We start from the raw sequence: 70,733 nt of genomic DNA, 5'->3' as shown, positions 1-70,733 counted from the left end.
CATGATTTATATTTAAAGTAAAGAAACCATTAGCCAAATTGTCCAAAGATGAAAAAAATCTAACAAAAGTAGGATGGGATAACATCATTGAGACATTTAAATAAATGCAGAGGTATGTTGTTTGTATACTGGAATACTCACTGTTTATATAGATTTCAGCTTCCCCTAAATTACTCTATAGATTCAATGCAATACCAGTAAGTTTTGGAGTGCCTGGCTGGCTCAGTCAGTGGAGCATTTGACTCTTGGCGTCAGTGTTATAAGTTCGAGCTTCATGTTGGGTGTATTTTTTTTTTTTTTTAAGATTTTTTTTTTTTATTTATTTTTTTTAGAGAGCGAGCGAGAGAGAAACAGCATGAGAGGGGAGAGAGTCAGAGGGAGAAGCAGGCTCCCCGCTGAGCCGGGAGCCCGATGTGGGACTCGATCCCAGGACCCTGGGATCATGACCTGAGCCGAAGGCAGACGCTCAACCGACTGAGCCACCCAGGGGTCCCTGTTGGGTGTATTTTTATTTAAAAAGAATAAACTCTCAATCCTATTATTAAAAAAAAAAATTCCAACAGGTTTTATGCTTTTGTATTGAAAAACCTATTGATTCTAGGGTGCCTGGGTGGCTCAGTCGTTAAGCTTCTGCCTTCGGCTCAGGTCATGATCCCAGGGTCCTAGGATCGAGTCCCGCATCGGGCTCCCTGCTCTGCGGGGAGCCTGCTTCTCCCTCTCCCACTCCCCCTGCTTGTGTTCCTGCTCTCGCTGTCTCTCTCTCTCTGTCAAATAAATAAATAAAATCTTAAAAAAAAACCAAAACCTATTGATTCTAAAATTTATCAAGAAATGTGAATTTCCAAAAATAACCAAAAACATTCTTCAAAGGGAAAAACAAAAGTCCGAAGACTTGCTCTACCCAGTATCAGCCTAATTATAAGGCTGCAATAATTTAACGGTGTGCTGCCAGCATAAGCATAGACAAACCAATGGACTACAGAGCACAGAACCTCACCTGATGGATGACACCTAAACATGCTTTGTGATAGAAGTGACAATGGCTAAGCAGTAGGGAAAGGATACTCTTTTTTTTTTTTTTTGTAAGATTTTATTTATTTGCGCGCGCGCGAGAGAGATAGCGAGAGAGAGCACAAGCAGGGAGGAGAGGGAGAAGCAGGCTCCCCACTGAGCAGGAAGCCCGACGTGGGACTCGATCCCAGGACTCCGGGATCATGACCTGAGCCGAAGGCAGGCGCTTAACCAACTGAGCCACCCAGGTGCCCCAAGGAAATGATACTCTTTTCAATAAATGTCACTGGGCTGATTGACTGGTAATGTGAAAAAACCATGAAAGGACACCTACCTCCCCCCAAATCAATTTCAGGTAGATTGTAGACATAAATGTGTAAAGCAAAAGACAAAAAACTATAGAAGATGATATAGGGCAATATCTTCAGGATACTGGGAGAAAGGGATTCTAAGAGAAGACATAAAAATGAGTAACTTCAGAGAAAAAATTTATAAATTAGTCTACATAAAATTAAGAACATCTGTTTATCAAAAGGCACTATTAAGAGAGTAAAAAGCCCAGCTATAGAGGGCAAGGAGGTTTCTGAAATACATAAAATTAACAAAGGGCTCATATCCTGACTATATAAAGAGTTCCTGGAAGTCAGTAAGAAGTACATGACAGAAGAAAAATAGACATGATAGGTGAATAGACAGCTCACAAAAGAGGAAATCCAAATGGCTACTAAATATATGAAAAACTGCTCAACCTCATTGGTAATTAGCAAATAAAAAGTACCAAGAGATGCTGGGCTGATGGGACCTTAATAAGAAGGAACCAGGTCTCCACATCCGAACTCATCAGCCCCAACACCACCTGACAGTGAGCAAGCACACAGCACCACCGAGGAAGGTGTCTTGCCAGAAACCTAAATCTGACCAGCCTATAGGTTTAACAACTACTTCACAGGAAATACAGGGGACAGGGGAATACATTAACCATGGAGATAGAATGAAGTATTTAAGAGGAGATATGTCCGGGATTTGCTTCTCGGGCAGAAGGGAGTGTGTAGATCAAACAAGATGGGCAAAATGTAGGTAACCATTGAATCAGGGGCACAAGTACATGGGCATGATACCATTGTCTACTTTTGTGTGTTCTTGGAATTTTTCCTAATAAAACGCTTCTTAAAATCTGTGGCTCCCCTATATTCTCCAGGGAGCTTCCCATTCAGCCCCATCTAGCTGACTTCCCCCTTCCCTTCCTCTCCCCCCACCTTCCTCCCCAGCCAAGCTTCTCTTTGCAGATCCAAGTCCCTTCTCCTGGAACACTTTCTCTCACCCTTCAAACATCACATCCCCTGCCCCCAGCGAGGTTAGGACACGTCCCTCTCTTTGCTCTCGTGGCTCCCTGTACATTTCCTTCCTAGAGCTGGCACTTATCAGTGTGATTATCTGTTTTCTGTCTGGATCTTCACTCCAGCTGTCTGGTCACTGTGAGGGACCTGAGCTTTGTGGCCAGGCTGACTGTGTCTGACTCTACTCCACTTATTACAAGCTGGGTGACCTTATGCAGTTTGACCTCACATCTCTGCGAAGTGGGATGATAATAATAATAATACCTACCTATAAGGCTCTAAGAATCTATGAAGAGTGCTTGGACCATGTCTGGCACTGAGTAAGGGCTCAAGAAACATTAACTAGGGCCGGGCAGTGTGCCTGGGACACAGTATGAACCAGAAAAATGTTGGCTGGATGAATGAATGAATCTGGAGTCTTCCCAAATTCCCTCACTCCAGTTAGGAAGAGGAAGTTGGGAAGAGAAAGATAAGAAGCCACTGACCAGCTATAGGATCTCAAGCCACCCTCGCTAGTTCTGGTTGGTTCTGAAGGGCAAAGGGCGCCACGCTGTGGCCAGTCTGGGAAACACATACACCCCCACACACCAGAGAGTCCTGAGGATGAACTGAGGCTAAAGCTTATCCTGCTTCCCAGCAATGCACAGCCAAGCTCTTCCAGGAAGACCCACAAGGCTCTCCAGCTCTATAAGCTCCCACTCCTCCCTGTCAGCCCCAACACTCAGTCCTGGCCTAGGGGCCCAGCAGCTGCCAACAGAGCTCAGCAGCTAAAGGAAACAAACAACAATGCTATACTTGGTGCTGGCTGCTTGGATTCAAGGTCTAGCCTGGCCATATTACTCACTGTGTGACCTGGGGCAAATTCTCTAGCCTCTCTGGGCCTCAGTGTTCCTCCTCTGCAAAATGGGGACAACAGCAATGCCCACCTTGCAAGGATTAAAGGAATGAAGTCATAAAGCACTGAGCAGAATCCCTGGCACACAGTGAAATGCTCAATAAATGTTAGCTGCTGTAATAATTATTATTGTTATTACTAAAAATATTGGGGCGCCTGGGTGGCTCAGTCGTTGAAGTGTCCGACTCTCGATCTCAGCTCGATCTCAGCTCAGGTCTTAATCTCAGGGTCATGAGTTCAAGCCCTGTGCTGGGCCCCAGTGTGGAGCCTACTTAAAAAAATAAAAAATAAAAACAAATAAAAATATTATTTGCTCCCCACTGGGTGGGGCCTCCTCCAGATGGGGATGGAATCCCTGATTCAGCACCCCACAGTGCATAGCACACAGTAGGTACTCGGAAATGTGCCAAAAAGCCTTTGCTTTCTTCACTTTACTCTTCTAGTCCCCTTGTTTTCACCACGTCGGACCAAACACAAAGCCTTTGCACATGCTGTTCATTCTGCCTAGAACACTGTTCCCCACCCCCTTCACCTGACCTACTCCAAGACCCCATCAGGTTCCTACTGCAGCCTCCTATAGCACAGACCACCTTTTCTGCCTAACCCCATTTCTGGGGCAATGCTATACTCAGGTGGTTACGGGATCAACATCCACCTGCCCCCTGGGCGGGCCACTACGTGAAGGGCAAGGAGGGGGTCAATACAAAAGAGGCACTAGATAGAGCCCTACCTCCCATCCTGTCTTTATGCATGCGGCTCCCTCTGCCTACGACACCCCTCCCTTACCAGGCTGGCTCCAGTCTCCCCTCTGGGCTTCCCAAGCTCCACCCACTGTGAATTGTCGCTGTCTGCATACAGAGCTATGTTCCCCCACTGGACTGGGAGTCCCAGGAGGGCAGGGCCAGGACTGTCTCAGTCGTTGCTGTCCCCAGCACCACCCAGCGCAAGGCAGGCACAGAGGAGGGGTTCAGAATAAATATTTGGTGAATGAGGGACCACCATTCTCTCAGGAGTGCTGAGCACGGGGCCCTGCGGTGCCCAATAGGATGCCTCCCCCACCCAGCCCCAGCCACCTTGCCCTCCCAGACTCACTGCTCCCTCAGGTGCCAGATCTCAGTCTCCCGGGTGTCCCGAGCATCCTGGCCGTCCAGCCCTCGAAGGCGGCCCAGCTCCTCCTTCAGTGAGCGGATGATGCCCTGCAGGACCACAGGGTCTGGCTTGCCCTGGTACGGAAGGGGCAGCGGGTAGTGAATCCTGAGGAGGATTAGAACCGTGGCAGCTCAGAGGCCAAGAATCCACCCCAGGGTAGCTACCAGACCCTGAGAGCCTTCGAGTATGAAAACCCCCAATTCCAAAACCTCACATTCCTAGAGGCGTACATTCCGAATGCAGCTTCAAGCCCGCTCCCTGCTCCCCTACCCCTTGGCCAGCCGGCCAGCCCTCAGACTCCCTTATCTAGCCATCTTGCATTGACAGGCCTGGTGCAGTCTGAACTGACTTGTAACATGGGTATCATGTTACCTGCCACCAAGCAAAGTTCTAATTCAGATTCCACAGGCATAGATTCTCAATGGCCTGACCTGTCTCACCTTTTGGCTAAGGAAAGATAGGGCACCTCGATTAACTGCACCACCAGATGCTATGCATAGGGGACTGACAACTTCCCACTAGAAAATCCAGGTGCTATTATCAAATGGGGCAGATACCATCCCTGGTTACCCAAGAGCCATTCCCAGCTCTTTTTTGCCTTGCTGCCTCCCACTAAACAGGCTAAAAAAAGCCAGCTTGTCATTATCCTAGCATCCCCTGCATGTGACCGCTTGTGGCCAAGTATTAAGGAAACGGCCATAAGACCATTTCTGGCCAAATATTATAGGAAATCTGTTGGGCATCTTCTAGGAACACTTTTGTTTTCCTGATAAAAACGGTAGATGCCATTAGCCACTACAGCCCTGTTCTCTTCCTCTTGCTTTGATACAGAAGCAATGCCTGGAGGGCCAGCAGCCATTTTGTGACCATGAAGAGATAAGGATGGAGGTCAAAAGCCAACACATTAGGGATGACAAAAGGAAACAAAACAAAACAGAAGGAGCCTGAGTCCCTAATGAAACTTCTGGGTAGTAACCACCCACCTTGACATTTTGTTGTGTGATAAACTTGTTTGTTTAAAGCACTAGTAATAGTTACTCTGCTACTTACAGCCCAGCATGATACTAAATGATACAAATCTCAACACTTAAGATTCCAAAGGCAACACCCCCACCCCCACCACCCCCACCCCCGCCCGCCACCCCCCCTCACCCCAGCCCTCAGGGAGTTCCTGAGTTTGAACCACATCCCCTCCCACCTGCCCACCAGCCTGAGCCTGGAGCCAGTCCCTTATCCCCACCTGTCAAACTCCACAGAGTAGATGAGGATCAGGTAGCGCTTGGAGTTGAGCTGGGCCGATCTCGAGGCCAAGGGGCCCGGGCGGCCCCCCATCTTGCGATTCCGCAGGGACTCCAGATCTGTGTAGGTCAGCAGGTCAAGGGTGACCGACTCACTGCTCTGTTGGAAGAGGATGGGAGGAAATGCCAGGAGACTGGACATGGCCATACCCAGAGCACACAACCCACCTACCCAGGCCACGCCCCATCCATTCTTTGGACTCGCTGGGCTTTTCCTACACTGAGGCCAATGATCAAGATGGCGCTGCCCAGGGGCGCCTGGGTGGCTCAGTCGTTAAGCGTCTGCCTTCGGCTCAGGTCATGATCCCAGGGTCCTGGGATCGAGCCCCGCATCGGGCTCCCTGCTCAGCAGGAAGCCTGCTTCTCCCTCTCCCCAATCCCTGCTTGTGTTCCCTCTCTCACTCTGTCTCTCTCTGTCAAATAAATAAATAAAATCTTTAAAAAAAAAAAAAAAAAAAAAGATGGCCCTGCCCTAGGGGCTGGCACAAGGACGCCAGAGGGAGAAACTGGAAAGAACCTAAACCCTCAACCATGGGGGGGCAGCTTAGTGCTGTGGCTCTCCAAGTCTTGTCCAAAGACCCCTGGGGGTCCCCGAGACCCTTTCAGGGAGTCCATGAGGTCCAAACAATTATCATAATAATACTAAGATGTCATATGCCTTTTTTTGCTGTGCTGACATTTATACCAATGGTGCAAAATAATGGTGGTAAAAGTGAAGGTGCCCATTAGCACAAATCAAGCCAGTGGCATCAAACATACTGGTAGCCCCTGTAGTCTCTGTTGCCACACAGTCTCAGTGGGGGGCCGGGAAGGAAGAAGAAACAAGCAAACCTAACACAGGAAATCAAACCTAGAATGGTCCCTCTTTTTTTTTTTTTTTTTAGATTTTGTTTGTTTATTTGACACAGAGAGAGAGAGCGCACAAGCAGGGGGAGCAGCAGACAGAGGGAGAGGGAGAAGCAGGCTCCCCACTGAGCAGGGAGCCCGACATGGTGCTGAATCCCAGGACCCTGGGATCATGACCTGTGCCGAAGGCAGATGCAGACGCTTAACCGACTGAGCCACCCAGGCACCCCAAACCTAGAATGTTCTTGATGAAGCAGTAAAAATTATTAATTTTTTTTGAATCTCCATCCTTGAGTACATGGCTTTTTACTACTCTGTGACAAGAAAGGAAGCACACATTCTGTGGCATTCCAAAGTATGACAGTTGTCTCAGGAAGAACACTTGTGTAATCCGAGTTTGGGGCTAAATTAGACGCTTTTTCATGGAACTCTATTTTTACTTGAAAGAACGACTGACAGACATAACTATGGTTATTCAGACTTGGATGTCTGGCAGGCATTTTCTCAAAAATGAACAAAGTCAGCCTGTCACTTCAAGAAAAACAGCTAACGGTATTTGTTGCCAATGGTAAAATTCAAACTTCACAGCAAAAATTAGAATTTTGGAAAACTTGGATCTGCTGCTGTGTGCTTGATAGCTTCTTGATGTTGAAAGACTTCCCTGGGGGCGCCTGGGTGGCTCAGTTGGTTAGGCGACTGCCTTCGGCTCAGGTCATGATCCTGGAGTCCCGGGATCGAGTCCCGCATCGGGCTCCCTGCTCGGCGGGGAGTCTGCTTCTCCCTCTGACCCTCCTCCCTCTCGTGCTCTCTGTCTCTCATTCTGTCTCAAATAAATAAATAAAATCTTTAAAAAAAAAAAAGAAAAGAAAGAAAGACTTCCCTGGTGAGATCAGTGAGGATATTAACAAACGTGACTTCCTGATATTGTATAATGAAATGTGTCAACATTCAGAAGATCTGCGTAACTCAGTGAACTGTATTTTTTAAATGACCAATGCATGATATCATAAAATGGATAAAAGATCCAAGTGAAGTTCAAGATACATCAATAGATTTTAATGTAATGTAATATGAAAAGTTCATTGATAGGCTTTTGGACTCCACACTACAACAAATCTTTAAGAAATTACCACCTGTCCACTTTTAGTATTTTAGCAAAGAAGGATCTGTACAATTTCCTGATGAAAGGACTCCCTTTTCCAACCACATATCTATGTGAGTGAGATTTTCCTGCATATACTTCAACCAAAACATATCACAAAAGACTGAATGCAGAAGCACATATAAGAATCTAGAAGTTTTTGGGGCACCTGAGTGGCTCAGTCGGTTAAGTGTCTGCTTTTGGCTCAGGTCATAATCTCTGAGTCCTGGGAACGAGCCCCACATCAGGCTCCCTGCCTGCTTCCTCCCTCTCCCTCTCCCTCTCCCTGCGGCTCCCCCTGCTTGTATGTACTCTCTCTCTCCGTCAAATAAATAAAAATCTTAAAAAAAAAAAAAAAAGAATCCAGCAGTTTTCTATTAAGCAAGACATTAAAGAGATTTGCAAAAATGTAAAACAATGCTGTATTTCCTACTATTTTATTTTGTTTTAGAAAATGTATTTTTCATAAAAATGTTATTTAACATATAACTGGTTTATTACAGTGACTTTTAAGTGAATTCATAAATATCTTTAAATTATTCTCAGTTTTAATTTATAAAACAACTTAATCTATAATATGGCAAACAAATATTGATAGATAAAATCTGCATAAACAAAAGCTCTTTGATGTACTCAATAATTTTTAAGAGCATAAGAGGTCATGACACCAAAAAACTTGAGAACCATTGGGTTAAACAAATCATGCCACATGGGTATAATGGAATACTAAGCAACCACTAACAAGGAAGACAAACTCACAAGTAGATGACAATAATAAAAAGACAATATCTGTAAAGCACTTATGAGCCAGACACTATTCTAAGCTTTTTACATAGAACTCATTTAATCTTCACCACACTGTGAAATAGGAATTACTGTTATCCCCCCATTACAGTTAAGAAAACTAAGGCATGGGGCACCCAGCAGCTCAGTCAGTTAAGCATCCAAGTCTTGATTTCCACTCAGGTCATGATCTCAAGGTCAAGAGATTGAGCCCCATATTAGGCTCTGCACTGAGTGTGGAGCCCGCTTAAGATTCTTTCTCTCCCTCTGCCCACCCCCCTGCCCCTGTTTGTGCGTACTCTCTCTCTCTCTCTCCCTCTCTCTGAAAGAAAGAAAGAAAGAAAGAAAGAAAGAAAGAAAGAAAGAAAGAAAGAAAGAAGAAAGAACTAAGGCATGGAGGGGAAGTAACTGGTCCAGGGCTCCCAGCTAGTAAGTAGCAGTGATGAGTCTGACTTCAGAGTTCATGCTCTTGGCCATTATGCTATACTGCCTACACATAGTAAAATGTTAACAGTCTAAAGTAGGGGACAGAAAGGGGATTATAAGAGACTGTCGCTTTCTAAATCACACACTGTAACACTGTCATAATTTTATGAGTGCAAATTTTATCTATCATCAGAGGAATAATGTAGTTCATAGTTTTAAAATGATGTCTAAATAGCATCCCTGCCACTCTAACTTCCAACCTGATTTTTTTTCTATTAATACTTTTAACTACTTGACACTATATATTTTTTCAATTTTTTGTTTCTCCCACTAGAATGTCAGCTTCGTAAGGACAGGAATTTTGTCTCTTTTGTTCACTGCTGTATCCCACTGTTTACCACAGCACCTGGCACACTGTAGATACTCAGTAAAAATGACACAAATGAGTACCTATATTCACTGATGTGGCTAAATGTTTATGAAATATTGTTGAATTTTTTAAAAGCAGGTTAAAGAATACTTTGGGAAGTATGCCAACTATATAAAATTGTATATCTGCAAATACACACACACACACATTTTCACAAGTAAACAAAGAAGTGGAAAAATGACTGGAATGATTTTCACCAAAATATTAATAAAATATTACCAGGAATGAGTATTAGGAGTAGAGTGATTTTTACTCTCTTCTTTACATTTCTCTGTGACATGAATTTTCTACATGAGAGTAACTATCACTAGGATCAGAATAAACCACTTAACATTTGGGAAAGAAAAAGACAGCCCTGTCCCTTTAAGGAAAGAGAAAGTAGAGGGTCTTGCATTCATCAGATGGGCATCTACCTCCCCAGGGATCCAGAAAACAGAAACCTCCCCTGGCCCCCCAGCCCTGGCCCCTACCTGGGTGAGAGCCGACTCCAGCATGTTACAGAAGATATTGAACTGTTTGAAGTTCCCCGTCTTATGAGTCAGATCTTCAATGACTGGGTAGAGAGAAAAGTCCTTCCTGGAGTCTAACCACTTGCCCAGCCCAAGATCAATGCATCCAAGCTTTTCAACTTTCCCCAACTCCAGTGCCTCTGGCCTGAGGGATGAGGCCTCCACTCCCCCTCCCCACCTCAGAGAGTCTCTGGTCAGGTAGAAGAGGCAGATGGGCAGGTTCCGAGCTGGTCTCATCTTCAGGGAGAAGGTGATCCCAGGGAAGGACAGGTGAACCCACCCCAGGCCGGCACACTCACAGCTGGCATCGAATTCGCCCCGCCACTGATCAGCCGTCATCCGGTCCTCCACTTCCAGCTCCAGCACCTGTCCAGACACCACCAGCCGCACAGCATGCTCCACACCCCGGAAGATGTAGTCCACCTGCAGGCCAGCTGGCTGGTCCATGGCCGGTGTCACTGGAGAAAGGGAGGAGACAGAGACCCAGAGGGGCTGAGAGCCCAGGCTCGGAAGCAGGAAGGCCAGAATTCATATCCTGGCTCCACCATTTACCAGCTTTGGCACCTTAGGAAAGAGACTCCCTCTCTGTGCCTCAATGTCCTCATCTGGAAAATGGGTATAATAGTGGTTATCTATCTCACAGAGCTGTCATGAGGATTAAATTGGACAATACACATAAAAGCATTTTGAACTGTGTCCATGCCCAACACATGCTGGCTACCAGAATATATGATTTCTGACAAGAGAATCATGATTAATACTATTATTAATTTATTAATCCTTACACTCATTATATATTAATTATTCATTCATTCATTCAAACATTTGTGGAGGGGCACCGGGGTGGCTCAGATGGTTAGGCGTCTGCCTTCGGCTCAGGTCATGATCCCAGGGTCCTGGGATCGAGCCCTGCATCAGGCTCCCTGCTCCGCGGGAGGCCTGCTTCTCCCTCTCCCACTCCCCGTTTGTGTTCCCTCACTCGCTGTGTCTCTCTCTGTCAAATAAATAAATAAAATCTTTTAAAAAATTTTTTTGTGGAGAAAAATCAAGCTGCATAGGGGGACAGAGAGTACTGAGGTCAGACAGGGCAGATTTTAGGTAGGGGGTCAGGGCAGGCCTCCCTGAGGAGGTAACCTACAGGCAGAGAACTGAAGGAAGGCAGGGAGCATGCTAAATGGCTATCTAGGGAAAGTGGTCTGAGTCGAGAGAACAGCAGCACTATGTATTATCAATGATACACTTAAATCATGTCCAATGAATTAATAATCTATTTTATTAATTGGCCTGTTGTAAGCCTAAGTACCTTCTCTTAGGCAATAGGGCTACGACTCGCTGTTAGTTCTATGAGGTGGAAGAGAGGAGCAGATCTCTGCCTTCAGCCTGGATTTTAGGGGATGATTCAGAATGAGAGCCCCGGGTTGCCTGAGTTCATATCTAGCTTTAGCTATGTGCACATACACAGGCAAGTTACTTAACCTCTCTTGGAGCCAGATTCCTTATCTTTAAAGCACATGCCATCCTGGGTGCTGGGGATATGATGAGAAACCAGATTATGCCCCTACTCTCAAGAGGGCGGCAACAGTCAGAGGTATAAAATGTCAAAAAAAAAAAAAAAAAGTGAAGTAGGGGCGCCTGGGTGGCTCAGTTGTTAAGCGTCTGCCTTCAGCTCAGGTCATGATCCCAGGGTCCTGGGATCGAGCACTGCTTCAGGCTCCCTGCTCAGCGGGAAGCCTGCTTCTCCCTCTCCCTCTCCTCCTGCTTGTGTTCCTCTCTCGCTGTGTCTCTCTCTGTCAAATAAATAAATAAAATCTTAAAAAAAAAAAAGTGAAGTAGTGGAAAAAGGAGATGCTGGGGGTAGGGGTTGCTCTTTCAGCTAAGGTAGCCAGGGAAGGCCTCTCTCAGGAGAGGCCTAGAGAGGGGTAAGGAGATGGGTGAATATCTGGGGGAAGAGTATCCAGCAAAGGGAACACCCAAGCAAGAGCTCCAAGGTGGGATGTTCCTGATTTGTTCTAAGAACAGCAAGGTCAGCATCAGGGAGGGACCTAGATGAGATATAATGGGCCAGATGATGCTCATGCAGGTCTCTGTAAGCCCATAGAAGGGTAACAGTGCTCATCTCCTTGGATTGGTGTAAGGATTCAATGAGTTAATCACGTTAAAATCTTTGAACAAATTGAGCAATGCCTGACACACAGCAAGCACTCATATACATACTGGCATTATTATCATTATCATTATCATGATTTCTTTGTTGTTGTGTCTTGAAAGGCAGTACAGAAACAAGGCAAGCCCATTTTTCTTCCCAGTGTACAGATGGGGAAACTGAGACTCAGTGGAGTCCCACAGCTGCCCCAAAAACAGAGCTACCCAGGGCTGCCCTAAACCAGATCATGGGGACCCCTCCAAAGCCTGGTCTCCTTCACTCCGCCACATCCTCTGCTCCTCACACTTTCCCCAAGAAGTCCTCCTAAAGGCTGATATCAGAAAATATAATATTGTGAGGCCAGAAAATGATGAGCCCTGAAACTCAAGGTCAGTGGTTTTTAACCTTTTAAGAGTCTTTGCACCTTTGATAGTCTAGTGAGATCTCTGAACCCTCCCCAGATAAATGAATAGGCCCACAACCCTTTGCAAATAATTTCAGGGGCTCCCAGAATACCACCCTGAGGCCCATCCACACATCCCCTTTATCAAAGACCCAAGGACAATCGCCAAAGCCCCCAGACATTCTGGCAGGCTCCTCTGTCTCTAGACCCAAGCTCTTAAGTTTATTTGGGAGAGGGGTCTCTCGTGTTTGGAAGTGGCTGATGAAATCGAGAGACCTCTTCCCCTTGAAAATCCACTCTCACAATTAGGTACTCTCACATTCTCTGTAGGTTCAGAGGTGGGGTTAATAGTCCCTGACCTATAGGCAAACAAACAGCTACACGTTTCAGCATATCTCGCATCCCCTGGTCCTCAGTGTGGGTGCCAGGCAGCGCTGGCCCCGCCCCACCGGGTATCCTAGACACCGCCTCCGACCCCGCCCCCTCCAGCTCCGCGAGCCAATCAGCAGTCGCGCCGTTCTGGTTACCAAGGCGTTGGAGGTACCTGCAGAACGCCTGGGGAGCCGCACAGCTTCACTGCCCAATTCACCAACCCCTCGTGGTACCGAACTCCAGGGAGGAGAGAGGACTAAAGGGGCCCGTCCCACCCCATCTCCACCACCAACCCTGCCCTGCTCTCCTCCTTGCCCACTTCCCCGCATAAGCTCCCCATTCTCTTCCAGAGAATAGCAGCCCTTCACTAAATCACAGGGCCTTTCCGTATCCAACTGCCCTGATGTCATTAGCCTCCATCTCAGTCCCCAGATATTAAGCCTCTGAATAGTCCCCCCGAATTCCATTGTCCCCTTACACACAACTGCCTCCCACACCTCCACAAACTTCGCCCGTTCCCCTCCCCTCATCCCCTCTTCTCAGCTTGTCGTGAGCACTCAACACTTGCTGATGAAATAAACCCGACACCTCGGCCAGCTCCCCATCACTCATTCCCCAGAGGGCCTAGAGATTCTGGACTCCCTTCCCCTCCCCGCTGCAGAACCTCCCTCCCTCCATATTCCCGCCTCACCCCTTCTACCACGTTCCCGAAACCAGCCCTCTCCGCTCCCTTCCCCAAGTCCCTTACTGCCATTCGGCTCTCCCAGTTTGGGGGCAGGGGGCCACATTCCCCTTCTCTGTACACCAGCCCCCATGTTCTCCTGGGGTTTCCCCCATATTCTACCTGAATTTTGCTCCCTCCTATTATTCTGCCTGCATATTCGCCCAAGGTTCTACTCCACAGTGGGGATCTACCCCATTCTCAGCCTGTCTTACATTATCCCCATATTTCACCTGGATTCTGTTCCCTCCCAAATTCTATGTAAACCCTCTCTCCCCCTCCCCACATTTTCCACCTCTCTTCCCTGCAGAGCCTTCCCAGGACAGCCCCCCCCACCCAATTCTGGGATTCCCCAGGCCCCGCGCCCCTCCCTCCTTCCACGCCCCCCCCCCCTTGTCCTTCTACCTGCATCCTCCATCCTTGCTCTGTGACCAGTGGCCCATCCTGGTTGCTGGTTTCGTTCCAGTCCCAAGACTCTCCTAGCTCCTCTGCGTCTCAGCTTCTAGACCCTGCATTCGAGGCCCCGCCCTCGCCAACCCGTGACGTCAGCACTTCAACCTTGCGAGCTCCGCGTGCACACCCCAGCACCCCACTCTGGCCCACACACCTGATCCCATTTCTCGGGCCTCGTGACATCACGGCTTCAGCACACACGCACATACACGTACGCATACGCACGCGCGCGCGCACACACGCACAAGCACACTCAGCTTTCCGACCCCGGGGCCTTTCCCTCTCATCTTTCACTAAGGTGACTCCCCTCTCGGTTTCCAGGGTTACATCACGGTCCCTGGCTCCTCCTCCTCCCAATAGCGCTCCCTGGATATTTCAGACTTCGCAGCCCTCGCCCTAGGGTGGAAGCTGAGAATCCTCCACGCTGGGCTCCCCCAAAACAAATCCACATCACCATCTCCCACACAGGACACGGGTAAATCACCACTTCTGTCAGCCCCCACTCCTGATGGCTATTTCGCACTGTCTGCGGCACCCTCTCCCGCCAACACCCCATATTTCAGCCTGGCCATGACCTAGCTGGCCTCTCCTATACAGTATACCCCCCACCTCACATGCACACACTGGCCTGGCCGGAGTGACCCCTCCCCGCCATGTGAGTGAGTTTTAGCTGGCTAGAATTCCCCTCCCTTCACTCTGCACTCCCCCAGAATATAGACCAGAGCCTTCCACAATGTCCCCCTGGAATATATAAACACAAAAACCTTTAAGGACTCCTCATGATCTGCCCCTCCATAGTGTACACTGCAGCCCACCACCCCCCCCCCAGGAATATCCAAACCTCCCCCCTACTATCCCTCAAACAGGACTACACACATCCATCAACCAGTGACTTGTCCTTAATTCTGTTCTCTGGTAGATGCTGTAACCATCCCCCATTTTACAGAGGATGAAACTGAGATATGCCTAGAATCCTGAAGTGAGGGGCTTCCCATTACCCAGCTACCCTTCTGTTTCCTCCCATTACTCTCTGCTCCTTTCCCTCCAGGCACCAATCCTTATGTGTGGCCTCGGACCTTAAACATGACACACACTGCGGGAAAGGGACTCCTGGGTTCAGCTCCTGCTCCACCACTTACCCACAATGTGACCCACGGCAAGGCGCTTAGCCTCTCTGGGTTTTTCCCACCAGTAAAGTGAGGATAATAAGAGGGCCCATCTCACATAGGGTGATTGTGGGGATTAAATTAATTAATACATGTAAGGAGTTTCAAACAGTGCCTGGCACCTGGTCAGCTGTTTACCATCTGTGCAACTAGCTGACGATTAGTTGACAGACCAGAAGCCCAAGAGGGCAGAGCCATTTTGATCATTCTTGTATCTTCAGCACCCTGGGCCTGGCACAGATCAGGGACTACTTGTGAATTTATGCGAGATGCCAGGAAACGGGGTTCTAGGCACTGGAGATACAGCCAAGGTCCTCTCCCCTCAGCTCACTGCTTTGTCATCAGGTCCCAACTCCAATGTCCATTCCCACAGGAAGCCCTCCCTGACTCCCAGGCTAGGTAAAGAGCTGTTTCAATCACCAGTGTCCCCGGCACTGCTTGGCAGAGGGGCAGCCCCAGAGGGGTAGTTTAATGATGAGAGAGCTCCAGTCCAAGCTCCGAACTGGTCTGTTTCTTCGAGAGGACTGCAGACCTTCAGCATGAACACGGGTGCTTGACTTAAAAAAATGCAGGATCTTGGGCATGATCCCAAATCTACAGAAGCAGAACCTCTGGGAGTGGGCCCAGGAATCTGCATTTCCTCCAAGCTCTCCCAGCTCTGAGATCTGAGAGCTTCTGCCCCTGGATACCCTTCTGTTTCCTCCCAGTTTATTACCTGCCCAGTTTATTACCCCCTCTTGACGCCACCACCCCACCCAAGACTCTCCCAGCTCAACAACCCTGCCCTATACTACAGGGAGCCTCCCCCCGCCCCCCGCCCAGGGGGGTGTTGACGGTGTAATACAGGTAACACTTTTTAAGCATCTATGGGTCCTTCTAGGTGCTAAGCTCTATATTCTCATGGAGTCAACACTCTAGTGGGGGGTGGGAGTCTAAGAAGCCAGGGGATATAAACAAACCCTAATATATGTTGGGTACTGGTAAGTGTTACTGAAGAAAAGCAAAACCAGGTGATGAGGCGCCAGGAAATAACAGGAGCTATTTTAGCTTGGGTGGTCAGAGAGGGCCTGTCTGTGGATTTGACATTTGAACAGAGACCTAAGGAAGTGAGGGAGAAGCCATGTAGACATCTAGAGGGAACATGATCCAGACGGAGGGCACAGCAATGACACTCCCCAGGTGGGAATGTATGTGCTATGTCTGAAGAACAAGGAAGCCAGGGTGGCTGAAGCAGTGTCAACAGGGGAGAATGGCAGGAGTTGAGGGCAGGCTGGAGGGAGAACTGGATAAGGTGGAGCACTATGAGCTTAGCAAGGACTTATACTGTGTGAGGTGGGAGCCACGGGAGTGCCTGGACCAGGGAGTAACATGATCTGACTTTTGTTTCAACAGGAACCCCCAACTGTGGGGTCCAGGGCAGAGGCCAGCGAGGAGGCCACTGCAACAGACCAGGTAAGGGCAAGTGATGGCATGAATCAGAGCAGCAAGGGAGGTGGTGAGATACAGCTGGATTCTGGAAGTGTTCTGAAGATAGACCCATGAGATTTGCTGATTGGCGGATGGCATGCAGGAAAGGGAAAAGGGAGAGTCAAGGACAACTCCAGGATTTTTGTCTTGAGTACCTGGAAGAATAGAACTGCCATCAGCTGGGTTTGGAAGGGGGAAACTACAAGTTTGGTTAGGGACAAGTTTTTAAAGCATGGATGGCAGTTGGACTTCCAAGTAGAGAAGAGTCAGCCATTGGACAAATGAGTCTGGAGTTCAGAGAGATCCAGACTGCAGGCCGGCACTTGGGAGTTATCATTATATAAAGAGCATGTGAAGCCAAGAGACTAGGTGAGTGGTACAGACAGAGAAGAGATGAGGTCATTCTAAGCATGCTAAAAGCTGAGGCACAGAGGGTTAAAGAATTTGCCCAAAGCCACCCTGACGTTCAGTGGCAGGGCCAGTGGCAAAGCCAGCATTTAAGCTCAGGCAACCCAACTCCAGAGCCCACAGTCTTAACCACCGGGAGGGGTGTTAGGAAGTTTAAGAGTAACTCATACAAAACTTGGCACATAGTAAGCCCTGAGTAAACGCTGCATGTATCATGTGGCTTCACACCTCCCTAAAGCACACCTCCATCCTCGAAGTCCTCACTCATTCTCTCCCTCCGTAGTGCTTCACCTGCCCTCCACGCACATCAAAGCTTGTAACTCATCCCAAGGACCTCCGCTCCTCCACACCGCGCTACAATAACCCCTCGCCTCAAAACCTCCCATTAAATCACAAGGCTATATTACAGGGGAATTTCTGTATTTTACCGCCTGCTGTCTCCAGCTTTACACACTTTCCCCCATTAAAGACCCTCCTGCAAGATACAAAACATCTCCCCCCATCCCCGACTCAGATACTGCCCTCTGTCTCACAAACCCACGTCAAAGTGCCTATCCGTGTTAAAGGTCACCCCTCCCGATTCCTACACTGCCCGGTCAGCTGCCCGCCGCAGCCCACCCTCCCCCAGAGCATCCCCTCCCCCCAGGATCCCCACCCTGGCCCGCGCACCCGCCACTCCCGCCGCCTCTCACCTTCTCCACAGACACCCCTCCTCGCGAGCAGTTCAACTGCCGAAGCTCCAGCCCCGCCCCAGGATCCGGCCTTCTCGCTTCTGACTGGCCCTGGCTTACTTGCAGACAGGTTCTCATTAGTCAAAACAGACGCCCGTCACTCCGTGTCCCGCCTCAGAGACGAACCCGCCTTCCAAAGCTCGCAATTGGCCAACTCGGATGAGAGATTCCTACATGGGCCTGGTCGTCGGTCTTCTCTCCAATCATTACTGGCTAATCCCTACTGCCAGTCATGCAAAGCGGGTTGTTCCTCGGAGGGGGAGGAAATCCTGGAAGTAGCCCCTTGACTCCGCCCATCACCCCCTGCAGCGGACTAGACGCGCCCACGAGGGGGGGCGGGCTGAAAGAGAGTCGGCGGCACATGCGCACAGGAAGGTCTTGGCCGCCGCGGGTCCGGAAGCTGCAGGGAAGTTCTAAGCGTAAAGAGGGGCAGAGGTTTATCGTTGCTCAGTGCGTTCCAAACCAGCATTAAGCGCTTTGCAGGCCTCGGCTTATTTAAACTTAACAACAACTCTGCGGTGTAGGGGCTGCTATGATCCCCAATTTGCTATTAAGGAAACAGTCTCAGAGAGGTACAGCCACTGCCCGGGGATCACACAGCTTGGGAACGTATTCCTGTTTTGAGCCAATGAGTCATCAACAGGGCTGATAGAATTTACAGAGTTTGGTGGGGGAGTATGGGAGGGGAGAGTTCCCTAAAAGAAATACAAAATTACTAACAAAATTGGGTATGAGGGGCGCCTGGGTGGCTCAGTCGGTTAAGCGTCTGCCTTCAGCTCAGGTCATGATCCCAGTATCCTGGGGTCGAGCCCCGCATCAGGCTCCCTGATCAGCGGGGAGTCTGCTTCTCCCTCTGCCTTTATCCCTACTTGTGCTCGCTCTCTCTCTAATAAATAAATAAAATATATTTTTTTTAAATTGGGTATGAACGTGAAAATTTAGAATATGAAATAATAACAAATTACGTATTTAGAAGGGCTGACAAATACCACAAACATTGCAAAATCCCAAAAGATAACGTAATGTTTTTATTAATTTACTGCCTGACACACCTCTGTGGTAGTCGCCTACTTTGTTGGCTGCAAATACTTATTTCATAATATCCTAATCTGCAGAGAGAAGAGAAAAGTAACTTATCTTCCCTCTAGTACGCTTGATGGAACTTTCTTTTAGTCCTTATAGTTTAGAAAAAGTTTCACCTTCACAAGTCAGTATGGGTGATGTCATCGAGACATTTTGGAAATTTGTGAAAACTTTCACAAAGTTTAATTCATGTTAGCTATGTTTTGGAAAATGCTTTCATGGACTAGCTTCTGGTTCAGTCTTTTTTTTTTTCTTTTTAAGATTTTATTTATTTGAGAGAGAGAGAATGACTGGGGATGGAGGGTGCAGGCAGAGGGAGAAGCAGACTCCCCTGCTGGGCAGGGAGACCAATGCGGGGCTCGATCCTAGGACCCTGGGATCGTGACCTGAGCCAAAGACAGACACTTAACCCACTGAGCCACCAAGGCGCCCCTCGCTCAGTCCTTTTAATTACTGACTCACCTCCATTGCACAAGTGCTTGTGGAGTGAGTCACTAGAGCATAGGGTCATGCCACAGTAGACTGTGGGGCCTTGTACCTCGTGAGTTAGCACCTCCAACAATAGGAGCATTCCTGGAAGCCATTCCTAAACCAAGACTGCTAGTTAGGTAATTCAAGTATATCTGAAAGCGGCTACGAACCACATCACCATATCCCATGAAACCCAACCTAAATGTATCCTCAACTCACCTTCCTCTCCGCTAGATCCCACAAATGCCTGAGGCTACTCCAGCACCACCCACGGTAAAAGAAGTACAACAGGGGGGAGTAGAATTGCAAAAAGACAGTAGTCTTCACCAATGGCGTTTTAAATATCCTCCTTTTGCAAATGTTATGAAGACCTCAGACCTTAGGAACGCATTAAAGGACCTTTGCAAATCAAGGTCCTGAAGCTGGCATGGGCTTGACTATAAACCCATCCTGAACACCAGTCATCATGCACTTGAGTGTCCATTGGGTGCCAGAGGCTAATGCCAAAAATCTTGCCCTGAAGCTTAAGGGCCAGTCCTGCCATTGCCATCAACTGGTTGTGGGGCCCCCTTCCCTCTCTAGATAAGAGTTTTCCCACTTGTAAATTGAGTATTGCTAAAAAGACTAACGTTTCGGGTTGTTAAGGAGGCCCAGATATAAAGTTCACAAAACAGTCCAGTTAAGAACTTGGGCTTTGCAGTCCGAGAGGCCAGGATTAGAATCCAAGACACACTGGGGAGGGAAAAAAAAGGAATCCCAAAGCATCCTCTTACCAGCTGTGGAAGCTCCCATAAGTCATGCCTCTTCCCCGAGCTTTGCTTTCTTCATCCATAAATGGAGTTCAAGTCATTCCTTCATTCATCAAGCGTTTACTGAGCATCTGCTATACTCCAGGCACTTTTCTGGGTGCTAGGGGTAGGTACATCAGTGAACAAAGAGAAAAAGTCAGTGCCTCATGAAAGGGAAAGAATTAAATTATAAACAAACAAATGTATATATGTCAGATTGTGATAAGTGCTACGGAGAAAATAAAACAGAGTAAAGGGGACAGGGTGGTCAGAGGTATCTCAGACAAGGTGACTTAGAAGAGAGACCGGAAGAAAGTGAAAGAACCACCCTTGCGGGTACAGGGCTAGAACATTCCAGGAAAAACAAACAATGAGTGCAAAAGCCCGGAGGTGGGAGCCTGCCTGATGCATTTAAAGAACAGTGAGGGGGCGCCTGGGTGGCTCAGTCATTGGGCGTCTGCTTTCCGCTCAGGTCATGATCCTAGGATCCTGGGATCGAGCCCCTGCATCACATCATCCGGCTCGCTGCTCAGCGGGAAGCCTGCTTCTCCCTCTCCCACTCCCCCTGCTTGTGTTCCCTCTCTCACTCTCTTTCTCTGTCAAATAAATAAAATCTTAAAAAAAAAAAAAAAAAAGAAGAGTGAGGAGGGGCACCCGGCTGGCTTAGTTGGTAGAACACGTGGCTCTTGATCTTGGGGTGGTGAGTTCGAGCCCAGTGTTGGGGGTAGAGTTTACTTAAAAAAACAAAAACAAAAACCAGGGAGGAAATCAATACTGAGTGAGTGGGAGTGTGGAATAAGACACCTGGGAGGGAGCCAGAGGCCAAGTCATGCAGGTGTTGTAAGCCGTTGTGAGGTCTCTGGGTTTTGCTCTGAGATGGGACCCATTGAAGGTTGAGGGCAGCAGGGACACTTTTATTCATGTCATAAGTGGTGATGCTGGTGGCTGTGTTAAGAATAGACTGTTAAGGGGCACCAAGTGGCACAGTCAGCTGAGCTTCCAGCTCTTGGTTTCGGCTCAGGTCATGATCTCATGGGTTGTGAGATCGAGCCCCGCATTGGGCTACGTTCTCAGTATGGAGTCTGCCCGAATTTCTCTCTCCCTCTGCCCCTCCCCCCCGTCTCTCTCACACTCTCTCAAATAAATCAATAAATATTTTTTTAAAAGAATCAGCTATTAAAATAATTCAAATGAAATAAAATAGTGCCACCTGTGGGAAACATTTTGGCAGTTCCTCAAAAAGTTAAACATCGGGTTACCGTATGACCCAGCAATTCCACTCCTAGGCATTGACCTAAGAGTATTAACACTGGTGTTCAGACAAATATTTGTACATGAATATTCACAGCAGTACCATTTGTAATAGCCAAAAGGTGGCAACAACTCAAATGTCTTCTATCCATAGATGAGTGGATAGACAAGGTATGGTATATCCATGCCATGGAATATTATTCAGCCATAAAAAGGAATGGAGTATTGGTCCATGCTACAACGTGGAGGAAGCTTGAAAACATGCTGAGTGAAAGAAGCCAGACACAAAGGTCACACATTGCATGAGTCTATTCATATGAAATGTCCAGAGGAGGCAAATCCGTAGAGACGGAAAGCAGATTAGTGGTGCCAGGGACTGGGGGTGGGGGGTCACTGTTTAATGGGAGTGAGGTCTCCTTCGGGGATGATGAAAGTGTTTTGGAACTAAATGGAGATAATGCTTTCACAACACTGTGAATGTACTAGATGCCTCTGGCTTGTGCCCTTTAAAATGGTTAATATTTTAAGCAAAAGATTAAAAAAAATCATTCAAATGAGAGATGATGGCGGCTTTTATGAGGGTGGTTAGCAGTGGAGGTGGTGAGACGTAGTTAGAATCTGCATGTTCTGGAGGTAGAGCTGACAGAATTCGCTGATGGATTGGGTGTCGGGAGGGAGATAAAGAAACGAGTCAAAATGATTGCGAGGCTTTTTGATCTGAGGAGCTGTGAAGATGAAGTTTCCATTTATTGAGATTAGATGAATAGCAGGTGGGGGGGCAGGGAGAAGCAGGGATCAGGAGTTTGGTTTTGGACATGATGAAGTACCTAACAGACTTCCAAGTGGAAGTGTTGAGAGGCTAAGTGAATATGAGTCTGAATTCTGGGGTAAGGTCCAGCCTAGAGAGATATATGAATTTGGGAGGCCAAGAGAAGAAGACCAAGCACTGAGCCCCAATGTTTAAAGACAGGGCGCCTGGGTGGCTCAGTCAGTTAGGTATCTGACTCTTGATTTCGGCTCAGGTCATGATCTCCAGGTGGTGAGATCGAGCCCCATATAGGGCTCTGTGCTGGGTGTGAACCCTGCTTGGCATTCTCTGTCTCCTTCTTCCTCTCCCTCTTCCTCCCCACCCTCAGCTCACAAAGAAACCACAGACAAGGAGCAGCCACTGAGATAGGAGGGAAATAATGAGTGTGGAGGGTCTTGGGAGCCAAGGGAAGAAAATAAACCTAGGAAGAGGGTGTGACTATCATCGGGAAGGCTCAAGTGACATGAGGGCTGGTCACTGGACTGTTGGATTGAGCCACTTGGAGGTCACCAGTAACCTCAAGAGTTGATTTGGCCAAGTGGTGAAGCCAAACCCTGGTTGGGTGATTCAAGAAGGATTGAGGAAAGGAACAGGAGACATTAGTGCAGATCTCTCTCTCTCTCTCTCTCTCTCTCTTTTTTTAGGGTTTTGCTGTAAAACCATAAAGAGCAGCAAAACACTGGAGCTTTAGCTAGATGAGGTTAATAAAGCATATTTGTATTAAAATGTGTTTTATGCCAATGAGAACGATCCAGAAGAGAGAGGATGATGGATGGTGCAGGAGAGAGAAGGGAGAATTGCTTGATTTATGTTCCTGAGTAGACAAGAGAGGATGGGATCTAGTGCCCACTCAGAGTGTTTCCTTATCTAACAGGAGGGAAGGCAGAGAACAGGGTCTCAGATGCAGGTAGGAGGTAGATGCCCTGGGAACCTTCTGAGGGCTTCTCTTCTCTCCCTGAGAATGGATCAGGGTCAAGGGTGAGAATGACGAGAGGGGCGGAGCTAGAGGTTCAAGGGGGAGGAGAAGGTGTGTAGTTATTCCAGGAGCGTGGGAGAGTGAATGGACATGAGGAGGGTTTCCAGGAGGTCCCCAGGTGAGTGATCACGTAGCATGTGTTTGTGTCCAGCCACATTCAGCTGGTGCAGGCACAGAGTAGGCAGAAAGCTGGGTGAGAATTGCCCACCAGTCTCATTCACATAAAAGCTGGGAACAGGACCCGGTGCCCAGGGAGTGCTAGAAAGGAGGACAACTGTAATGGCTGGAAATGCTTTGATTTGGGAAATAGAGGGGCTATGAAAAAGATAGGGACCGGGGTCTTATCCAATCCTATCCATTTACAGATAGGGAAAAAGAGGCCCAGGTGGGTCCAGGTTTCCCACACCTTAACACGATTTAAAAAAAAAAATTTTTTTTAAGATTTTATTTATTTATTTGACAGAGAGAGACACAGCAAGAGAGGGAACACAAGCAGGGGGAGTGGGAGAGGGAGAAGCAGGCTTCCCGCAGAGCAGGGAGACCGATGCGGGGCTCGATCCCAGGACCCTGGGATCATGACCTGAGCCGAAAGCAGACACTTAACAACTGAGCCGCCCAGGCGCCCCGATTTTTTAAAAAATTTTTAAATATTTTATTTATTTATTTGACAGAGAGAGATTGAGAGAGAGAGAGCACAAGCAGGGGGAGCAGCAGAGGGAGAGGGAGAAGCAGGCTCCCTGCTGAGCAGGGAGCTCCATGTGGGACTTGATCCCAGAACCCTGAGATCATGACCTGAGCCAGACAGATACTTAACCAACTGAGCCACGCAGGAGCCCCTAACATGATTTTTTTAAAAGGTGAGGTGCTATAATTATTATGCTTATAAAATTTCCCAATAGATAAACCCATGATCAGATTTACTGAGGCCATCAGCAAACGTACCCCAAGCCCCCCTGGATTGTCCTGTCTGGTTATTACAGCTGATTAATATAGAGCAGTCATTAAGCCATAGGTGTTTTTCTGTATGTCTCAGTGAGAGGCAGTGAGTTGGTTAAGGAGCCTGTCTGCCTGGGTTTGAATTCCAGCTCTGCTTCACGGAGAAGTGTCTCAGTTTTCTCATCTGTAAAATGGGGATGATAACAGCAGATGTGCCTCATAGTGTTTTTTTGTGAGGAATGAATAGGTTAATACATGTAAAGCTCCTAGCATAGCACCTGCCATGGAGGGAAATACAAAATAACCATGGCCATTATCATATCATTGAATCCCTTTAACAGTCTCTTTAACAACAAGTGAGAGGTACTATTATGATCCCTTTTCTACTGTGACAGGAACTAAAGTATTAAAGGGTTAGTATTCAAAGCCTTACACACGCACACACACACACATACACACACAGAGCTTGTAACAATTCTGGGTAGAAATGAAGAATAAAGCAGCCCAGAGAAGCTAAACTGATCTACATCAGTACATAAAGCAACATTTTCACATCCACTAGATTGGCCAAAATTAGGTGGTCTTGGAACACAGAGTTCTGGGGAAGTATATGAAAGAATGGGTCATCTGGCATGGATGGCAGGAGTATAAATAGGTGCATCCTTGCTGGAGAGCAATCTGTAATACTCGGAGAAATTAAAGATGAGGATGCCTGACAACCCAATTTCTCCACTCTCCAACAGGCCTATACATGGAGTACGTATGAGGATGTGAATTGAGTGCAGTTAGAGGCAAAGAATTGGAGGGAATTTGATGTCCATCATTAGGGCTTGAGAAGCAGAATATGGACTATGTGGTGGGATACCCCACAACCAGAGAGAAGAGAAAGATGCAGACGTCAATGCAGTGCTTAGTAAATGCCTGGTGCTGAATGCTTTAAGACACCAGCTGGCAATGATCCTATGAGAAAAGTGCCATTTTTATATATTTATATATTTATTTTTTTTAAGAGGGAGAGAATCTTAAGCAAGCTCCACGCCCAGCCCGTGAGCCCGACGCGGGGCTCGATCCCATGACCCTGAGATCATGACCTGAACCAAAATCAAGAGTCGGATGTCTAACCAACTGAACTACCCAGATGCCCCCAAAAGTGCCATTATTTGACAACCTCCCATTCTACACAGAGAGGTTAAGAAACTTGCCCAAGGACATTCAGCTAGTGTGGGTTACTTAAACCCAGGCAGCCTCTCAGAATCCTCTCAAGACTCACTCACCCTGAGCTAGAAATAAGCATAGCCATACAGAGAGCTCTCAAAAAGCACAATGAAAGAAAGATAATGAGGTTTGTGGCCCAGTGACACTGTTGCAAATTTAAAACACACACAAAGAAACTAACTGTAAGGATACACATGAATCTTAATAAAAGAACAGAAGAAGGATGGAGGCCAAAAATTAAGCATGCTAGAGTGGATGCCTATGGGAGGGGGGCAGATGAAAGGGGGAAATTTCTAAAATTAAATTCAACCAAAGATGATTGCATAGAATCGGCTCAAGTCCTTGTGCTTGTGGTTCCAAGGTAGGAAGCATCGAGACTCCCGGGAGCGGAGGATGGCGGGGGGGGGGGGGTGTGTGTGTGGAGGGGACACATGTACCTTGGAGAAACTTGGTCAGAGAAGAGGGGCTAGTGAGAAACAGAGGCAGGCTGGTAAAGTTAAGAGGGTCACTCTGCAGCCAGGCTGCCAGGGTTCAAATCCCAACTCAACCCCAAGGAACTCGACTTCCCTTTGCCTTTGTCTCCTGTACTTTTTTTTTTTAATGCCAATGTGGGATTTGAACTCACGACCCCGAGATCAAGAGTCACGTGCTTTAGCAACTGAGCCTGCCTGGCATCCACCCTCCCTAATATTTGTAAACCCACCCCCTTGAGAGAGACAACACGGAAAGCCCCTTCTTCGCCCACGAACCTAAGGCAAGAAATCTATATTGCTCCTGGATGTTCTTACGGAAAGCCCATTTTTCTTTCTCTTGGATACAACCCAGTGTATGATCTGACTTGCCTTTTAAAAGGCTGGCTCTGGTTGCCGTGGAAAGGGGGCAAGGAGTAAAAGCGGGAAGCCCAGGAAGAGGCTCCTGTGAGAGGGTCCAATGGGGAGCCACTGGGGGCCTGCACCTCCGCGGTGTTGACAAATGGGGTGGGCGAGACAGGGTCAGATTGAGAATCGAAGGGTGCGGCAGGAAAGGTTTGCTGATGGATTGGATGTAGGTGTGAGGGAAAGAGGGGGTGTCAAGGGCAAATGCAAGGTTTTTGGCCCGAGCGACAGGGAGAGTTTGGAATTTATCCCGGAGGCAGTCGGAAGTCATAGGAAGATGTTGAGGCTTGGCGGGGGAGGGGACTCGGTCAGATGCCATAATCACCAAGGAGGCAGCCAGGACTGGGAACACAGGCCTGGGAGACAGGCCACGAGGATGGATTCTAGCCCTGGCTCAGCCCCCAACTCACTGTGGGCTCCTGGGCAGGATAAAACTGTTCTCTGGACCTCCATTTCTCCATCCTACAAAGAGCCTGGTAGGAATAAAAGACCCCTAAAGGCCCCCTCGGGGCAAGTATTTTGGGTCCAAGATTCTCTGACTCAAATACTCTCAGGATCAGATAAATACCCAATCATTATTCAAGGACCAACTGCTTCTTTTTAATCCTCCTTCCCGAAGCCCCCTTGGACGGGACACAGAATTTCTCTGGTCTGGGAAGGGGGGGGCGTAATATCAGTGACAACAGCGGGCAGTATTTCTCGAGCACACATTCTGTGCCGAGGGCTGTCCATGCTCTATCACACTGAGACCAGACAGGAGCCTTGAGAGGTGGGTGCTTTATTATCAGCCCCCATTTGTAAATGGGGAAATTGAGGCTCTGAAGAGCTGAAATGATTTGCCCAAAGCCACGTAGGAGCACCAGGACTCCAGTGATGTCCCCCCACCTGCACGGCTACCTATCACCCTGGTCCAGCCAGCCACCAGCTCCTCTCACCTGGATGGTCACAATCACCTTCTCATTGGGTTCCTTCTACCCCCCACCCCCCCCACACCATGTTTTTCATACGCAACCAGAAGGATCTGTAATAAAGTCTATGTCAACTTACGTCTCTCCTCTGCTCAAACCTCTCCCACGGTTGTCATCTCACTCCAAATCAAAGCTAAGCCTTTACAGTGGCCCTCAAGGCCCCACACTGTCTACTCCCTGCCTAACTGGCCTCATTCCTCCCACTCTCCCCTCCCGCACTTGGCTCTAGCTTCCCTGGGCTCCTCTTTCTTCCTCCAACATACCAGGTGCACTCCTGCCTCAGGGCCTTTGCACCTGCTCTTTTCTCTGCCTGGGCCCCTCTTCCCCCAGAGACCCATATGGCCCACTCCCTCACCTCCTCCTTCAGGTCTCTGCTCAAATGCCACCTCCTCAGTGAGGCCTCCCCTGTCTATTATATTTAAACCCAAAGCCCTACTCTCACCCCCTTGTACCCCAACCCCTCTTCCCCCTTCCCTGATATGTTTTTCTCCACAGTCTTTATCATCTAACATACTATATATATATATATTTTTTTTAACTTCTTTTGCATGTTGATTATCTATTTCCCCAGAATGTGAGCTCATGAGGTCAGGAATTTGTGTCTATTTTCTTCACTGCTATATCTCCAGTGCCTAGAACAGTACCCAACACGTAACACATGCTCAATAAATACTTTTGTCAAATGGATGAGTGAGGATCTGTCTTCAAGGCTGATGCTCGTAACCACCATACATTGTGTTCAAAACACTGTGTTAACTCTTCATGTGTTGGCTTCTGATCACATCTCTCTATCTCTCCTGCCCCTGCTAGGGCCCAGGCAAAGAGCTCCTCCTCCCTGGAGTCTGGCTCCATCCTAGCCCCCAGGCTGGCAACCCCTCCATTGCCCCTTTGATGCCCATGGCACTCCCCTGTGTAAAACTCTCCAACGACTCCAGGATTGCACCCCAAACCGCCATGCTGGGGTTTTTCATACTGTTGGTCACAACTGGTTAGGGGACTGTGAAATCAACCAACATTTTTCAATAGAAAAGAATAGATGGGAGTCTGTGCCCATCGTGTAAACAGAGTATAGACGAAAGTGTAGGTGAAGTATGATTTCATGAAACTTTTGTTTCAGTGTTATATGCATTGAATGATGATATAGTATCTCTTACCTTCGGTCAAAATGGTTTGCAAACTCCTGCACTCCACAGTCCTGACTCCTAAATCCCATGCACAGATGGGATGGAGAGTATTAATATCAGCTCAGATTTTTCTCTTCGCTGGCTGGGACCCAGGCCAAGTGGTTTCACCTGCTTTGGTTCTTGGACTCCTTGCTGCACCCTCAGCACTCTTATGATTCCCAGTTGACAGATGATGAGATAAGGCTCAGACTGGGGAAAGCCCATGCCTGAGGTCACAGGGCTGGGAAGAAGAGCCAACCTCCCTCCTCAGACTACCCACTTGCCAGCTTGCCCTGCCCCTCCTCATCTGCTCCCCGTCTACATGGAGCGCTCAGGTGTGCCAACCCATCCTCAGCGCCCCAGGTGCAAGGTGCCTCAGAGATCCTCCAACACCTCGGCTGGTGGTACCATTTGAACTCCCATTTTGTGGGCTGGAAAACTGAGGCTAGCAAGCATTTCCAGGAATCCACCATTCCATCACCCTTCTCCAAACTTCTTTAAGTGGCAGGAGAGAGAAATGGCTAAGGCCATGTCTTTGACTGCCTGGGTTCAAATCTCATGTTTCAAAACTGGGTGATCTCAGGCAGCCTCTCTGGGCCTCCGTTTCTTTTCCTGCAAAATGGGAATAATAATAGTACTTACCCATAAGGCCATGCTTAAGACTTAAATCAGTTGGAATACATGCAAAGTTCTTAGCTCAGCAACCACACCCCTCTGTTGGGAATCATCCCAACAGCCCTATGTAATTAGATTACTATGTGCCCCCCAACATTGTTGCAGAGACTCAGAGGCCCTTGCCTGAGTTCACACAGTTAGAAAATGGGAGAGTGAGAATTTGGATACAATTCTGGGCTGGGCTTTTAGCCACTGAGTCACAATAACCCTTGGGGTATTAGTATCAACAGCAACAGCAGGAACATTCTCCAAATTAAGGAACATGAGACTCAGAGAGGGTAAGGACATGCCCAAGTCACACAGCATGTAAATGTCAGAGCCAAGACTCAAACCCTGGCTTGTGTGTGTCCAGGGGCAGGCTGACCTTTGCCTCATGAGTCCCTCCATAAAGCTCTGATGGAGCAGGAGGAAAAAGCACGTCGAGGGGTGCCTGGTCTGGAGGGTCTTGCATCCTTGGCTCCAGCCCCTCCCTACCCACCATAAGGTGACTGCTCCCCTGGGGGCCCTGGGGTGGAGGTACCGGGGTGGCACGGATGATGGCAGAGGGTGCAGCAGCCCCCTCCTCTGGCCTCTGATTGGGGCCCTGCAATCCCCCAGGATTTGGTGCTTGGAAAGCTGACGTTAGGTTGCTATGGCAATGGGTTTGGGGCGGTTGCCATAGCAGCAGAACTAGCCTGGGTTTAAAAATATCTAGGAGGAGGTTTGTGTTTGTGTGTGAGTGTGAGTGCGTGACCAACCGTGCTGTCGTGTGTGTCCAAATGGGAGGGCTTCGGGGGGGGAGTGTGAGCTGGGGCTGCAGGCATGACTTGGGGGTGGGGGCTGACCAATACTCGGGATTCGGTGTGTGTTGAGCATGTCACTGAGTGGCCTGTGAGGTCTCGTGCATTTTGTGCATTAGACTATGAGAGCCATGTATATAAATGTGTGTGATTATCCAGTTTGTGTGGAAGACAGGATTGGGTCTGTTTGTCAGTCTATATATCACATGTCACTAACATGTATGCCTTATGTAACATAGGTTGTTTATGTCTTATGGCTTTGATCATGTACTTGTAACTTCACAGGTTGTGTGTGGCCAAGTGTGGAGTTATTTTGGCTTTGAACATGTGCACCTGGGACATACTTGGATATCAGATGTGTGTCTATCTATTTTTGCATGAGAACCTGTGATATATACGGTCCACATGACTGAATGTGCATTATGCATTATGGGAGAGTGTGTGTGTGTGTGTGTGTGTGTGTGTACCTATCCCCATGAATCTTCTTCATACATCAGAGTGTGCCTGTGTGAAACTGTTGAGTATACACCTGTGTGTCTGCAGGAGGGCTGGTGCGACTGTGCGTGTGCTGGGGATGTGGAAATTCATGCCATACTCCATGGATGTTGGGATATGTACCTGTGTGGTGTGAGTATATGTGAATCAAAGGGTCTAAGGTGTGGATCTCACCCTGACCCCAGTGCCTCCCTGCATCTCTCTTGCCTCTTCCTTGTCTCCATAGCAACTAGCTCCTCAGCTCCCTCCAGGAAGATGGAGGGGGAGGATCCAGACTGCAGTGGACCACAACCCCCTCGAATCCCCCTTGGCTCCGGGGACAATGGGGGGGATGGGACAGATGGGAGGCCACTTCATCCTCCCCAGGCCATCTGCTACCCTCCCCAACCTGGGGACCTGAGAGCATGACAAGGGTGGGGCAGGAGTGGGATAGAGCAGAGGAAGGCCCCCCCCCAGCTGCCACAATTACCCCCACCCAGGCCCCCTCTGAGCCTAATCTTGCATCTGGCTGACCTAGGAAGAATCCTTGAAGACAAGAAATTCAGGGAGAAGAAAATTCATGTATCAGAGAACAGTGAATATTAGCAATGATCCACTCCAAAGAAGGGCCCCCTACTTCAGGTTCTGAAATAAAGCTTGTCCTTCGTTCAAATCCCAGTTTCCCCTCTGTCTGTCTACCTGTGTGCCCTTGGGTGAACCACACTCCATTTTCCTGAGTGTCTGCTTTGTTGTTTGAAAATCAGGTTTTCTTAATGACATGAATAGTAATACCTTAGTCTACAAGGGCCAAGACTGTTTTGTTCCCTGTTGTACCCCAGTGTTTAGGACAGTGTCTGACACTTGTAGGTGGTTCGTAAGTGCTGTTGATTGACCTGAGCGCCAACAGGATGTTAAGCTCAGCTCTACATGCTTAACACAGGTATTCATTAAACTCAATCCCCAGAGCCCTGGCAGTAATCCTGCGTTGATTCTTCAAAAGATTCAAGCGGAGAACTTCTCAGCTGTCAGAGGTGGGAGACATGTGAAGTGAGAATTTTTATCGCGACTAAGTGACGTCAAGTCTCTGAGGCTCAGTTTCCTTCTCTGTAAAATGGGCATAAAAAGAGTACCCCAGAGTCGGTTGCTCTGGGAATTAAACGTGGTAAGGTTTGTGAAGCGCTTACTTAGAACCGGACTTGGCACACAGTAAGTGCTCAATAAACGTACGTTACAGGTGAGGGGTGGGGAAGGTGTGGATGAGCCCAGGGTCCTCCCTGTGGCCTGGGGTAGCCTGGTCCCTTTCCCAGCGCCGAAACGGGCGTGGTCAACTCAGGGGGCGTGGCCCAGGCTTCAAGGACGGACCAATGGGGGCGCCAAAGGGCGCGGCCCTGCCCGGCATGGGCGTGGCTTTGATCGGGTGGGAGGGGCCAGGCCGCTGTGGGAGCCTCCGGGAAGAAGATGCTCGGGCCAGCAGCCACCGCCAGCCCTGCCGCCGCTGCCGCCCGCAACCGCCGCCCCCGGGGTCCCCACTAGCGGCTGCCTCCGCCTCCCACCTCCGGTCCCGCTCCTCCGGCCCCCCGCCCCGAGCAGGGTCTGGGGGGCTCGGCCCTCCAGCCGGGGGAGCAAAGAAGGAGGTCCCGACCCCCCCCAGTGGCGCGGCCAGTCCCTGGCCTCGGTAATCTTGAGAGAGACCCCACCCCTCAGTTCTCTCCGGACCCTGTCGGGGACCCCCCTTGCCCTCCCGTCCTGCTCACATCCGCTCTCCAGGCTCTGTCAGCCCCCCAGAACCAGCTCCCTCCCTCCTGCCCTCTCCAGGGTTCCCCCTCCCCCACCCCGCCGCCGCCGCCCCCGCCGCCGCCGCCGCCGCAACCCCAGCCTCCCCAGCAGCCGTCGCCGCCGCCACAGCAGCCGCCGCCGCCGCCGCCGCAGCCGCCGCAGCAGCAGCAGCCGCCGCCCCAGGCCCCCCCCATGGAGCCCGAGGCCCCGGATTCCCGCAAGAGGCCCCTCGAAACGCCCCCCGAGGTGGTCTGCACCAAGCGCAGCAACACGGGAGGTGAGAAAGGGTTGCGGCTCGGTGTGGGGGAGCGGGCAGGGGGCCTCGCCTTTCTCCATCCTCCTCCCCCCGCCGTGGCAGGTGCAAGGGCTCCGGGGCGGGGAAGGGCGCCCCTCCCTCGACCCGGGAGCTGAGAGGGGCGTTGGGGAGGGGGCCGGACCCCCTCCCCCTCTCGCCGCCGCCCGGGGCTGGGAGCTTTGTCTGCGATGAGAGGGGATGGGGGGGGGGGAGGTGGTAAGTGTCCTTGGGGGGCGCAAAGGATGGGGGGCGTGGGTCCCTCTGGGCGGGCGTCTCTGTGTCCTTGAGGGGTGTGTGATGTGACCCTTTCGGGGCAGGGGTGTTCCCGGGCTGGCGTGTCCTGGCGGGGGGGAGGGGAAGGAGAAGAGGAGGCCTGTGGACCTGGAGCTTCCCAGCCTCCCTCCCTGGGGATGTCCTGAGCAAGGGTTGTCCCAGAGGGAGGCATGAGTGGGCCATGGGTGAGATCGTGCGTGGGGACAAGCTGGGTGGGTGTGTTGGGTGAGATGGAGGAATGGGTGGGTGTGTAAAGCTAGGTGGGAGAATGTGTGGCTGGGAGAGGTGTGTGTGTGTTTGTGTGTATGTGCGCGTGTTGGCCCTGTAAGGCCTGGATGTGTGACATTAGGGATCATGGATATGAGAGGAAAGGTGTGTGTGTGTGTGTGTGTGTGTGTGTGTGTAAGAGACAGAATGAGATGAGGGGCTGGGCTGTGTGTTTGAGACCCTCAAAGGGGTACGTGTGGCAAGGGAAAGTGTGTGCTTGTCACCCTAGAGGGGGCTGTGGCAGTGTGACACATGAGTGAGAGGGTGTGTGTGACATGCAAGGGGGTGTGTGGGGGAAGCTGAATGGGCCAGCTCTGGGTGTGAGCCAGGAGAGGCTGTGTGGATCAAGGAAGGCAGTTCAGTGTGTGTGACACAGGGGTATCTGGGGTGGGGTGGGACCAGGAGAAGCCGGTGAGGGTATGTGACAAGAAAAGGGTGTGGGTGTGACTCCAAAGAGGCTGTGGCTGGGTGTGACACATGGAGGTGTGCGACAGTGACATCAGAGGGGGCGTGTGCAACAAGGGAAGGTGGGTGTATGACGGGAGAGCTTAGGGCTCTGTGGGTGAGCTGCACGAGGGTGTGTAACCGGGAGAGGGAAGGATGGGTGCCCGTGTGACAGGGAACAGGGAATGTGTGTATATGACACCCAAGGGGTAGGAAAAGGGAAGGGGTGTGTGTGTATATATATATCTGTAACAAGGGGAGGGGGTGTGTGTGAAATGGTTGAGTATGTACCACTAGAGATGTGGGAGTGATTCTGCGTGTGTGAGAGACAAGGGATCGTGTGTGTGTGTGTGTGTGTGTGTGTGTGTGTGATGTCTGAGTGTTTGACAACACAGAAGGTATGCTCGTGTAAGACAGGAGGGCCCCCACTGTGTGTGTGGCCTGAGGAGGTATGTGTACCAGAGAATAAAAGACAAGCTGGAAACTCTAGTGGGTGTCTCTCTGGCCAGGGACTCAGGAAAGAGGAAGGGATTCTCAGTCTCAGAGCCCAGCCTATTAACTCCCTGGATGGAGGGAGACCCCAGAGCAGACAAACCCCTCCCTGCTATCACCTTGGCCAAAATCTGCTTCCTCTGGCCTTTTCCTCCGGATGGGAGAGGGATGACCTGGGGCACAGTGCATGCTCCCCATTCCACCAGGCTCTGTAGTGGGTGGGGTGGGGACCTCCCATCTCTTCCCCTCGATGGAACACAAGCCAAGTCTCATTCCTTCATTCCAGCGCCACCCCCCCCAACTCCTGTCCAGGTGGGACAGGAATCAGGGACCCCCTGGCTGCCTGTGAGAGTGTGTCCAGCAGAAATTGAAGGAAAGGGAAGTTGGGGGAGGGGTGGGAGGGAGTTTCCTGTCCTTCTTCCTGCTCCCCCCACCCCCAGCACACACATGAATATGTCCCAGCCAACTTCCTTCCCTTCTTCCTGCTCCACTGCCATTCCCAGTCCTGGAGAGAGTCGGGGACCCAGGCGGGGACCCAGGCGGTCCCTGAGCCTGACCTGGCAGCCCGGCCCTGCCCCTGCTTGGGGGGGTGTGTGTGTCTCATCCTTCTTTTAAAGGGGCTGAGGTGCTCCAAATCTAATTGCTCTGAGCACAACCTAACAATAGAGATGCTGCCAAGGACGGTCAGGCCCAAGTACTTGGCATCTACTAGAAGTCAGGCTCTGAGATATGGGTTAATTTCCTAATACAGCCCTCTGGGGGAGATGATTTGAGCTGCTTTTTCACATGAGGAAAACAGGCTCAGCAAAATGAAACCACTTGCCCAAAGTCACACAGCTCATAAGTTGGTGGAGCTGGGATCTATCCAACCCTGGGCCGTCTGGCTTCAGAGCTCATGTGTTTAGCTACTGAGCATCCTGCCTCTCTCAGCAGCGGGGAAAACTAGGATGAGCCCTTAGGGACCCTCTCCTCCAGACTCTTCCACCTCCCCTCCTGGTGACCTGTGGGGAAACCGAGGCCTGGAGATGCAAAGGGACAGTCCTCCGTTTACAGAAACACTCAGGAGGCAGCATTGGGCAAGGATCCAGGACTTTCATCTCAAAACTGAGGGCTCCTTGCAATAATACTGTCATGACTGGGGGATGCTGGGTCAACCTCACCCCTTTCTTGAGCCTCAAGAGTCACCATCTGTCAGGTGGGAAAATCACAATAACTACAAGGATAATAGTAATAACCACTACCAATATTATTGCTCACTGCTTTATAGGCAATATTTCATGTAATTCTCCAACACTCTATGATGTAATAATTAACCATAATAAATTATAATAATGGCTAATATCTATGGCCTGCAGTATACCAGGAAGTATTATGGAAAATGCTTGGCACAGACCAATCATGTAATCCTTCCAATTCTTTTATGTTACCCTTCTTAACAGATGACAAACCGAGGCACAGAGAGGTTAAGTAACTTGCCCAAGGTCTGTCAGCTAATTAGAGGCAGAGTTGGGATTTGAATCCGGGAGGCTGGCTCCATTATGTGGGTAGACGCTATAGTGAACCCCATTTTTGGGTGAGGAGACCGAGGCCCATAGGGTCGAGGGAGTCTTCTGGGGTGTCACAGAAGCCGTGGCGGACCGGGCAGATCGAGCTCTTGCCCTCAGCGCCAGCCTGCCTACCACTCCTGCCCATTCTCGGGGGCTCAGAGAGGAGATCGTGGCTGTTCCAACTGATGTCTGGGCACTATGACTGCCAGACGCCATTGGGAGGGACACAAGGCACCTAAGGACAGGAGGACTCGGGTGAAGAAGTTGAATGGAAACTCGGGTTAGGAACTCACTCATCAGAGAGACAAACGACTATAGTCTGGGCGGATCAATACCAAACGATGCCCCCCCCCCCACCGCCCTTGAGTACAGATGAAACTCCTAAGGTGCCACTATCATGTCATACTCCTGACTGTATTCCCACCTCTGTCACCCCCGCATGAACAGAAACAGCAACTTCCCTCCCCACATACACACGCACATGTCACCGACCACCGCCCGCCGCCCTGCCTCGAGCTTCCAGCCGCCAAGTCTCGCTCCCAGCATCCTCCCTGCTTCCCATAAAGACAATGTCACCAGGGTTAAGAGCCCCGAGAGTGAGACCTTCCAGGATCCATCTCCTCACTGCCATGGGCTTGGTGTGGGACCTCAGTCTCATCTGGAAAATGGGAGCTGCGAGATGTAAGCCTGGCTGGTGTGTGGGTTAAATGAGATTGTATATATGAAGGACACAGCAAAGCGTCAATACACGACAGCTGTCGTTACTACTGTTATCCGTGCCTCCGACCCAGAATGTCATGGGAGGCCTGTTGCACCATCCCGCGGCGCTTCGCCCCGAGGAAATCCTACCCATCCACCTTTCTCTCACTCAGAGACAGTGTCACAGCTGGAAGACGGCATCACACCTTGGGCATGCTGTCCCCCCCAGCTTCGGCTGGATTGCATTTCTCGCGCCAACGGGCAACACCGTCATTCACAGAGACCGCTTCACACACCTGCCGGCCCTGCCCTCCCGAGCGGTGCTGCTCCCCGCACCGCACCCCGCCCGTGTGCTCTCGTCTTCCGCCAGCCACATCCCCACACGCTCCCACGACAATGTCAACATCACACCCCTGCCGCCTCACACCTCCGCGGAACACACAAACACCTCCGTCCCCAACCCGCAAGCCAGAGCAGGTCCCAGGAGCACGGCACCCCAACTCTGGTTCCCCCTAGATCTCCTGTCACTGAAAACACCCCTACAACACCCCCACCCCTTCAGCTCTACCTTTGTCCTTAATGACATCCCCCCACCTTTAAAACCACCTATCAGGGTCAACTCTGTGATAAAAAGTGTGGCTCTTACCACACAGCACCCCAAATCTCTTGGGTAGGTCTCCATTATTTAAGGGGTATTGGTTGCTCTTTGGAAACTCCAGAAGCATTTCTGAAGAAAGTGGGCACAACAGGGAGGTGGTGGTGGGGGGGACTAGAAGAGGGAGGGAATGCTTGACGTTGTAGCAGGAGGAAAACCAGCAGGAGAGAAGTGGGCATCTCTAGTTCTCCAGTCACGGTCAAGGGTAAAGGGAGCTTCCTGAACCCCAGGGGAAAAGCTAAGAGGGGGGTGGAGATAGGTGGGTGTGGAGTTCTGGAGCATTTAGATCCTATTCAGTAGAAGGAAGAACTTTTTCACAGGCAGAGACTTGGTTGTTCAAACTGGGTGGGAGCATGTGAGGTCTGGGGGCTCTGGGTTCAGCTGAGGGTATGTGTCTCCCCCCTTGCTGCAAAGCAGGCTGGGAAACAGAGGCCTGGCTTTTTCCTGGGGGACGTGGGACTCACACAGGGCGTTAAAGGTGGGGGACGAGTGCTCCCAAATGGGAAAGACATGCAGAAGATTCTGAAGAGGGTCAGAGGGGTCTGTTGGCCATAGTGGGGACTCTTGCCCTGAGTTCTGAGCTTCTGCAGGTGGGAGTCATTCTCCATAGGAGGCTGGCTTCAGGTGAAGGCTCCCAATTTACATTCATCTGATACAGGGACCCTCGAGCACCCAGAAGGTGGCTTAAGGGCGTCCATGGACAAACTTTTTTTTTTTTTTTTTTTTTTTTACCATTGTACGTTTATATTCTGTGCTCTGGAGGGGAAAACATAACCAGGCTTCAGACTCTGATTATTAGCAGTGGTTTTTAAGTGTCCTCTTTAAAGAGATGCATTTAAATTTTAAAAGTGAGTGGACTTGAAGGAAATGGACTGTCTGTTCCCTGCTGTGTCACCAGCAACTCAAACAAGGCCTGGCACAGAGTGGGTGCTCAGGGAGGATTTGTTGGAGGAAGGGAGAGAAGGGGGAGAGAAGGAAGGAAACAGTACCGAGGGGATACATCGAGGGCAAAGTCAAGAAGTGGCATGAGAAGGAAGGGAGTCAGAGAGATGCTGGGCAGGGTCTTGCTTCCATCAGCGAGAGCTCATTCCTCCTCCCAGAAACAGAGAAAGGCCTGGGACAGCCCCTAGGGGGCAAATGATGAAGGAAGTGGGGTCTCCCCTCCCTCTCCCATCGCTCAATGAAAACCTCAGACCTCAGAGGCTCGTCTCCCCATTTGTAGAGCACTTACCCTGGGCCAGACGCTGTGAGAAGAACTTTCCTTGTGTTCCTGACATCAGTAATGGTCATGATGATGGTGGAGGTAATGATAGCTAACATTTCTCAAGTGCTCCACGTGCCCGAGACCGTCTTAAGTATTTTACGGTTTATCACTTAATTAATTACCATAGCCCTCTGAGGTAATGCCATCACGTCCCCATTGTGCCGATGAGAACACTTAGGCCCCATTAGGTGAGGTGGTTTGCCCAAGGCCCCGTGGTCCGTCAGGGACAAAATTCACACTCAGTCTAAGGCTGTTTCTGCTGTTGCATACAGAGATTCCTGGAGAAGGGGAAGGCAGAGGGCACAGAAAATGGGGTGGGGGGTATACCCAGTTTTCTTCAGAGTAGATGAACACCTTCTACCTTCAAGAAGGAAGTTGGGGAAGAGGCCCTGGCTGGAGAGAAAATAGGGATTGAAGTCAAAGAAGGAAAAAGAGGATGGAGTCCTTTGTGAGAATGCCCTCCCCATCTTTCTGAGCCTTTCAGGGATGGAGGACTGGTCCCCCATCTCTGTGACAGGTTTAGGGACGGGGCGGGGGCAGGGAAGAGGCTGCCTCTGTGAACCCAGGGAAGAAAGTGAATTCAGGGGGGTCAGGATGATTGATGGGAAGGCACTCTGGGGGGCTAATTACCTAATAGGTTTAACGGTCTGATGAGGCAAGTTTAAGTGGATTGCCTTGGGCTCAGGACAACCCCTTCATCCTGGACCCCCTCCCCATGCCTGCGAAGCCACATCCAGCCCCTCGCCCCTGTACCCCCATCTTAACACATCAGGGAGCCCAGAACCTTCAATCTTAAGAGATCAGGCAGACATGGGCAGGGCTCCCGGTCCCCCCGCCCTGCCCCCACTTTTACCAGAACAGTTTCTCTTTTATCTGCTCTGTGTGTTGGAGTTTCATGTGAGACATTGAAAATAGGCTTCCTTTGCTTAAAAAGAAAAAAATTTAAAAACCACTGGGGGATGTTTTAAGACCTTAAGCTTTGGAAGCAGAGTGACCTGGCTCCTCCTTTCCTTTATCTAGTGTTTATTGCATGCCTACTGTGTGCTGGGCCATGGCATGAGTCCCTGGGACACAGGGGTGAGCTCCAGTGGACTAATGTGATACATTGCTCTGAAGGCACGAAACGAACGGGAGGGGATCCATCTCCTCCCCAGCGTTCAAAGAAAGCTTCCAAGAAGAAGCAACATTTGAGTGGAGACCTGAAGGACAAGAGGAATTCACTGGGGGAGGGGAGTTCCAAGCAAAAGGAACGCGCAAAGGCCCTGAGGTGGGTGGGAGGAGGGAACGTTTAAGGAACAAAGAGGAAGTAGGTCTGATGCACGTGGAGGAAGATGAGGGCGTGAAGCTGGAAAGAAGTGCAGGGCCAAATCACAGAGGGTTTTATGCTGAGAAGGCTCCAGAATTTCTACCCTATGAGAACTTAGGGACAACAGTTGGGTTAAAAGGTAGGAGAGGTTAAGCATGTGCCTTGAGTGCATTAACAAAGCGCTTTACACATGACCAAGAAAATTGGTCCATAACAAAGAATGGCCACAGTCCCACAAGTGACCACTGGCACCACCTCGCCACCCCTGGGTCTTGGAGACTGTCTTTGAGTGCATTGGTCTTCGGCCACCAGCATCGGAAGGTGCTAAGCAAGTGAGGGCCAAGAATGAAGCAGAATTGCATCGGAATCTCAAGCCAGTGACTTTTTTGGTGCCCTTGGGCAGCTGACCTTGGGCTGGTGCCTTCAACACTTCCATGCCTCAGTTTCCTCCCACGGAAAAATGGAGCTCATTATACCCCCCTCATTGGGAGTTGTAGGGAATGGTTGAGGTCAAGCTTGCAAAGCACTCATCACAGTACAGGGTCCATATTGAGTGTTGAGGGATCTTCTGGAAACCTAAGTCAGATCCCATCCCTCCTCTGCTCAGAGCCATCTCTGGTTCCCATGGTTCCCATCTCACTTGGAGTAAAAATCAAAGATCTCACCATGGCCCCACCACTACCACCACCCCTCCCAGCCCTCATCCCCTTCCACTCTTCACCTCTCTTCCTCAGCCCCAGCTACACTGGCTACCTCACCTTCCCTCAGACAACTCAGGCACAATCCCATCCCAGGGCCTTTGCACTTGCTCTCCCACAGAGCCACATGGTTCCATTCCCACCTCCACAGCCTGGAAACAATCAGTCATAAGGGTCTAGAGCCTGGACTCTAAAGCCAGGTTGCAAAGTACTTCTTTCACAGCATCAGTGTGAAAAATTAAAAGAACTAGTATTTGTGTAGTACTTGGAACAGAGTCTAGTGTATACTAGGTTCTGTAGAAGTGTTTGTTAAACAAAGGATACCGCATTCTTGGGGAGGGCTTTCCTGGCCACCGGATCTGACACTGCAGCCCCTACAATCCCCCTTCCCTTCTCCTGCCCCTTTTTGTTTTCTTGGTGCTGACCGCCATCCAACATAAAACATACTGTCTGTCTCCCCCACTCTAGAAGAATGTAGCTGTGTGAGCTCTTGGCTGAATCACTGAAACTCTCTCGGCCTTATTTGCCTCATTTGCCTGTGAAATCAGGGAGTTTGTCTGTTTTCCTCACGGCTGTTTCACTAAAACAGTGCCAAGCGTGTGGCAGCAGGTGCTCGGTAACTATTCGTGGAATGAATGAATGAATGAATGAGCAAGTGAATGAATAAAGATCATTATTTGTATTATTCTCCCTGCTGCTGTTCTCCTGGCCATTGCTCCTGTATGTTCCCGTGATGCCGGTGGCTTCCTTTGCCCACATTATGCCGAAGGTGAAGACCCCTTCCCCTGCCTCCCTTACCTCCCCTACCCATGTGCCCCTGCAGAGGAAGGCGAATACTTCCTGAAGGTGCTGATCCCCAGCTACGCGGCAGGCTCCATCATTGGCAAGGGCGGGCAGACCATCGTGCAGCTGCAGAAGGAGACAGGAGCCACCATCAAGCTCTCTAAGTCCAAAGACTTCTATCCGGGTGAGCCCTGGCCCAGGACTCTGCCCTTGGCCTCCTGTCCCTCCCACCTGGGCCCTGGATAAGGGGGAAGAAGAGCTGCCCTTGGGGCAGTCATAGTGATGGGGGGGGCCTCCCCTCCTCCTAAGAGGACAGAGCTGCCCTCAGCCCCAGGGGCCACGCCTGAGCAGATGGGGGTGGGGGCAGGGCAAGACAATGGGCCTGCTGCATATTCATGAGCTCATTTGCATGATGTGCTGGCAGATGTGCCCCTTCCCACACACCTGCCTCTTTGGGTCAGTTAGAGTTGCTGGAGGAGGGTGGGCAGGGAGGCAGGTGTCAGGGTGTCCCTTGGGGTTGGGGGGCCGGCCAGCATGTTGCACACTCCCCCCACACACACACTTCTTTCCCCCCACTCTTTCCCTTTGGATTTCTCTGTTACCCCATCTTGCCCAGTTTGAGTCTCGCTGGTTTTCTCTGTCTGTGTCATTCTTCCTACGTCTCTCTCATTCTGTTTCTGACTTTCCCATCTCTTGTTCCCTGAGTCTCCATCCCCATCCACCTCTCTCTGGCTCCTCTTTTTTGCTTCTATCTCTCTGATTCCGTTTGGATGTCCCCCATCCCTTGTCCCCATCCATCTGTCCTGTCCGTCTCTGCTTTTCCTCCTCCCTCCCTCCCTGCTCTGTCCTCCCCTTCTTGTCTTCCCGCCCCTGGCCCCATCTTTTCCTTGCCCTCCACCTCTCATAATCTTGTGTTTTTCTTTCTCTTGCTCCTGAACTCTCTCTGGTCAGTCATCCACTCAACAATATTCAGGAGCACCTCAACGATCTGCTGGATTGCCCCTCTCACCCACCTCTCCCTTCATGTTTCCTTCCCAGTCTCAGCCCCCACATGTTTTTCCTTCCTTCCTCCAAACCCAGCCCTTTTTCTGCCTTTCCCCCAGCTCTCTTTCTCCCTACAACCATAACATTTCCAAGACCCCTCCACTCCCTCTCTACTGCTCCCTGCATTATCTGTCACCCCATCCATCTTCCCCTCCCAAGACCAATGCCTGGGCTTCGACATCTAAGGATGGCCCCCAGGGAAGGCCCCCAGAATTGCATCTTTGGTCCAGAGCTGATTCTAGTTCATCCTTAATCCCCTTGGATTTTTTAGGTCAAACACCAGAGCTGGAGCCCAGGGTCAGGACACATTCATATTCTCTCTCTCTCTCCCTCCTCCCTCCACCTGCCCTGCCTCCCATCTCACTAAGCAGCTTTGGCAAGAGGTTTAGAGAAGCGTCCAGGGAACCAGGCACAGCCCCCAACCCCACTTTCCTCTTCCACCCTGGCCCAGTTTCCCTCACATGCCCCCTAGGCTACAAGATACGGATAAGACCTCTGCTTGGGGCATTTATCCAAGGACACTTGGTTCCTTATGCCTGGATCACATTCTGTGACATGAGACACATCCTCTCCTCCCAACTCAGTGACACACCCCATAGGCCAGGCAGCTGAGAACCCCAGAGGATGGGACAGTCATTGGCTTTCTTGGGCCAAATACTATTCAAACAAGCAACGTGAGCCAGCATCTCTCCCCAGCCCCAGGACGGGCATCCAGCACCACCCCCCCCACTGCTGACATGGGATTTCCAGATCATATGGCTTGTGCAGCTCAGAGATTCGGGACACGGCCCCCTACATCCTAGTCCTGCCCCTAGGACTTCCCAGGACCCACAGGAACACAAGAAATGAAGATGCTACTGCTTGAAACGAAGAGCGTATTTCCTTCTGCTCCTGGCTAACTAACACCCTTTCATTCATTTATTCAACCTGCATTCTCTGAGCACCTATTCTATGGATAGAGATGAGGACATAGATCTCACAGCCCCTTTCCCTCATATATCTCACAGCCCAGTAGGGAAGGCAGACTGAACACCAGCAATGACCCAGCGTGGTCAGGGCTAGGACGGGGAAGCCGAGAGGATGGTGGCAGCCCGGACGGGGCACCTGACCCAGCCTGGGAAGGTCAGGGAGTGCTTCCTGGAGGAGAGGCCCGGAACAATAAGTAAGAGTGAGCTAGATAAAAGCAGGGAAGAGTACTCCGGAAAGATGAACTAGCATCTTCAAAGGCTGGAGGGGGAGTTTGTTCACTGTGACTGAAGCATACAGAACAATGAGAAATGACAATGGTGAAACCCACAGACAGATGGACACACACACGTGCGCACGCACACACACACTGCACTTGTGTCTACTACATGAAACAAAAACCTACCTGACCCTTAACCCCAAGGGAGAGGCAGAGCACTAAGGGTGTCCCCTCCTTGGTACAGGAAACACCAAGCCCCAGACTCTATCCTTCCAGATCATACATGGAGAAACTGAGATCCAGAAAGAAGGAGGCAGCTGCCCAAAGCCACATACACAGACTTCCGTCCATCCACTCAAACACCGTAGTGATTCCAAACTCCTTCTGATTTTGAGCGTTTGCCTGAAGCTCTGTCCCCAGAAGAAAAGCACAGAACACACACACTTTAAAAAAAAAATTTATTTATAACATATTGCCTTGAAGTACAAAATCTTAAGTGATTACTTAATAAATCAGTACATATTCTTTTTTACTATCAAAAATACAGTAGCAAAAATGGAGTCCTCTTATGCTTTTCTCCCAACACACACACAAACACACACAAGAGTCCGCACACCCCAGCTTGAGCACAGGGTAGCTCAGTGGTTAAAAGCCCAGACTCTGAACCCAGACAGCTGGGTTCGAAACCCTGAATTTTCACTACTGGCTGAGTGAACTTGGACAGATCCCAAACCTTCTCTGTGCCTCAGTGTCTTTAGCAGTAAATTGAGAATAATAATATTGCCTACCTCCTACTTGAAGTGCACAAATATATACAAAGTGCTTAGAATAGTGCCTAACACTTGGTATTTTGTAAGCACCAGCTGTCATTATTGGACACTCCTTCAGGGGCTAACCGAGCCCCCCAAAGCCCTTGTGGACCCCAGTTGGGAACCACAAAGGGTGGGAAATCCCAGCCTCCCTGAGCTGGAAGGGATCCTCGCAGAAGTGGAGAGCAGAGCCATTTCAGCCAGGCTCTCCCTAGGGCTACCCCGCCCCCCCAAGTTCCCACCCTGACCCACACCCTTTCCTATTTACACCCAGACGGAGGCAGCCTGCACGCTGACTCACCCTTGGCTCAGACCAGTCCATTGTTCTGGGGTTGGGGGCAATAAGTGAGGAACAGCGGCCCAGAGGAGAGGGAGGATATCAACTATCCAAGTGCCCCCAAGACAGTGACACCCGGACACATGGTGAGACTGGCATGCCAGGCTGAGAGATGGCCAGCGAGGGGTCAGGATGGTGGCACCATCATGCTGCGCTGGAATGCCCACAGGAGACTGGACCCTCACCCCCAAATGTCCCAGACACTCAGGCACATGAAACCTGGCGCACACTCAAGACCTTTCACAGACCCAGGAGCTAACTGGTCCCTGCAGACAGTCCTACCCAGAGAGAGAGACGGACACCCACTCCATGCACCAAACATGTGCAGCTCAGCCGGGCACACACCCTGTCACACCACTAGTCACGGTAGAGCTGTCTTTGTCCGGCTGTAATGCATATACACCCAGATACACACACACACACACACACACACCCCAGTCCTCCCGTCATACTGACACTTGAGTCTGCCTGTCAGTCTCTCTCTCACTCTTGCTCGCACTGACACACACCAATGATAGAGTCTTGTCTGTCTGTCTCCTACGCACAGGCTCACGCACATATACATACATACCACACACCAGTCATCCAAATAGTCTTTTGAACACCGAAAGGTGTCTGGTTGTCTCTTTGCTGCCAACACTCACGCTGACATCCAGTCTCAAAGTGATAGTCATTCATCATGCAGCCCCAGTGCTGCTTCCATGAGACTCTTTGTTTCTTTCTCTCAAACTCTCCTGGACAAGCAGTTCGGTCTCACAAACTGTATATCCATAACCTTGAACATCACAGTGACACCCAAAGTCTTTCCCATGTGCAAGAGTGCACGTATCTTTACTGGATTCATTGTGTCACACTGTCTGTTGACATCTCAGTCTCTCCCACTCTTTCTCTTATACACATACACAGATAAAGATAATTTAACCAGTCCAGCCCAGGTATACACATGCATGGACACGCATGCATGCACATACACACACACACGCACCACTCACCCAAACAGCCTCACAGATATAGTCGCACTGGTCAGAGTGTCACCCAGAGTCTCTGTCCCACACACATATATCCCAACATCACCCAGAGTTGGCTTCTCTTCTCCCCACTGCCTCCCTACCTCTAGTGTGTACACACACACACACACACACACACACACACACACAGAGTGAGGATGCTTAGGTTAGAACCGCAGCCAAAATCTAGACAATCTCCAGCAAAGGCATCCACCTCACCCTCCTTTCTCCATCCCTGAGTCCCTACCCTTCCATGAGTTGTCTCTGCTCTCTCCTGTCCATACCCTTGCCCTCCCCCACCCTTCAGCCCTCCATCTGGTGGGTCCAGGCGGGCACTCTGGCCTCTCTTCTGTCTCCCCCATCCCCCAGCCCTTCCCCATCCTCTCCAAAAGCCCAGAGGCCTTCGCTGCAGGCTTTCAGGGGTTGCCACGGCAACGGGGCTTCGTCCCTCGTCCCCCTGGGGGTGGGCTGAGGACCCGGCCAGCCAGACCGATAAGGGGGTTCCAGTTACTGTGGCAACCGTTGCAGGCCTGAGCTCTCAGCTTCTGGGCGGGGGGGGGGGGGGGGGGAGTGAGTGAATGGTTGCCAGAGCAACCGGGAGCCAGCAAGGACTGGGAAGAGGCAGCTGAGCCCTGTCTCCCCTGCCCAGGGCTGCTGTGGGCATCGCAAAGCACTTAAGTATCATTCTTCCATCCCCTGGGGTTGTTTTGGGGGAGGGACATGGAGTGCAGATTATAAAACAGGCATTCCACTCACTTTCCCAGCTACCCATCATGGCCTGGGAGTCCATGCCAGCTTCCCCAGGCTTACCCATGTGACCTGGGCCCAGTTAGGTCCACTTTCTAGATTTAGGTTTTTTCTTTCCATTAAATGGGGCCTGTCTCCCAGGAATCTTCCCATTCCTGTGTGATGAGGGTGCCCTCTCTCTCCCTTGCTCAACAGGAACCACAGAACGAGTATGCCTGGTACAGGGCACAGCAGAGGCCTTGAATGCTGTGCACAGCTTTATTGCTGAGAAGGTCCGAGAAATCCCACAAGCAATGACCAAGCCTGAGGTGGTCAACATCCTTCAACCCCAAACCACGATGAACCCCGACAGAGCCAAGCAGGTCAGCAGGGGCAAAGACTGGGTTTCTGTAAAGCCGGTGAGGTTCGGGAGAAGACACTTCTCCCATATCACTGGATTACTGTGGGAATGGAATGGGATAACGCCGATAAGACGTTTGTCAATCAAATACATGCTAGCAGTTGTATTATTAGGGAGTCAGCCTAGGGACTCCAAACCTCTTAAGAGTGGGCTTGACGCAGAGAGAGAGTGAAGGTCTGGGAGAATTTGTCCCAGCACCCCCCCCATCCCTCCTTCCTGGGATTCTCTAGACCCTCTCCTCTCCTTCCTTCCACCTCATCCCATCGTCTCCCAGAGCAACCTGCCTCCCACTTCCTGTTCTCACCGGAAGTGACTTCATTGACAACCCATCCACATCCAGAAGAGTTTAGAAATGGCCTCATACTCCCTCTCTCCATTAATTATGGTATGGGGTAAGTCACCATTTTGGAGAAATGGGTGTTTTGCTAGCGAGAGAGAGGGGGCAGGTCCCTCTCCTACACAGCCCTCTCTAGGAGGGATGGAAGGAGGGCAGCGCCTCTTGGTTGCCTCAGTTACGGGGAAGCGGTGGCGTAGGGGCGTGGCAGGGAGCGGACCAATCACTACCCTGGCCTCTCTGGTTGCCATGACCACGGTGCTCACCGGGCAGGTGGGCTTGCTGCAAAGCCCCTGGCGTGGCCCTGGATGGGTAGGAGGTGGAGGGGAGGGGAGCGGAGCTGCGCACACTCCCCGTTTTCTCTCCCCTTCCCCACTCCCATATACTTGCACACAAGATGCAGAGGGGCCAGAGCCCCTGGCAGGAGGACAGGCCACTTGTGAGGGCTCCTTATCGTCTGCCTAGAAGCAAAGACGAGAGAGAGACCCTCGGTAAAAGGAATCTGGAATTCTTGTTACCCTGAGATGGGAGAAACCATGGACCTGAGTTCCCCCAAGCTCCTGGGGAAACGGTGGGCGGAAAGCCCTGGAAGAATGCTGCCAAGCGAATTATTCCCAAAAAAGACTTCGAGCTTGGGGCTTGGAGCTTGGAGCTTGGAGCACGGCTGCTGTCCTTGGTGCTGAAGAGGCTCTGCCAGGTCTCTCCCGAATCCCTTCCCACCAGCAGGCCACACCATTTACACGGTGGCAAGGATATTGCCTCTTCCCTCTACTTTGGTCGCTGCCACAAAGGGCTCAGAGTTCATGAAGGGTTTGCACATGTTTCAGGGAAAATGGGGTCAGCACCATCTGTGCCTGATCCTTCCACCCCACCCCCTAATCCACAGGAACTCTGAGATAGTGGAATTGAAAGGTTATAGAACCAGGATTTTTCCTCTCCTTATTTATTACTTAGGGGGCTCTAAAGAATGAAAGATAATGGCTGAAGGCTCAGGCTCTGGAGTCAGATGTTGAGTTGAATCTTACTCTGATAACATACTTCTTTAGACCTGTGTGACCTTGAACAAGTGACTTGATTTCTCCATGCCTCATCTTTCTCATCAGCAAAATGAGATTCATTATGGCACCTACTTAAGGGCAGTGATCAGTGTTCACTGATGTTGAAAAAGGACTTAGCATGTATGCCTAATTCATAGAAAGTTCTCAAAAAATGTTAGCTGCTGATATTATTATGGGATTTTTAAGTCAGGAGACGGGTCTACTCTCTTTCTACATTGGACTTGCTGTGTTACTCTAGGTTCCTTTCCCTTCTGTAAGCCTCAGTTTCCTTTCTTTACAGTGTGGAAGCTGGGCCAAATCAGGGATTATAAATTGAAATGCCTCCAAGATTCAGCAAGGGAACATAAAGAATTGGGGACTCTGGCCTCATCAGAGAGATATAATGCCATCCCTTAAGGGGGCAGCTGCTACTCAACTCGACTCAATTCTTGCCCTTTGGGAATGTAGACAAAGTGTTGCCACATCTTACAAATTTTTCAGAAGAAGCCAGAAATATTTGACATCAACTGATTTTTAAAGGTTGGCTCAATCTTAAAACCACTGTGTGGCTGTGGGCTGCCTGTGGCCTGAGGACCACCAATTTGCCACCTCTGGGCTAGACTGGTGGTTCTCAGTCCTGGCTGGTATCTGAATCATCTAGGTAGCTTAGAATGCAGATTCCTGGGTCCCAGCCCAGAGCCACTGAATCAGAATTTCTGGAGTGAAGGCTTGGGAATCTGAACACAGATTCTTGACTGGGATCAGATCCTGGCTCTATTACTTACTATCTGTGTGACCTTGAGCAAGTTTCTTAACCTCTCTTGCCTCTGCTTTCCAGGCCATAAAATTCGATAATAAAAGTGCCTGCCTATTCTTGTAGGGTTGTTGTAGAGATTAAGTGACTATATGAAAGTGTTTACCAAAGTGTCTGGCAAATGGAAAGACTGTTAGCTGTATAATTATTATTATACCGTTACTATTTGCAAATCTCCACAGACTTGCAAATCACGGGGACAGATGTTCTCTGAGGTCTTTCTGGCCCTAAAACTCCTACAATTCTACGGCTCTGTAATTTCAAGATTCTCGACGTACATTATTCTAAGATTCTACTGTTCTGACTGACATCCTGGCACTCCAGGATTCTATGAAACTGCACCTGTGATCTCTCTAAGATGCTGTGGGTCTACCACCTGGGCCTATCATGAAGACAGTTAACCATTTGCCACTCCAGTCATTGACTATTCCCAATGGTTGTATGGAGTAGCTGTGGTTACGTCCATGTTGGAGGAGAGGAAACGAGGTGCAGAAAAGTGAAGGCATTTGCTCTTACCATTTCTTGGTGAACAGTTACTTCATCCTTCCTTTTTCCCTCTGAAATGCTGTATCATACTGAATACCTCTTGACTCTTAGGTCTGGTTTCATGCATTCTGTTCTATCCTCTTGACCTGTCAGACTTTTTTCTGATGATTTTTTTTAATATATAAGTTGAGGTATAATTCACATACTGTACAGTTCACCATTTTAAAGTATACCATTTAGTGGTGTTTAGTATATTCACAAGGTTGTGCATTGATCACCTAATGTAATTCCAAAACGTTTTCATCACTCCAAAAAGAAGCCCCATCCTCTTTGGCAGTCACTGTCCATTCTCCCAGCTCCCCCTCCCTGTCCCAACCACTAACCTACTTTTGGTGTTTATGGATTTGCCTATTCTGGATGTTTTATATAAATTGAATGACATAATACATGGCCTTTTGTGTCTGGCTTCTTTCCCTTAGCATACTGTTTTCAAGATTAATCTGTATTGTAACATATATCAAAACTTAATTCCTTTTTATGGCCAAATAATATTCCACTGTACGGATATACCACACTTTGTCTATCAGTTGATAGTCATTTGGGTTGTTTCTACTTTTTAGCTATTATGAAGAATGCTGCTATGAACATATGTGTGGGTATGGTTTTCAGTTCTTTGGAGTATATATCTATGGATGGAATTGGGATATGTCTAACCTTTGGAAGAATTGTCAGACTATTTTGCAAAGCAACTGTACCACAGATATGAGATTTAAATCCAGGTCTGCCCATGGAGGTAACAATGACAACAACCATTTCTTGAGTATCTACTATGAGCACATATTACCTGCACACTCACATGGCACCCTATGCTTTGCACATAGTAGGTTCTCAGCAAATGTTGCTTGTTTGAATAAATGGATGATGACATGCCCATAAGGGCCAAGCAGAAACATAACTAAGGGGCACTAGCCCCTCAATCAAGCTCATCATTTCGTGAATGATCTCAGTTAGCCTTCACAATAATTCTGTGGAGGAGGGATGGATGTTATAGATGAGAAAACTGAGTCTCAAAGAGGTTAGGTCCCTTGCTCAGCATTAGTGGTGGAGCCAGGATTTCGAACGTGAGCAAGTGACTCCAGAGTCCAAAGCAGCTTTTCAGGGATTCGTATGCACAAACTGCAAACTAGTGGTCTGCTACTACACAGTAGTTCATAGACCTTTTGAAGAGGTAGCCAATAGATAAAAACTAAGGTGCTTCCCATTTTACAAATCAGAATGTCCAATTAATCTAAAAACTCTGATCAGGCTGAGTTTGTGTACCAAAATGCACAGCACCCTACCTCCCCACCTCCACACACACACACACACACACACACACACACACACACATCTCCACACACACACACCACCACCACCACCACAGGGGAGATATATCTGGTCACCTCCATCCAGTCTCATTCCTGCTTGGTCCTGTGGGCACATCACCGTTCCTTTCATCCATCCATCCATCCATCCATTCACACACTCTTTGCTCAACGCTTACGAGGCATTCCCCCTAGGCACCGAGAACCAAGTAGTAAACAATACAGACAAAAATCTCTACCCTTGTAGATCTTACATTCTTTCATGGGGAAACCGAAAACAAGCAAGTGAATAAGTAAATGTCAGGGCGCCTGGGTGGCTCAGATGGTTAAGCGTCTGCCTTCGGCTCAGGTCATGATCCCAGGGTCCTGGGATCGAGTCCCACATCGGGCTCCCTGCTCCTTGGGAGCCTGCTTCTCCCTCTGCCTCTCTCTCTCTCTCTCTGTCTCTCATGAATAAATAAATAAAATCTTTAAAAAAAAATAAGTAAATGTCAGAGAGTGAAAAGTGCTATGATGAAAAATAAAGCAGAAAAAGAGGGGGAAAGAGTCCTGGGGCATTTTTTTCTCCTAACTTTTTATTTTGAAAATGTTGAAGACTAATACAATGAACTCCCTATACACTGCACTTAGATTCACCAATCGTTAACATTTGCTTTATCTCTTTACACACACACACACACACACACACACACAAGCACTGGTTGGCTTTATTTGCTTGTTTGTTGGGTGGTTTGTTTGTTTTTGCTGATCCATTTGAAAATAAGTATAAACCTCATGACTCTTCACACCCAAGTTCTTCGGCATGCATCTCCCAAGACTGAGGACATGTCCTATATTGTTATGTTACTGTTATCACACCTACAAAAATTAACACCAATTCCATGCTATTAGTTAATAAAGAGTTCATATTCACATTGTCCCCAAATATCTTTTATGTCTATAAAGCATTTTTCTATCCAAGATTCAGTCAATATTCATGCATTGCATTGAGTTGTTATACCTCGTTCATCTCTTTTAATCTAGAATAGTCTACCATATGTATATTTTTTAAGATTTTATTTTATTTTTTTTAAAGATTTTATTTATTTATTCATGAGAGACGGAGAGAGAGAGAGAGAGAAGCAGAGGGAGAAGCAGGCTCCCAAGGAGCAGGGAACCCGATGCGGGACTCGATCCCAGGACCCTGGGATCATGACCTGAGCCGAAGGCAGACGCTTAACCGTCTGAGCCACCCAGGCGCCCGAGATTTTATTTTTTTTTAAGTAATCTCTACACCCAATATGGGGCTCGAACTTACAACCCCGAGATCAAGAGTTACACACTCCACCGACTGAGCCAGCCAGGCCCCCCCTTTACTGTATATTTTGAAGGTAGAGACAACAGAATTGCTGATTGGATGTTGAGTGGGAGGAAAAGAGAGGACTCCTAAGTCTTGAGCCTGAGAAGTGAAAGGGTGCATTTTCCACATACTGAAATGAGGAAGACCGTGGTAGAAACACATTTGAGCAGATGAGGAGTTCCACTTTGGATTTTAAGTTTGCAGTGTCCATTCGACATCATTCTAGAGATTTGAGGTTAGCAGCTGGATACAAGTCTGGAGGTGTCTGTGCTAAGGACATAAAATAAGCAAATAAACAAGCCTTGATAATTGGGATGATAAGGCCTCTCTAAGGGGGTGCATTTGTGCAAAGACCTGAATGATGAGAGAGGTGAGCCTCCTTTTCTGGGTAGGAGCATTCTAAGTGAGGGCATAGCGGGTGCAAAGGCCCTGAGTCTGCACCAAGCTTGTGACTTGAAGGAACAGCAGGGAGTTAGTACGCCTGCCATGAAGTCAGCAAGAGGGAGGGAGGGAAAAGTTGCAGTCAGATCAACAAAGAACAGAGCAAGTAGAGCAGTGGTTCTCAGGCTTGTCAAACCCCATGTCCTATTTCTCCTACAAATATTTTCCCAGCCCGCTTACCTCTGAAATTACACACACACACACACACTCATTTCAGTACATAGAAAATGCATATAATGTAGATGTATTACCTATCTAAATCTGTAAGATTTTTAACAGTTTTATTGAGATATTAATTCCACATACATACAGTTCACCCATCGAAAGCATGCAGTTCAAAGTTTTTATTGTATTCAGAATTGTGCATCCATGCCCACAATCAATTTTAGAACATTTCATTTCCTCAGAAAGAAATCTTGATCCCCTTAGCTATCACTCCTCAATCCCCACAGCTCAGCACCACCCCCCAGCCCTAAGCCACCACTAATCTACTTTCTGTCTCTATAGATTTCCCTGTTCTGAACATCCATATAAATGGAATCCTACAATATGTGGTCTTTGGTGTCTGGCTTCATTCACATAGCGTGTTTTCCAGCTTCATCCATGTTGTAGCCTGGATCAGTACTTTGTTCATTTAAATTGATTGCCAAGGAATATTTCATTGTACTTATGTACATTTTCTTTATCCCGTAAGACTTTTTTACATAAAGGAAAAATAAAAGGAAGGTGATGTGTTATAAAATGAGATGAATTTTAATATGTAAATGTTACATATTACTACAGTAGAAGTAATGAAATAGTCAGCTGCCCACACCTCACAGAGCCTGAGAGAGACAGTGACAAACACAGTGAGATGTAAATAAGACACGTGGCATTACTACTGTTGTCATGGGTCTTTTTGGGGGGGGGGTAAGTGATGAACCACTCTTGGTAAAGCTCAGAACAAAACAAAGTAAAATCGTCCCTTCGTTGACCGATTAGTTGCATTCCTGGAAATTTCAGTAGATCTTAAACACGTGGGAAAAAGAAAATACTAGGTACTTAATATGGACCGTCGGCGTCAGGTCTGGGCTCTGAGATTTATAAACAGACTTCTCGCCAACATGAATGTCCAGGGAGTCACTTAAAAGTCATACGGGACCCGGACAGTTCTCCTCGGTTTGACGTTGTGAATAACTGAGTCTCAGGTTGTGGGGTGCCAACATCCAAGGCCCTGCCCCACTGCATGCCTGCATCTGCCCCCCGCCCCAGTCGTCATGACAACTAAAAGTGCTCTCACAAATTTCCCAAACACCCCTGGTGTCTGGCTCAGGGGCGAGAGGAGAGGCAGGGGCTTCAAGGGGTGGAACCCACAGGTCTGAGAGGACGTGGGAAGAACTGAGCAACAGGAACCTATGTTGTAGAAGTGCTCTTGGATATGTGAAAGGAGACTTTTGGTTTTGAAATCTCCCCTTCCCCCACCCCCAGAATTAAGATGGATCGGATTTGCAGGGGCAAAGGATGGGCCTTTCTGCACTGGAGAAGGGGACGACTGTATTTAAGTGCCCGATTGTCTCCGATGTAAGGTTTTTTTATCTTCATTCTACAGATAGGACAACTTCGTTAGGTTGCTAGGGCAGACCGGGTAGCTTAAGCAACAGAAATTCATTTTCTCACAGTTCCGGAGGCTAGAAGTCTGAGATCTGGGGCAGGGTTGGTTTCTTCCGAGGCCTCTCTCCTGGGCTTGGAGATGGTCGTCCCCTCCGCAGTCACACGCAGTCTTTCCTGTGTGTGCCTGTGTCCTAATCTCTTCTTCTTATAAGGACACCAGTCCTACTGGACTAGGGCCCACCCCAATGACCTCACTGAACCTTCATTGCCTCTAAAGACCCTCTCTCCAAATACAGTCATATCCTGATGTATTGGGGGTTAGGACTTCAACATCTGAATGGCGGGGGCAACAATTTGGCCCATAGCAAAAAGAGGTTAAGCGCCATGACCTTGCCATAGGGCGGCAAACACGACGGAGCAGGAATCCGAGAGGCTGGATTACAACTCCTCCACAATCTGGGTAGCCTTGGGGCCAGTCCCTTGTAGGCCTCAAGTGGCTCCTCTGTAAAGTGAGACTTAATGACCACTTTTTCTGGGGCTGGGAGTCAGAGTGTTTAATGATCTAGAAGGCGTGAGCCCCAAAGCAAGCTGGGAGCACCCGCTGTCCTGGAGGGCACCCACTGGGCCAGCCATTAAGCCTTTAAGGTGCTGGATGGAAGGGAAATCCCAGGGGTCCCAGGGGCAGGGGACAGGGTGGCTGAGAGCCTACTGAGAGGACATGGAGTACTGGCTCTTTTTTTTTTTAACCAACCACTATGGAAGGAAGTATGTCACCATTTTGAACAAGCAGTAGGACCATACCGGTGAATATCAAGGGGCACAGCGGGCCCGATTTGGGGACACGGGAGAGCAGGGCCGCCCGAAGACTAATGTTACCGTTCAGTCTCCACCCACCATCCTAAAGCCCCTCCCTCTCGCCCCACACGCAGGCCAAGCTGATCGTCCCCAACAGCACCGCGGGCCTGATCATCGGCAAGGGGGGCGCCACAGTGAAAGCCGTGATGGAACAGTCGGGTGCCTGGGTGCAGCTGTCCCAGAAGCCAGAGGGCATCAACCTTCAGGAGCGGGTGGTGACCGTCAGCGGCGAGCCGGAGCAGGTGCACAAGGCCGTGAGCGCCATCGTGCAGAAGGTACAGGAAGACCCCCAGAGCAGCAGCTGCCTCAACATAAGCTACGCCAACGTGGCCGGCCCCGTGGCCAACTCCAACCCCACCGGCTCACCGTACGCCAGCCCCGCCGACGTGCTGCCCGCCGCCGCCGCCGCCTCGGCCGCTGCCGCCTCCGGCCTGCTGGGCCCCGCGGGGCTGGCGGGCGTGGGCGCCTTCCCGGCCGCCCTGCCTGCCTTCTCGGGCACCGACCTGCTGGCCATCAGCACGGCGCTTAACACGTTGGCCAGTTACGGCTACAACACCAACTCCCTCGGCCTGGGCCTCAACTCGGCCGCGGCCTCCGGGGTCCTGGCCGCCGTGGCCGCTGGTGCGAACCCCGCCGCCGCCGCCGCCGCCAACCTCCTGGCGTCCTACGCGGGCGAGGCGGGGGCCGGGCCCGCCGGAGGGGCCGCCCCGCCGCCGCCCCCGCCCCCCGGAGCCCTGGGGTCCTTCGCCTTGGCCGCAGCCGCCAACGGCTACCTCGGGGCCGGGGCGGGCGGCGGGGCGGGCGGCGGGGGTGGCCCGCTGGTGGCCGCCGCAGCTGCAGCCGGGGCCGCCGGGGGCTTCCTGACGGCGGAGAAGTTGGCCGCTGAGAGTGCCAAGGAGCTGGTGGAGATTGCGGTGCCTGAGAACCTGGTGGGGGCCATCCTGGGCAAAGGGGGCAAGACGTTGGTGGAGTACCAGGAGCTGACAGGCGCGCGCATCCAGATCTCCAAGAAGGGAGAGTTCCTGCCTGGCACGCGGAACCGGCGGGTCACCATCACGGGCAGCCCTGCGGCCACGCAAGCCGCTCAATACCTCATCAGCCAGCGGGTCACCTACGAGCAGGGAGTGAGGGCCTCAAACCCCCAGAAAGTGGGATGAGGCCTGTGGTGTGTGCTCCCACCCCTCCTCCCGGCCCCTTCTCCTCCTCTTCCTTCTCCTCCCCTCCCCCACCCCCACCCCCAACTCCTGACCTCAGCTCGGGTGTAGTCCTGCTCCTCCTGGGATGGGGCTGGGGTAAGCCTGACTGCACCCCCCCCTCCTTCTGGTAGTCGTAGGCAGGATTGAGTGATGGCTGGGGATGGGGCCCAGAAGCTCCCTCCCCGGCTCTGAACTGACCCTTCTTCCTTCCTCCCTGTGCTTGACTGGGCCTGACCCTCCACTCCCAGGGCCCGGGTCTGTGTGATATCTGTATATATTGCATTTTGTTGATTTTAATAGAAAACAAAGCGTTATTTTCTCTTTCTTTCCCTCCTTTTTTTTTCTTTTTTCTTTTTTTTTCTTTTCTTTTTTCCTTTTATTATTTTTTTTTTCTTTTCTTTTTTTTCTTTTTTTTTTTTGGTAAGGATTTTTTTCCCCCTTTGTAAGTTTTTGTTTCCATATGGGAGGAGGGGAGGGAGCCTCTGGGCCACCTAGAATGAGGGGCCTCCCCCAAACAACACCCCACCTCTCCTGCTTTCAGTTCCAGATCTGAGAGAAGGGATGGGAGTAGAGGTAGCCGAGGAGTCTGAGCTGAAATGGGGTATTTGGAGCAGGGACCCCAGAGTTCCCAGATTTTCTCAGCGACTCTACCCCTATTGGAGCTGCCCCTCCTAGGTGGGACTGTTCACTGTTTTGTTGTCAGGTCGTATAGGGGGAGGGGGTGCAGTGCTGCTGGGAATGAGGCCAGCTCTAGGATTGGTCCAGTCCTGTGGGCAAGACTCTTGTGAGAAGCTGGAACAGCTTCCTGTGGCATCTTCTGTGGTTTTACCTAGAGTAATGGGAATGAAGGTCCCTGTTGGGATGTCCCTCTCAAGAGTCAAGTACTCTCTGAGGTGCTGCTGGGACTCCTTCTGATGTCACAGGAAGTAGTTCCCCAGAGGTCACTTCCTGTGATGATAGGACAGGCAGGTACTTCCTATGATGTCTCAGTGGGCCTTCCTTGAAGGTTACTTCAACAACATCATGGGGGCATGTACTTCCTGTGGTATCTCCAGGTTATTTCCTGTGACGTCATTGGGATGGAGCATGCACTTCCTGAATTGGGCCATGGCCAGTCACTGACACTCTTTCTCCGCCCGCACCCCTCTTTGGTGGGTCTTGGCCTGGGGGTCTGCCTAGGAGGAGAATAAGGGGTGGGACTTGGAGCATATCTGGAGGACTCTAAGGAAAAAGACCCAATATTGTCAGGGTCATCTCTATCCAAATACACCAAGTCTGTGAACCTGGCAGGGAGGGGTGGGAGATGGAGCTAGTGAAAACTGTTAAAGACCCCCATTCCCACCCCCGCCTTTTGTGTGCATGCTTGTGTCTGCGTGGCTTTGTTCCATTGAGTCTGGTGAGCCAAATGTGTGGTGGCTCCGTCAGGCCATCATGACCCAGTGTAGAGTTCAGTGAGCCACGGTAGGGTCCCTTGAGCCTGAGTGCTTCGTGTGGTCTAGTAGATTAGATTGGCTTGTGGTTTCCAGCAAGCTGGAGTACTTTGGTAGTATTGGAGGGATCAGAACGTTTTGGTGCTCTTGCCATGGGCCCTGAGGAGCTAGAATATTCTGATGGAGTCTGCCAAGCCAGACAGCCCTGAGAGTTGGTTTGGGAGTGGCTCCCTGAGCACTGTGACTGTGGTCAGCTCTAAGGCCTTGTTGGCAGGCTGAGATTTCAGGGCCTGACAACCCTATGGACTTAGGATAGCTGAGACCCACCTCTCCCCTCATCCATCTCCCCCTCCCCCTTGGAGACCACCTCCACTTCCTCCAACCCAAAGCAGGGCCCCCAGTGCCCTGGTTCCATCATCAGCATCTCTGGGGGAGGGGCACCCCATGCCCACCCTCTCCCCCATTTGTCCCCCTCCTAGGTCTTCCAGACCCTTCTCTACTCCATGGCTTTGGGGGAATCAGGCCTCCTCGTCTCTCTCCCACAAAGGGAGAGAAGAAAAGCCAGAGACAATTCCCACCCCTAAAGCCTGGGAGACCCCTGCCCCTTGCTAGAGAGCCACCCCCAAATCAAAATGTGAAAATCCCTAGAAAGCAATAGCCTTCAAGGTACCTTGCACTGAATTTCCCACCCCGGCCCTTCCACCTGATGGGAGGCTGTAGCTTGGGCACTAGGGTGACTTTTTCCATGCCCTCTTCATCTCCAGGGTGGGGGGCAGGCCCCATTTCCCCATCCCCCATCTCCCATCGCTGCTGCCCCCACCCTTAATCTCCAGACTGAACCCAGATGGAGATTCGAGTGCCAAAACAATTCTTGATGTAACTTTGTACATATCTTCTGCAGGGGGGGTGGGGCCGGGCTCTTGGGGTTGGAGGTGGAAGTGGCCCTGTGGGCCACTGCGCCCCTCTGCCTCTCAGAAGACCCTATGGTATTTCACAGTATTTCCACCCACAGTGGGTATTGCAGTGTCTAGCTGGAATATGCCCCCTACAGCCCCCCACCCCAGGCCTTCATGAAGAGGGGAAGGAGCCAGGGAGAGGTAAAACGGTCTGGAAGTGGGGAGGTGGGATTTGAACGCACTCATTTGCATATCATTTGCATCCTCAGCTGCCCTGGTCTGTCAGATGCTTTCTATAGCCCCTTTCATGGGAGTCTGGGTCCCCATCAGCGGGACCCAGTACTCCTCTCACACAGACACGTCTCTGGAGGCTGGGCCTCCCGAAAAGTGTTCCCTTGGGGTATCTGTGTGACTACCCCCTCCCTATTCACATCTCTCGGGGACCCCTTACCCCACCAGCCAGGGCTATCTGAAAGGTAGTTTGCTAGCTCAGTGAGCTAGTTCACTCACCAGGTTGGTGAGTGGAGAGCCACACACCTTTCCCCGTTTTTACCCTAGGAAATTCACTCTACCATCTTCCCCATCCCTTGAAAGTCTCTTCTGCATTCTGACCTCAATCTTCCGTGCTGCAGTATGTCCAGAGGGGACACAGATGTGGGGTCAGGGATGGGGATCACTGAAAAACCCACCGCCTCTTCCCCCTCCCTTCCCTGTTAGCCAATCAGATCTCAGAGACTCTGAGTGGCCTCCTTGCACCCTGCTCTTCGGCACCCAGTAGGTGCTTAATAAGTGTTTGCTGCATTGACTTGTCTCCCTGTTCTTTCCCATTTGCCCTCCAGCTCCCAACATCTTCTTCCAGAGTCTCCCTCCCTCTCTTTCTCTCTTCTTCTTTCTCGGGCTCCCTATGGCTTTCTACTTTCTCTCCTTGTGGCTCCCATTGTTACCTGTCCTGTCTCTATCTTTGTCTGTCTTTTTCCCTCTTCTCACTCCTCTTAACTCTCTTTCCTCCCCCACCTCCCCATTGATTAAAAAAAAAGTGCCAAACTTCCTTGGAACTGAGCCGCTCTGGGGGGGAAGGAACCTCAGATAGAGGGGAGGAAATGGGACCATCTCTCTCTGAGGAGGCCCCTAAGAGGCATTGAAAAAGTCTGTGGACACTTAGCTAAATTGGGTCCCCCTTCCTCACCCCTCCCACCCTGAGTTTTTCTTAGAATCTTTGTAAGAAAAAAAAAAAAAAGACAGAAAAAAACTCCCCTTCAGCTAATCCCTAACCTTTTGGATTCCCCAAATTCCACCAGCCGGGGAGAACCCCACTTGCCTCCTTCGGGCAAATCTGTAGAAATTGCGTGGGGGGAGAGACAAGCTCAGCCCCTCTTCTGCTGGCCCCAGGGATTGGTGCCAGCTGGATTCCAGAGAAGGACCTCAAAGCACTTATGAGAAGAAGGGGTTCAATGTGCCAAATTCACTTCCTTCATCCCCCGTCTCAGGGGGCTCTGAGCCAACCTGCCCCAGCCACCTTCTTCTGCCCTGTCCCAACCATCTCTCCATGGGCAAGGAGGCTTCATTGCAATAATTATTAGGGGATCAGAAGGTGAAGATCGTGCCATTTTTATCTGCCCTAACGCCTGCCCTGGACTTGTAGGTGGGAATTATTATGGGTACCCCAAGTGGAGTTTGGTTAAGAGTCGGCTTATAGATGGCTGGGGACCTATACTTGGAAGAATATGGTACCACTTTTCTCTGAGTGGTATTTCTTCTCCCCCTTCTTAACTCCCAAGTCCCTCAATATCCCCTCTTTCTGTTTCTCTTGCCTATTCCTCCATCGCACGCCCTCCTTATTTTGTTTCTGATTGGTGGCCTACTGTTTGGAAAGTGATGAGGGGATCCCCCTGCATGGATTATTGCTGTTGCAAGACCAGGACTTGAGGTCGTGATGGCGCTGAGCGGTGGAAAAAGTATTCACTAAGAGTGGCGACGAGGGTGGCAATTTGGGCGTCCAGGCTGCTGATTGGGTGCACACCTCTCGGGACAGCCAGGCAGGCCTTCGCGCTGTTTGCCACGCACCTGCCCCCGCCGACTTTGAACTCCGAGGCCGGCCGTCGCGAAAGCCTGAACCGGATGTCACGACGGGGAGAACGGGATCGCGATGCCCAAGTTGGGGCCCTGAGGGCCGGGGACACAAGTTTACGGCTCTCGTGGAGTCGCGACACCCAGCCCTGCTATCCGATCCCTCGCCACTGCAGTCAGCGGTCTGGACGCCGTGGTGGAGGGGCTTGTCTCCGTGGCGCCGCTGCCGGTGTATGTAAGGTCCGTCTCAGTGCCCTCTGCCTGTCGCGTTGGGGATTGCTGGGTGGCAGGGAGGGAGATGGGGAACGTCTTTGGGGGGGGGGGGTTACGGGGACGGGGGCTGCTGGTATTTAACCCCTTCTCAGCCAGTCCAGGACACTCTTGTCTCCCAGAGATAATTGGGGGGGGACCGCCTAATCCCCCTCCCCCACACCTTTCCTCCTCCCTACCCGCTACCCCTCCCCCCAAAACCACCAACCTCTCATCTTCTAAGTGACTCCATCACCACCGGCCACCGGGACCTGCGGCCTCATTGCTCCAGCCCGCCCCACTCGACCGTCAGACTCGCTCATCGAACTCTTTTTGATTAACCCTTTCTGTGTTCATCCCACGGAAAACTGTGTGTCCGGCGAGGGGGAGGGGGGAGGCGAGGGGCAGTAGCTACCTTTCCTCCATCTCCTCCCACCGCCCATGCCTCCCCACTCGCACCCCATCCCATGCCCTACCCCCATCCCTCACCCCTAGGGTCCTCCCCGCCCTGGGGAGAGCGACCTTTATAAATATCTCAGCTGTTTGGCTTTGTCCCTTTCAAAGGCGGGGCCAGGGGCGTGGCCTCCTGCCAGTGGAGCGCTCACTCTGGCCCCACTCCTTTCTTTGCCCCCCCACTCCCCACCCCTTCATTGTAAATAGTCACTTTTGTACTGGGTTTGAGCCAGGGGATGTGGGGAGTCATTTTTTTTTCTTTGTGTTGGCATCTCAGGGCACTGGAGGCATGGCCCACATCCCGGTTACATTTGGGAGAATCCCAAGGTGTGTCCTCACCCGCCCCCAGTGCTAAGGATTTCAAGATATCAGTATTACTCCTAGACGGATGCGGTGCACAGATCCCCTGGCAGGGAGGTGGGAGAGGCGTGGAAAGGTGTAGTCTGACAGGAATGTTTCAGTTGTCCCCATCTACGAATTGGGTTCGCCCTCCGGGTTCCCTGAGGAGCCTCAGTGAGATAATGGTGGAGTTAGAATCTCTCTTCCCCCTTTCTCTGTTTGGGACAGACAGGGTAGGAGAGTGCGGGTGAGGGTATGACCATCTTTGGACAACTGACCACTAAATCCTTATTGGGACCTTAAGCTCGCCTCTCCCCAGGCTTGTTCTCTCTCTTGGAAAATGGGGGGCTTGGAGGACCTGTAAGGTCCCTTGGGTATCCCCAATCCTTAGATGAGCGGCCCAAGCCCAGAGCTGGCCCGCTGCCTGCCGGCCCACCCCTACATTCCATTTCTTGGGCCCGGACCATCCGCCGCCATGTGGCCATGCCTTCAGTGCCTCCATTCAACCCCCTCTAACTGATTCCTTCCATCCTCTGCGACCAGAGACGCCACCCACCCCCACCGGCACCCCCCCCACCCCACCACCTCCAGAAGCTCCTGGCTGGGGCCCGCTGCCCTCTCCTCTCCCCCTCCCCACATTGCCATGCCTGGGCCACGCCCACCCCCACCCACCCACCCCCAGTGTCCGTCGTGTGACCTAGTGCACCATGTATTAGCTTCCATGGCCCCCACCCCGGCCCCCACCACACCCCTCCCCCCCTCCCTCGGCGACTTCACCTTTTTTTGCCGCGATAAACGCCATCTCAGCATCTGTGTCTAATGTTGTCTTTTTTGCTTGACATCACACACTCCTTCTTAACCCATCCCCTTCCCTCTCCCTCCTCCCCGCACCTCCACCCTCATCCTAAATTCTTTCCCCCTTTCCCTCGGGGCTCTTGGGTATCTAGGGGAGGGGGTGGGGGGACCCCTGAGGATGGGCCCAGGAGGGGGAAGGAGGGGAGGGGTGGATTATTCTCTCTGGACTGGGTGAGGACCCAGAGCAAGCGTGCCCGAGGGGAGCAAGCGACCAGGTTTAGCTTCGGGAGCGTCAGTGTCCAATCAGGAGGGTCGATTCCACCATCACCACCTCATACTCGGCACCACAGTCCCAAAAACGCGTCCCTGGACTCAGGTCCACACACACCGCACTGCAAACGCATAACCCCAAGTAGAGTCAGGATAGACTAGGGTTACGGTTTTGGAGTCAGGTAAGATCCGGATTCAGATCCCAGTGCTGCTGCGGAACCCTGGGATTTTGCCCCTCAGAGCCTCCATCTCGCTATGTATAAAAAGGAGATTTTTTTTTTAATGTTATTTCTATGGTTGATGCTAGGATTCAATACACCATCCACTTAAAAAAATTAGTGAGCACGTACAGTGTGTAAGGCAACTTTCTGGGTGCTAGAGATAAAGCCCTTAACGAAAAAGACCCCAAAATTTCTGCCTTCACGGATCATATATTCTACTGGAACCTGGAAATTCTTCTTTGGCACATGGGACTAAAAACAATTCAGAGGTTGCAAAGCATCAGCCAGCAGGCCTATCTGGGGCACACATAATCTCATTTGACCTGAACAGCGTTTTGTGTGAATTTGGTGCCAGCATTTAAAACCTTGGGAGACTTCTGAAAATATGGGTTGCAAGACCCTCTTGAGAAATCAGATGTGGCATCTCTGGGTGGCCCTAACCGGCTGGAGTGGGCCAGGCACTGCCCATCAGCCAAGGCAGGCAGCCTCAGCCCCTCCTGGCTCTGCAAGACTCTTGTGTTACCTGCCCAGCCCCCGGACACATTTAAGTTTGCAACCCCTGTGGTCAGTGCTTAATACTAATATCCTTACATTTTGGAGGTGTCAGGGACGAGAGGGCAGGTGACAATGTGCCAAGGAGGAGGGAGAATGGCATGTGAGATGGAGGAGACAGGTGAGGCCACACGTGCTGGTTCTGGTGTGACCAGGGCACCTTGTTTCCTCTCTCTGGGTCTCAGTCTCCACATACGAAAAAGACCCCACAAAACTGTACTTACCTTCTGGAATATTCCAGAAGGATTCCACGAGCACCTCACCCCATCAGTGCCTGACACAGAAGAGATGCTCAGCACGTGATGGTCACTGTAGAGACCCCTCTGACTGAAAACTAACAAGAAAATTACTCTAGGGAAGGACAGAAACCAAGCGATGGGGGAGGGGAGGAAGGAAACAGACCAGGGACAAAGTGAGAAAGAGACAGTGATGGGAATGATGAGAGTAGCAGACATGGAGAAGGGTCTTCAACTGCTTGGGGTGTGTTTCTTCGTTCATTCACTCATTCATTCATTCATTCATTCATTTGTTCAACAGACATTTATTGAGCACCTCCTATGTTCTCAGGCCTAGGGACATGGCAACAGCCACGACAAGTCATCATTCTCATGTTGCCAAAACCCGAGAGCCATATCCCCAACTCTTAGCACATAGTAGATGCTCAAAAGTCTACCATTCCTTGCACCACAGGCACTTCTGGTCCTTGCCTGCAGGCGCTCAAGTTTTGCCTGGGGTTCAGAAATAATTGCCAAGCCAGGCCATTTTCTGGCAAAGTAGAGGAATTTTCCACCAGGAAGCTGGGAACTTAAAAGGGATTTGGGGGAAAGGGTGGAGTTTGGTCTCTATTCTGCTGTGTGACGTTGGGAAACTCTCTGACCTCTCTGACCCAGGAGGTGGAAAGGAAAGGAGGTGAGGCCGGGATGCAGGTGAGTAATGGGGGATTCCTAACTCCCTCAAAGCCTCCAAAACTTCTCTGGTGGCGGGGGTGGGGTGGGGTGGTGGTTTGGGGGTGGGGAGCCTCGATGAGAAGAGAGATGAAGAAAGAAGAAGGAGGAGTTGCCTGAAAGAGGGAGATGGCCCTAGAGACAGGGCTGGGATGGGAGGACGGAGGGAAGAGGGGGTCTAGGCAGGGGGCGGGGGGTGTCTCAGGAATGGTTCTGAGAGGCCATCGAACATCAGAACAAGGTCATTTGGACAGAACAGAGAAGGTAGAGGTGGACTGGGGCGGAGGGAAAGACAAGCACAAAGAGGAGATGAAAAAGAGGCAGAAACAAGACAGACATGGGGATAGAGTGGCCAGGTGTAGTAAATAAAAATACAGTATGTTCGGTGAGATCTGAATTTCAGATTTTAAAAAAATAATAATTTTCTTAAGTGTAAATACATCCCATGTAATACTGGAGCCATACTTACACTAAACATTAGCTGTTGCTTCTCTAAAATCCAACTGTAACGGGGCATTCTGTATTTTATGTGGCAACCTGAGAAGAAAGAGATCTGACGGACAACAGTGAAGCCAGGACAACTAGTCAGAGAAGCCAGGTCATCCGAGTCCACTATCTGGAATCCTAAACCTGGCCTCCCTGGCTCACTGCCCCTGTCCCTCCCCTGGGTCCCCCTCTCTCTGCCCCTGGGTCCGCCTCTCTCTGCCTCAGTCTCCCCAGCTCTCTGCCCCTCAGGCCCCCTCTTTTCCACTCAGTCTCCCTCTCTTGCAGACCCTCTCTCTGTTCCCTCCACTCCTTTTAGTCGCTCAGTCTTCCTCTACCCTCAGGAATCAGCCTCAGTCCTCAAAGATGGTTGGGCCACCACTGGCACTCCTGCCCAGGTCAAGTGGGCTGGTCTTTCGGGGCAAGGCCTGAGCGGCGAGTGGCAGGCAGGTGGAGAGTCCATTCAGGGACACCACACTTTCCTCAGTCAGGGCTGTTGAAGCTTGCGGCTGGGAATAAGCATGGGGAAAAAAAAGAGACGTTCTACTGAAAAAAATGTTCTGTCAGCAGGCCAGGCCTTGGTGAGTCTGGCAAGTCAGGGACCTCCCCAGGGTCCCCTCCAGTCTCCGGCTTCCAGCTCTGCCTTCTGGAAAAGTTTAGTCTCTAAAGGGTCCTCTCCACCAACACTCCCAAGCCAGCATTCTGGGGAGAGCTCTGGGACACTGTTTCTGGCCCCCTCGCCCTTGCCTCTGCTCCTCTCTGCCTCAGTTTACCTCCAGTATTTCTCTGGGTGTCTCTCTCACCCCATCTTCCTCCTTCCATCGCTCCTCCCCCTCCTCCTTAAAAAAAAAAAAATTTCATCTCATTGTATCCCTGCAGGACTCTGTCTTTCTCCTCTTCCCCGCTGGGACTGGGATCTCTCTGACTCACTTTCTGTTTCTGCCGGCCTCTGCATCTCTTTCTCCCTGTCTGTGTACCCAGTATTGCTCGGTGGCCGCGAACAGAATCCACTCTGGCCAGTGTAAATAGAAAAGGACTTACGAAGGGACACAGAGCCTGTCTGAAGAAATATTCTAGGCTGAGCCTTCAAGGCACCCCCAAATCCACCCTCCAGAAATATCCGCCCGGGAACTGCCGCTCCTCCTGCGCGATCAGGGAGCCGGCTGCTGGCTCCGCAATCGCACCAGCTTTGAGAAAGCGCGGCAGGGCGGCGGCTTCGCGGCTACCTCCCTCCCCGCTGACTTGAGTTAGAAATTCAAGCTTCCCGCGAAGGCATCTGATTGGTGGAACCTAAACCTCCTTCCGGAACCCCACCGCAAGGCATCCTGGGAAGTGTAGTTTTTGGCTTGCCAGTCTCTGCAGTCACAGGAAGGTGCTGGGGAAGAGTGAAATAGACGCTAGGCGGAATAGATGTTGGGGGGATCCGTTTTCTCCCCATTATTGCACACACTCTTTCTCTGTCCAGCTCTGTTTCTATGTGCCTCTGCTTCTCACCTTCGGCCTTTCTGTTTGTCTCTATTTTTCTCTTTTTTGCCTCTTTTTCACTGCCCAGCTCTATTTCAGTCCTTCCATCTCTATGGCCTTCTCTCTCCTCCTTCGTCGGCTCTGGCTGTGCCGAGCCCCGCGGTGTTCCTGCCTCATCCTCACCCCTATCCCCAGTTCCAGCCCCAGCGTTGAGGGGAGTCTCCCTCTTGGCCCTCACCCCATTCTCAGCTGAACTGGATGGAGGCTCAGACCTTAAGAGAGGGGGACTTATGGGTGCCCCTGGTTCCACGGACAAACTAGGAAGAGAACCCAGGCTTTCGCGTTTCTCAGCTGCTCTCGCTACAGGTGAACGTGAACCAAAAGCGTAGTGAGCTCCTGGCCAGGGCTGAAAAGTGGCCACAGCGGCTTGGGGACAGAGCCACGCCCTCTGTTGACCAGATGTAATTGAACACTCAACTTGCTCTCCTGGAAGTTGTGGCCACTGCCATCCCACCCCCTCTTCGCTATTCTTCCTCTTACCCAGTCATCTTAGAACTACATGGAAATGGAGCTGCAGCCTTCTCAGGGAGCACATGGTCATTCAAAAAATATTCATTAAGCGTCTGCTATGTGCCAGGCACTGTTCTAGACATTGAGTAACAAAAGAGACAACAATTTTCCCTATCCTGGGGAGCTTGTACTCTATGGGAGAAAATGGACAGTAAACAAGATAAGTAAACCACACACTACACTAGATGATAATACATGTGATGAAGAAAAATGAGGCAGAGAAGGAAAACAGAGAATTCTGGAAGAGAGAGGCACTGCAATTTTCAATAAGCTGAATGGAAAGACTTTACTGGAAATGTGACATGTGAGTAAAGACCTGAAGGAGAGTTGGGGGTGGGCATGTGGATATCTGGGGAAGGAGCATTCCAGGCAAAGAAAACAGCAAGTGCAAAGGGCCTGGGGTGGGATGTGCCTGGAGTATGTATGGGCTAGCAAGGAGGCCAGGGTGGCTGGAACAGAGTGAGCAAGAAAAGGGTGGGAGGAAATGAGGTCAGAAAGGAGACAAAGGGGGCCATTTTATTTAGGATCTTGGGGGCCAATGCAGGACTTTGACTTTTACTCCTAGTGAGATGGAAGCCATGGGAGGGTTCTGAGCAGAGAGATGTGAGCTGACTTGGGTTTTAACAAGACCCCTTTGGGTTGGGGGCTAGGAGAGTAGAATGAACAGAGAGCCCAGGGGGAGGGCGACTGCAGCAATCCAGGAAGAAGATGACGGTGGCCGGACCTGGTGACTGTGGAGGTGGAGAGGAATGGTTGGACACTGATAGAATGTGAAGGTAGCACTCCCAGAATTGACTGGCAGACTGGATGTGGGGAGTGAAAGAGAAAGAAGAGTCAGGGATGACTCCAAATCACATGAAACTCTTAGAACTGGAGTTTGGTTCCATTTGGGATTAGAAATTAAGAATCAAGCTAAGGCTAAGATTAAGGATCAGTAGCAATCAGTATTGGTGGAGTTTGGTTTGGGGTTTGAAGAGAAGGTTAAGATTCAGGTAAAGATGACAACTAGCGCTGGTATTTGGGTTATGGCCGTGGCTGGGGTTAGGGCTAGGTACCCAAGACCTGGGTAAAGACTGGGTATAGAGTTAAGACAGCTAGACTCAAAATCAAGGCCAGGATTATACCTAAAATCAGGGCTTGGTTCAGATCTAGAATCGGATTGGGGCTGACGCTGGGATCAAGGTCAGGGTGAATCTCTACTTGGGACCAGGGTTAAGGTTTAGACTTGTGATGTAAATGGGTTGGGGTTGCATCAGGGTCCAGGTCATTAGAAAGAGAACTAGGCCAAGACAGTAGTGGCATTAAGGACAAAGTCGAAGTTAGGTTTATAACAGCAACAGAGCTAGGGATTTACCTGAGGTCAGAGTCAGGTTAGGTCAAAGGTGGAGCTGAGACTAAGATTGGGGTAAGATTACCTTTAAATGTTGATTTAGCTTTTGGCAGGATGTGGGTTAGGTCCTAATATGAGAGGACATCGTCCCACCATTGGAGATGGATGTGAGTTGAAAATTCAGGAATTTTAGCGTGGGGGTCTTGTCAGCTTTCTGTATGGGGAGGTAGGGTGGGCATGGTATTAGCTAAGGTAACTTTAGCTGCTGTACCAAGTAAACCCTGATATCTCAGTGGCTTAGGACAACAGTAGTTTAGCTCCTGCTCACACAACAGTACAATGTGGGCCTACAGCAGGTGTCCATTTATGGGCTTCACCATCACCAATGAATGCTGCCCGGGGAAGGGGAAGGAGAAGATGGAGAAGCCTTCTTAACTTCTTTCTGTCGCTTCTGCTAATCTTCCATTCACGAACACTAGTCACTTGGCCCTTACCAGTGATACAAAAGGGACTCTGGGAGAAGAAGAGTGGATTAACAGCCCTGGAATTGATGGGGAGAAATATCCACGGACAGTCTTCAACCCTGGCATTGGAGGGCTGAGAAGGGGTATGGCCAAAAGTCCAGAGAGACCGCAGAGATTGAGAAGGCAGAGAAACTCAGAGGCACAGAGAAATGGACAGAGACCGCAGAGAGGAGGGGAGAAGTGAAAGAGAGGGACAAGAGACTTAGATAGGGGACAGAGACACACAAGAGAGAGGAGCTAGAGAGATGGGGGATAGAGACCCAGAGAGAGGGAGACAGAGATCAAGAGGGAGTGAGTAGAGACACAGAGAAAGAGAAAAAGAGAACTGAAAATAGAGAAATCCAGGCAGGGTGGCTGGGGCCAGAACCCAGAGGCCCCCTCCTCACCTTCCCTGGAGCCACCCTTTCCCCCCCTCCCCCTTCACTCAGTGAAGACCCACTCTGGGTCATTCCAAAGTGACAGCTATATGTAGCTCATTTTCCTTTTCTTTTCCTTTTTTTTTTTTTTTTCAGTTTTGTATCTTAGAGGCAAGACGGAGCCTACCCAATTCTGACACCCCTCTTTAAAAACAAAACAAAACAATCATAACGCTTTCCTCTCTTGCTGTAGATTCCAGAGATTGGGTGGAACTTTGAGGATGAAGGTAGAAAACAAGTGGCCTTTGGTGAGGGGTATCCCCACATCACCCCAGGTGCCTTTGGCTCTCTTCTCCCCACCGGAAGACTGATCCCTGGAGATGTTTTTGAAATACAGATCACTTACGGACAAAGAGGGGTTGGGCAGAGGTCTCTGGGTCGGCTTCTGCCTACCCACCAAGGCCCAGAGATTCATGTGTCCCTAGGGCAAGATGTACTTTGCCAACCTACCATGGCAAGACCTTTTTGCGGGCAAATAAAGTCTCCAGGACCCACACCCCTCCACAATCTAGTGACTGCTCAAAGCCTAAGGCATCGAGGGGGCGGGGCGGGACCAGGTGCTAGACTGGGGTGGACAGGCGTCGGTGCCGGACCCGGTGGAGGAGAAGGCGTGGCTAGAGCGGGAAGGGAGGGAGGCGTGGTAAAGTGTGGGGGGACACACCCAGACCTGGAATTGACAGGTGGGCGTGGCTTCACGGTCTCACGCCTGGGATTGGAGGGCTGAGGCGTGACCGCAGGGTGTTGGGCGTGGCTAAGGAACGCAGGCCTCCCGCAGAGGCGAAGGTTAGGGCTCGCAGGGCTGGGGAGAGGGAGTGGTTCCGGAACCCGGGTTCGCGCCGGGGTCTGAGAGTGGATGCCGGGGGTAACCTTGTAACTAGCCCTGGAACAGAAGATCCGGAAAGTATCGATGTAGCTCCTCCAAGCGCTCAGGAATACGCGGGGTGGCAAACCGAATACCCAGAGGACGCACAGTGAAGCTGATGGAATGTCACCCAGCACACACTGCCGAATGACACGCTAGATCGAATAGGCTGCCCTTGAGGGCCCCCCCGCCACAAGCTGGGTGGCACCTGACATGCACCATCTCCTTGAATCCTCCCTCACAAGGCCTTATGAGGTAGAAATGTGATTATCTCCATTTTACAGACAAGGAAAAGGAAGCACAGAGACGCTAAGTAACTTGCCCCAAATCGTCCAGCTAGTGAGCCGTGAGGGGGAGTTGAAGCGATGCAAACTCCTTCCCGAGCCTAGACTCTGATTTACTAAGACTCAAATACTCCCACGGGCCCCAGGAGCAAACACAAGGTAACAAGCAGCAAATGCACACAACGCACACCCTGACTGGGTGATCCTCTCCCCCTGCCCACCTTGCCAGCGGTGGGACTCCACATCCCAGCCTCCCCGCCTTCCAAGCCTGGGGTCCTCCCCTGACCCAACAATGCACAAATAACCAAAATTTCCAGCCACTGAGGCTGAGACCCTTGGAAAGACCCAGGAGGGATTTCAGAGTGTCCTTGACCCCTGAGATTGGGTTAACTTGGAGGGAGTCCTCACCTAATAGCTAAGAAGAGGCACTCCAGGTTCGTCACCCTTCCTTGGTCATTTACTACTTATAGGATCATGGGAAAGGCTGTCTCTGGTTCTCTTTTTCCCATCTATATAATGAAACATCAAGGACCTTCCTTTTGGGGATGTGGCAAAGACTGAGTTATCTGTTTACAAAGCACTTAAAACACAGCCTGATATAGACCAAGGGCTCTGTACGTGCTAGTTATTAGTAGATGTGAGCCTCAGTTTATCAGTCTGGGGGGCGTGGCATGGACCAAGCCAGTCTGAACCCCCTGAAACTGCACACAAAATTGCATGTGTTCGCATACAGCTTTTATTAGATTCCCCAGTGGGTCCCCCAAGTGGTAAGAGAATCCACAGAAAGGCACAAAGAGGTGTCTTTCTCCATAACAAGGGACCCCTAATCACATCACTCTCTGTTTATAACCCCTGTCCGGACCCTAGGCTTCCCATGTAAAATCCACACTACCCACCATGGTCTGCAAAGTCCCACTCCACTGGCCATCAGCCTGATCTTTTTTTTTT

At 50.5% G+C, this 70,733-nt stretch overlaps 2 protein-coding genes across 10 annotated transcripts in view; one reads left to right on the top strand and one right to left on the bottom strand.

The window, feature by feature from the left end:
• The window catches only part of CCDC61 (coiled-coil domain containing 61), a 25,021-nt gene extending 4,752 nt beyond the window's left edge, over positions 1-20,269 (bottom strand). For 2 of the 9 annotated variants that reach the window (XM_081807132.1, XM_081807133.1), the window contains exons 1-5: positions 11,302-13,000; positions 10,125-10,283; positions 9,787-9,869; positions 5,633-5,790; positions 4,336-4,497 (exon numbers count right to left, since the gene is read on the bottom strand). In XM_081807132.1, coding sequence (XP_081663258.1) covers positions 4,336-4,497; positions 5,633-5,790; positions 9,787-9,869; positions 10,125-10,283; positions 11,302-11,338 — 599 coding nt within the window. In that variant the 5' untranslated portion in view covers positions 11,339-13,000. Of the gene's footprint in view, positions 1-4,335; positions 4,498-5,632; positions 5,791-9,786; positions 9,870-10,124; positions 10,284-11,301; positions 13,001-13,869; positions 14,057-17,627; positions 17,754-20,016 lie in introns of those variants that run through there. The other 7 variants (XM_081807134.1, XM_081807136.1, XM_081807137.1 and 4 more) reach the window with 7 other exon arrangements.
• Positions 20,270-32,002: 11,733 nt separating this feature from the next.
• On the top strand, positions 32,003-58,749 carry NOVA2 (NOVA alternative splicing regulator 2). The gene is made up of 4 exons (XM_081807131.1): positions 32,003-32,204; positions 40,691-40,834; positions 45,976-46,142; positions 54,515-58,749. The coding sequence occupies exons 1-4, from the start codon at positions 32,120-32,122 to the stop codon at positions 55,595-55,597; spliced, it is 1,479 nt and encodes a 492-aa protein (XP_081663257.1). The 5' UTR covers positions 32,003-32,119; the 3' UTR covers positions 55,598-58,749.
• Positions 58,750-70,733: the final 11,984 nt, after the last annotated feature.

This window comes from Leptonychotes weddellii, chromosome 16, assembly GCF_054177405.1.
Source record: "Leptonychotes weddellii isolate Sample4059 chromosome 16, ASM5417740v2, whole genome shotgun sequence".
Classification (NCBI taxonomy): Eukaryota; Metazoa; Chordata; class Mammalia; order Carnivora; family Phocidae; genus Leptonychotes; species Leptonychotes weddellii.
Note: the sequence above shows the minus strand (reverse complement) of the source record. Positions and strands in the feature narration are given on the sequence as shown.

Coding starts and splice junctions, on each gene's coding strand:
- NOVA2 (XM_081807131.1), top strand. CDS start 32,120: ATGGAGCCCGAGGCCCCGGATTCCCGCAAGAGGCCCCTCGAAACGCCC. Junction 40,835..45,975: donor GTCCAAAGACTTCTATCCGG/GTGAGCCCTGGC, acceptor CTTGCTCAACAG/GAACCACAGAACGAGTATGC. Junction 46,143..54,514: donor ACCCCGACAGAGCCAAGCAG/GTCAGCAGGGGC, acceptor CCCCACACGCAG/GCCAAGCTGATCGTCCCCAA.